The sequence below is a fragment of the Ahaetulla prasina genome, chromosome 2 (genome assembly GCF_028640845.1).
Source record: "Ahaetulla prasina isolate Xishuangbanna chromosome 2, ASM2864084v1, whole genome shotgun sequence".
In the NCBI taxonomy this organism is placed as follows: Eukaryota; Metazoa; Chordata; class Lepidosauria; order Squamata; family Colubridae; genus Ahaetulla; species Ahaetulla prasina.
The window spans coordinates 49,975,257-50,047,345 of record NC_080540.1 but is presented as its reverse complement, the minus strand read 5'-3'; positions in this window follow the sequence as shown (position 1 = coordinate 50,047,345).

The following is a 72,089-nucleotide window of genomic DNA, read 5'->3' as shown; positions in this document are numbered from 1 at the left end:
TTTTAAAAGTTTAATAGTGATTTTCAGTTTGTTAAAATATGTTCTGTTATATACAAACAATGGTTATACACTGCAAATTACAACCTCCATGACACCTCCAAAATAATCCTTTAAAAACAATGTAAAGTAAATGGAACCAGAATTTTATGTTTTTCCTTTGTTTGTATGTGGGTTTTAGGTTTCTTTGGGGAGGGGGGGTTGGTGGTGGTGATGGATAGGGTAGTCTTTGGATTTTACTTTATTTTTCAAAAAAATGTTTTAAAGACTTACAATAGAAATATATTCATATATTTCTTATTTTAAATGCTGGAAAACTGAAGCTGTTTCTTTGTTTTTTTTTAATCTCTTAGGGCAGTATAAGACTTTCCAGCTTTGCTGGCTGGGGAATTCTGGGAGTTGAAGTCTGCCAGGCTTAAAGTTGCCAAGGTTGGAGACCCCTGTTCCAGAGGACTGAAGACCCTTCAAACCCGCTGACTGAAGCTTCATGAGGTCATAGCCTTATTATTAATCATACATTTTTTATATTGCATCCAGTTATTTTTGGAATATTGCATCCAGTTTTGGTCGCCACGATGTAAAAAAGATGTTGAGACTCTAGAAAGAGTGCAGAGAAGAGCAGCAAAGATGATTAGGGGACTGGAGGATAAAACATATGAAGAACGGTTGCAGGAATTGGGTATGTCTAGTTTAATAAAAAGAAGGACTAGGGGAGACATGATAGCTGTGTTCCAATATCTCAGGGTGTCAGCCTCCGCTTTAATTTAGTGTATTTCTCCTACTAGATTATCTGACTATTTTATTACCTTGTTAAAAGTTTGCTCTACTGATTGTCTTACATGCTTTATGGAGAAGGGGGGGAGGTTTTCACTGTTCCCAGCGTCGGCTGACATTGTATGTGGGGGAGAGGGGAAATACCATTTTCAAAACCAGAGGTTTGAATTGTGTTGGCGCGTGAATGTAACGGCAGCTGCTGATTCCACATTCCATTCAGAAGATTGACAGAGGGAGAATATCGGAAGTGAAACTACACGTGGCTGAGGAGAAAGAAGACATTGGACTATTACTGTATGACCTCTAGTAGGGGGAGGGTTCAGGAGAGAATATGACTCTGGGGTTTTGATTTACTTCCAGTTCCAGCTCTGCTTTTCACCGCATCCAGACTTGTATGATAAAGTTTACCAAATTCTTCAACATGATGAAGTTGGGTTTTTATTTTCTCAAACACTGATCTGGGGCAGGCTGACACAGGGGTTGCCACAAAGAAGAGGGAGTCGGGCTGTTCTCCAAAGCACCTGAGGGTAGAACAAGAAGCAATGGGTGGAAACTGATCAAAGAAAGAAGCAACTTAGAACTAAGGAGAAATTTCCTGACAGTTAGAACAATTAATAAATGGAACGCCTGCAGAAGTTGTGAATGCTCCAACACTGGAAATTTTTAAGAAAATGTTGGATAACCATCTGACTGAGATGGTGTAGGGTTTCCTGCCTGGGCAGGGGATTGGATTAGAAGGCCTCCAAGGTCCCTTCCAACTCTGTTGTTATGTTATGTTATAGAACATACAAGTAGTCCTAGACTTATGATGAGTCGCTTAGTGATCGTTCAAACTTACAATGGACCCTGAAAAGGGGACTTATGACTTGGATTCAGAGTTTTGACTTTCCCCTCCCCCTGCAACCATGCGACTGCATTTTGGGCACTTGGCAACCTGCCCACATTTGCAGCATCTCATAAATGACTGCAATGTATGCTTTTGCCAGAAACTGATTACTGTTAACAATCAGAAAGAAAAATAAAGAAGAGATGAGAGGTGTATGTTTGCGTATGACAGAGAGAGAGAGAGAGAGAGAGAGAGAGAGAGAGACAGACAGACAGACAGACAGACAAACAGACAAACAGACAAACAGACAGACAGAGACAGAGACCGAGACAGAGACAGATAGATACTAAGAATGACTTCTGATGTCTTCTGAGAATATAATGATAAAAGTCTCAAAGGTGCTTTTTCAAGAGGCAATTCAACTTTCTGGATTTTCTATGAGGACGTTTCGCTTCTCATCCAAGAAGAAGCGAACTCTGAAGAAGGTAAAATAAAGGTAGAAACTTCCCCTTTCCTCTTGTGTCTAAGGAGCGGTGCTCATCTCCATTTCTTAGCCCAGGGAGCCAATGTTATCTGAATATATTTCCATGGTCATGTGGCCAGCATGACCATACGCTGAGTCACACAAAACACTGTTACCTTCCTACTGAAGTGGTACTTCACATGCTTTCAAACTGCTAGGTAGGCAGGAGCTGGGGCAAGTAACAGGCGCTCACTCCGTCACAGAGCTCTCGGGTCTTGAACTCAGGTGTCAAACTCAGTGTCTTAACCATTGTACCCTCCACTCCTCCCATTTTTTTTTAAATTTGCATTTATATCCCGCCCTTCTTCGAAGACTCAGGGCAGCTTACACTATGTTAAGCAATAGTCTTCATCCATTTGTATATTTATATACAAAGTCAACTTATTGCCCCCAACAATCTGGGTCCTCATTTTACCTACCTTATAAAGGATGGAAGGCTGAGTCAACCTTGGGCCTGGTGCAACTTGAACCTGCAGTAATTGCAAGCAGCTGTGTTAATAACAGACTGTCTTAGCAGTCTGAGTCACCAGAGGCCCTTATTTTGAAGATATAAGAAACATTTAAGTTCAACTCTTAGTTTAACACTGGGGTTATAGCCTGTTAACAAGTCAGCAGGGCCTCCTTCTGGGCAATCACATCATTTCACAGTATATGTGTGCACATAGATAGCAATTCCAGGATTGTTACTGAAGCAAAGGAGGATGCAAGTCCAGGCAGGTCTTCAACAGAAGCCAGACTGAGCCTTCAACAAGAGAAGTGCTGTAATGCTTCAAGCAGTGGCTTTAAAAATACCCTTCTGAAAAATTTGCCCAGTCCCAATATTTATTATTATTTTACTGATATATATATTTTTGGCAACTTCCTCATTAAAATAATCCCAAGTAATCGAGACTTTGCTCTCAAATGTCTACAAAAATGTTTGCAGGGCCTCAAGTGATCCTGAATCTTCTGGTTGACAAATCCTGTTATCCAGGCATGATAAAACTAACAAATTGCTAATCCTCTAAGTAAATGATTGGATGAGTATTTTAGTCTGCTGAGTCTTATGAAAGCCATCTCTCTCAGGAAGAGGCATTTCTAAATATAAGCAGTCTGGGAAATACCAGATAGAGCTAAATTGTGGGAATAATACCATGTTTCCCTGAAACTAAGACCCTGTCTTATATTTTTTGAGCCCCAAAATAAGTGCTTGGCCTTATTTTCGAGGAGGTCTTATTATTTTGGGGTACGTGGAGCAATATGGGGCTCTTCTTGCCATCTTACCTGATTTCCAGCTCTGTCTCCCTAATCCTAACCAGAGGAAATGGTGGGGACGCATGCATTTAAATATTTTTGGGAGGGCTTATTTGGGGGGGTATTTTTGGGGTTGGGGCTTATTTTAGCCCATGTGCTCAAAAGCCCAATTGGGCTTATTATCCGGGGAGGTCTTATTTTCAGGGAAACAGTATAAATGACATAAATTATCTCTTATTTGATCTGATTAACCAACACTGAGACACTAGTTACTGGTGTTCTTTTGGCAACTTCTCCCAGTCTTGCTAAAGTTTGAAGTCTTTTCTGTTCTTTTCTAAAATTTATTTTCAGTATCCTCCTTTGTAAGACTCTATCAATAGACAGACAGTATTTGCAGGATGCAATGATGCTTGTTGTTCTCCCTCCATGAGATTTGTTTCATTTCAGAGATTCTGGAAAATATGGATGCCTATTCCTTCTGGAAGACTAATAAACATCATTATACATAACTAGAAGCCATTGCATCCTATTAAATTCAACTCAACATAATGTAAACCAATTTTCCAGCCTACTGAGTAAGAGGCAGAATGGAGTCACTTTCTTCTGAGACCACAAATATTCATGAAGCAATTGCTATGAAATAAACCGAACACGAGATACCCCAACAGACTGAGTTGTGTTAGAAGATGCCTGGATCAGAGGCTAGCCGATATATCTGTGGCTTAGTATTTATTCTGTTCACTCCTTCTGCTGCACATGCTATTACTTAGAACTTATGCTCCTTACATCTGTCCTAGTGAGATGATAAATATTATTAACATCTATAGAACTCCGACATTTTATTAATAAAATACTTCATTGCTTGTTTTCTTTCCTTGATGCATACCACCTAAAGGCTCCTGCAGCATTGCTTTGCATTGTATAAACTGCTCCAATTTATTGATTTCCTCCACCAACACAACTTCCCGCTGCAAAGCTAGTAGGGGGCATCCTGCATAACTAGAGAAGAAGAACATCGGATCACATTGTCAGAGTAAAAACAGAAATAAGAGTTCAGTCAGTTCACTCAGGTTTATCTTGACTGCTGCTGGGATTTCAAGACCCTACCGCAAGTGGCTAAGGCAGGGATGTCAAGGCCTGTGGGATACTTAAATCTGGCCCATGGGACCAGCCTGGAAATAGCAAAGGACCAGCTCGCAGTGCCTCTACTAGCAAAATCGGGGCTCCTGTGATCCGTTTCTGGCCTGAATGACCTTCTGCAGCACCTTGCTGGCCAAAATGGGGCATGCTATTTTGGCCAACAAAGTGCTGCAGGAGGCCATTCAGGCTGAAAACGGGATGTGAGGGGGGCACATGCAGTCCCCCCACCCCATTTTGGCTGGCAGAATGTCCATCCTGTCTCACCCCCCCCCCCAGTGGGGCCACGGAGAACTACAATGCTGATCTAGCCCTCAAAGAAATCCAGTTTGACACCCCTAGGCTAAGGTAATGTGGGCATCATCAGAAACTATTATCTAGCTGGGATAGAATGGTGATTAAGCTAAGTTTCTTATTGTTATAGCTGCTCAGGATATTAAGCTAATATCTTATCTGTCAGCTATGCAGCCAGGGACTCCTAAGCTGCTTTATATCAGAGTGCTTCAAGAGTAATGATTATATCATCCAACACAAGTGGAATCCGCACTGCATATCAGACAATATCAGAAATATTTCACAAGAAGAGTCCTCCACTCCTCCGCTTGCAACAAAATACCTTATGCCACCAGACTTGAAATTTTGGGCTTAGAACATTTAGAACTACGCTGCCTTTGGTATGACTTAAGCATAGCTGATAAAGTCATCTGCTACCTGTCAATGACTACTTCAGCTTCAACCACAACAATACACAAGCACACAATAGATACAAACTCAAGGTAAACCACACTAAACTCGATTGTAGAAAATATGACTTCAGCAACAAAGTGATCAATGCCTGGAATGCATTACCTGGCTCTGTGGTTTCATCCCCAAACCCCCAAAACTTTAACCTTAGACTGGCCACTGTTGACCTCATCCTATTCCTAAGAGGTCTGTAAAGAGTGTGCATAAGCGCACCAGCTGGCCTACCATCCTTGTCCTAATGTTCCTTTTACTTGTATTCATTTTATGTATTCAATTGATGCTTATACTTATATACATTATCTAATACGCACTTGACAAATAAATAAAAAAATAAAATAAAAACTATTTTGTTGAAATGAATCATCACATCACCACCAGGCAAGGACATTGTTGAGGAGTAGAATGGATGGTACATTAACAGATTCCCAATTCTGCCTTGAAGTTCCATTAATTACCAAGTGCACGCTGTAGGTCTGTGTGTTTTGAAAATAATTTGAAAAAAAAATGCTTTGAATCATCTGTGAGCTTTACAAAAGCATCTCTCTGCTATTCATTGAAGCAGCCTTTTTTCAGGCTTTAAAGAAATATTTTTTTTCCCCACTATCTCCGAGTGGCAGGATCTTCTTTTCAGATTTGGGCCTGAAAAGTTGTTAACTTTGCAGGTGGTACGGAGCATTTTCTTCAATGATTTGCAAAGCATGCATAATTGTATGGCACACTGTCAAGAAAATGCTAAGCAGAGAGCTACAATAAAAGTAAGAGGAAGAATGCATGGTTCAGTTTCAGTTTTATTATTGTCTTTAGCCAGGAAAATGGATGCATGGTAATTGTCAGACATTTAAATTAGCCCAGGTCAGGAAAAAGAGACAGCAAGGAGTACAGGAATGATACTTTATTGTTGAAGGGCAGTGTTTCTCAACCTCAGCGATTTTAAATTGTGTGGACTTCAACTCCCAGAATTCCCCAAACACATTTTAACTTACTAAGGTTAAGAAGCATTGTTGTAGGTTATAATAACAACAGAATCTTTGACAGAAAACCTGTCAGTTTCCTTCTTATTTGAAGCAGACTCTTGGCAGAGTTATTCTGAATTTCTTTCTCATGCCTTCCTTTTTTCCGGGATTGACTTTTATTTTACTTGTCTCTTTATTCTTCTCCCTTACATGTTTCTGTAAAAGGAATATTGTGTTTCTTTCCAACAATTCTTTTCAATGTCACCTCACAGCCTGCTCGGTATTGCTTTGGGAGAGGGGGAAGAATGGGTTCAAATTGGCTTAAACCCATCCCCCAGTTGGTTTGGCTCAACCTGGTTTCAATTTCACAAACCAAATCAACTCGTTCATCCAGTCTTAAATCCCAGATCACAAAGGTTTTTCAAGTTACTCACCTGAAAATAAAGAACAGCACTTTATGGCCCAGTGGTTTTTCATTCAAGCAATCGGTTGGAAAGTAAATCAGAAAGAAAATATTTATGAGCTCTCTCATTTCCTGACATGGCGCCAGCCTATGATTTCTCTTTGGATGAAGAAATGGAACACAAACGGGCTTCTGGCCAAGGTGACACAGAAAGTGTCATCCCATTAGCAGCTCTGATACAGTAGGCTCCAGCTAGCGATGTTGAAAAGGTTATTTCAGAGAGCATTTCAGCCCAGTTTCTGTCTTTGAATTAAAGACCAGCCTAACCAGCGTAAAAGAGACTCACTAGCTGCACATAGACAGAAGACCATAAGAAACAATTCAACTTGGTGGCACAAACCCAAAACATGGGTTTGTGGAACCACTTGTAAGTAATATGTAACTAATATGTAATTAGGACTGATAACCCCCAAATGCAGAAGCTGAGAGCTTGCATTTAGTGGCTGGTACAACTGCCTGCTGTAACCTGTTCTTTCTTGTGTGCCCTAAATTGGACTCCTTGATCTCTGCTTTGACCATAACACTGTTCTTCATTTGAATTTAAATGGTGTGGCATCTACTTGTCCCTTGGAATCCATGATCTCTACCGTTTTGACCATTTTCTGACTTCTTTTTAAAATCCAGTTTCCCAATAGGAACTCATCTCTTCATTCTGACTGAATTGGTTTAATGATCTAATTGTGTAACTTTAATTTACAGCTGTTTGTAAAGCCAGCTGCCCAGAATATTTCTTTTTCCCCTTTGCTGGTTTATTTCATCTCTGGCACCAGCTTGTGTTCCTTTGTGACTAAAATGGCAATCCCTCTGGCTCTTTCCTCCCAACCCTTGTGCTGTATGTCTGTGTGCTCCACTATTTTGCATTAGGGATCCTAGCAGGAGTGCAAAAGACAAGCATTTAAGTAACTCAATATGAAAGGGCAAGAAATAATGCAACTCCTATTGGATGAGAGCAGAGTATTCAGTCTGAGATACTGAAACCTCAGGTACATTAGATGAAAATACTAACTTCACATATATATCGATGGGGTCTGAACTGACTGTAACTAATCATAAAAAAGATATTGGTAGCATATGGGAGTGAGGATGCTAATTTACTACCTGGCAGCTATGGGAAAAAAGGCAAATTTCATACTGGGGGGGAAAGGAAAGGGGAATTGCTAATATTATCATGCCCTTCTGTAGATCTGTCATAAAGCTCCATAATCCGAATACTGTGTACAATTCTGGTACCTGCATTTAACAAAGAATACAACTGAGTTGTGAAAGGTACGGAAGAGGGCAACCAAAATGATCAGAGAACTCAAGCTACCTCCGCTTCGAGGAAGCGATAGAATGTGTGGGACAGTTTGGCTTAGAAAGAAAAACAACTGGGAGTCACAGCATTGAGATTAGGGGTGTTCACAGAATCTGACAATTTTCTTAAAATGAAATCCAGTTTGGCGTAATGGTTAAGGTGCTGGTCTAGAAACCAGGAGACTGGGAGTTCTAGTCCCACCTTGGACTTAAAAAGTTCACTGGGTAATTTTGGACTAATCACTCTCTGTCAGCTCACAGGTTTGCTTTTTGGGAAAATCAAGATACGTTTGCTGCCTTGAGTTGAATATGAAAAAAGTGAACTGAAAGAAAAAAGAGAGAGAAAGCAAGTGTTGTAGTTGTAATGAAGGGCCAAGCCCTGGTCCTTTCGGATGTGTGTATAGTACTAAAGTGCATAAATTAAAGTGGAGCTTGAATCACAACACTCATCTAATAGCAATAATAATAGCTTATATAATGTTTCACAGTGCTTCACAGCCCTCTAAGTGGTTTACAGAGTCAGCATATTGCCTCCAACAATCTGGGTCTTGATTTTACCGACCTTGGAAGGATGGAAGGCTGAGTCAACCTTAAGTCAGTGAGAATTGAACTACTGGCAGTCAGCAGAATTAGCCTGCAATACTGCATTTTAAGCACCGCACCACCATGGCTTTTTTTATATGGAAGCATAAAGAAATAGATTGTTCTTCCTTTCTCAAAACACTACAAACTGGAACCGTTCAGAGTGCCTAACTGGAAGGAGATTTAGAACAAGTAATGGATATATAGAGGGCACAATTAACTTGTAGAATCAATTACAAAAGATGTCACCAAGACTGCTAATTTGGATGACTGGACAGACTGGATAAATACATGAAGGATAAGTCCATCAATCTTGAAGACTCAGGTTAGCGGCAACATCCTTCAAAATGCTGGTTACAAGGCAAGAGCAGCAAGAGTGAAGAATATCTTGTTTATGAGCTTCCCAGAGTCTGCAGGTTGGCTTGATCTGCCAACTCTGTTTTAAAGGTTCTACTTAGTATATTTGTTTTCCTTGTTCAATCTTGTCAAATTCTTGAAGACTGCCTAAACAAATCCTTGCAGTTTTCATAGCAAGGTTTTTCAGAAGTGCCTTGGCCTTGTCTCTTTCCTAGAACTGAGAGAAAGTGACAGGCCCAAAGTCACCTAGCTGGCTTTGTGCCCAAAGCAGAACTAGAATTCTCTTGGTTTCTAGACTGATGCCTTAACTGCTGCACCTAACTGGTTCTCTACTGAGTGGATACTGTACCTTTAAAGGGTCAGTGTATTCTCTCTGGCTCTGTTTATGCAACATTCATAACTAAGTAATGAAATAGGTATTAGGAAAAATGTCAATCATCCCAGCCAATTAACTCAAAGTAGGTTAGATATGTTTGAAGTTACAATAACTCCCTCCAGTCATCTGGGGTTTAACTAAACCTTTTGTCTAGGTAACAATTCCTACGTATTTCCATCAAGATCATCTTTCTTACTCCCTCCAATACTGATTGTTAAGAAAGGAAGTTTTCTTGATTAAACATTTTGAATTCTTTCCTGCACTTTGGAAAAACTGCTCCTGCAACTCACCTTATCTTTGGACAACAGGGAGAAGTATGCCTAACATCAGGGGAAGAGATACTCAACAAGGAATAACCTACATCATATTCAGAGGTGGGTTTCAGCAGGTTCTAACCAGTTCTGGAGAACTGGTAGTGAAAATTCTGACTGGCCCTGCCCTCATCTATTCTCTGCCTCCCAAGTCCCAGCTGATCCAGAGGAAATGGGGATTTTGCAGTATCCTTCCCCTGGATTGGGGAGGGAATGGAGATTTTACAGTATGCTTCCCCTGCCATTCCCACCAAGCCACACCCACCAAGCCATGCCACGCCCACCAAGCCACACCCATAGAACCGGTAGTAAAAAAAATTTGAAACCCACTACTGATCATATTCCCACCAGAGATAAATGTAAAGCATAAGTTGGGTTAATGAAAAAGAATGTACAGTATGTTACATTAATGATGACAAAGATAATACATAGGGCTGTAGATTACATTAAAGCACTTTAGATTGGATGTAAGCTGCCTTCGGTTTCTATGTTTTTTTATTGAATAAATAAAAATTCCTTAGATTAAGATGCTACATTTGTATATGAAGTGTATGAAGACCAAGTTTGATATCTATGGAAAAGAATATTTGCAGCTCAGGGTTGAATTGTGGGATCTTTGGTGCTCTCTGAGCTTGGTAATTTTCTTGCAGACTGGCACTGATGATGTTACCTCGTTTGGTAATGAAATGTCTGTAAGAAAAGTACCAAGCTCAGAGAGCATGAAGGACCCCACAGTTTGATGTCTGAATTTAACTAGCATTAAATTAAATTAGAGGAATTATTGAGTCTGTCATTTGCACCTCTATAACTGTCTGGTTCAGTTCTGCAACCCAACAAGAAAAACACAGACTTCAGAGGATAATTAGAACTGCAGAAAAAATAATTGCTACCAACCTGCCTTCCATTGAGGACCTGTATACTGCACGAATCAAGAAGAGGGCCGTGAAAATATTTACAGACCCCTCGCATCCTGGACATAAACTGTTTCAACTCCTACCCTCAAAACGACGCTATAGAGCACTGCACACCAGAACAACTAGACACAAGAACAGTTTTTTCCCGAAGGCCATCACTCTGCTAAACAAATAATTCCCTCAACACTGTCAGACTATTTACTGAATCTGCACTACTATTAATCGTTTCATAGTTCCCATCACCAATCTCTTTCCACTTATGACTGTATGACTGTAACTTTGTTGCTGGCAATCCTTATGATTTATATTGATATATTGATCATCAATTGTGTTGTAAATGTTGTACCTTGATGAACGTATCTTTTCTTTTATGTACACTGAGAGCATATGCACCAAGACAAATTTCTTGTGTGTCCAATCACACTTGGCCAATAAAATTCTATTCTATTCTATTCTATTCTATTCTATTCTATTCTATTCTATTCTATTCTATTCTATTCTATTCTATTTTGGAAAATACATTTGTTTATATTCCTACAGCAATGGTATCTAACAGGGGAGGAAGTGTAAAAAAAGTCAAAATGGTAGTTCTGGCAATGTGATTGAAGCCTTTTTTGTGCATGCAGTGTCAACATGTATACAAAAAGGATGGGGTTTGGGGTATTAGGCCTCCACCCCCATCTCATCCCCATGAATGCAGCTCCTGTATTAGATGGACTTTTTCTCCTTCTCCTTTATCTTTCACTGAGATTTTTTTATATTCCTGATAAGAGTACTAAATTAGAATCCTTCTGAAATACATCTTTTAAAAAGCCTGCATGTAGCATTCCAAGGGCTAAATAGAATTTGACCTACTATATATTTTGTGGTAATTTGCAAAACTCCCACATAGCTTTAAATGGTTCCTCCCCACCACACCCCATCACAATGTGTTTATTACTTAGTCTTGCCATCTTACTTGGCTTATTAACTTTGTCTTGCCATCTATTTGCCTCTTATTTAGTGCTTTTGTTATACTTCATTGAGCTCTGATTATAATGCTTGTAATAAGTGATACATCTTTTTTAAATTCCACAGAATCTTCTGGGAACTGGCAGAAGATTTATTATTTCAGTCATATCTCCATAGCTTTATTTCATGTTTAAGACATTATTTCTCCAGTTCATAGCATCGAAATAAATGTAATACAACTGCACACAGAAAACAAAACAAAACAAAAAAAGATTGTCTATGGTATAAAGAGAAGAAAAATCCTATAGTTAGTGGAGAAAAAAATAAGAATCCTGAACTTAAGTAACTTATGACTGTTTTTCATACTTATGACCGTTGCAGCATCCCCGTGGTCATGTGATCAAAGTTCTGATGCTTGGTAGCTGACTCATATTTATGATGGGTTCAGTGTCCTGGGATCACATGATCCCTTCCTGTGATCTTCTGACAAGCAAGGGGAAGCCAAATTCACTTAACAACTGTGTTACTAATTTAACAATTTCAGTGATTCACTTAACTGTGACAGGAAAAGTCATAAAATGGAGCAAAATTCACTTAACAACAGAAATATTGGGCTCAATTGTGGTTGTAGTTTGAGGACTACCTGTACCATATTCAACAAAGGTATATCAAAGCATATCAAGATGTAAGTAGCACAGTGGTGAAATTCAATTTTTTTTACTACCAGTTCTGTGGGCGTGGCTTGGTGGGCGTGGCTTGGTGGGCATGGCAGGGGAAGGGTACTGCAAAATCTCCACTCCCACCAGAGGGGGACCGGCCAGAGGTGGTATTTGCCGGTTCTCCGAACTACTCAAAATTTCCACTACTAGTTCTCCAGAACCTGTCAGAACCTGCTGGATTTCACCCCTGAAGTAGCACCTGTTAGACACTTTTTAAACAAAACGTCTTTCCCCTAGGATTGCAGAGAACAACACAATCACACCCAAAAGGCAACTGCATTAAGGATTTGCAGATGGACAGTATACAGACGATGTCTGTATAATCTTTTTGCTTTTGAATCTGAAAAATTGCACCCTTCAGCTGTGTGCAAACTTTGCCCTTCAGGCAAAGTTATGTTGCTGTGTGCTTTGCCCATTTATAGTTAGAGTCTGTTGCTCACCTGCTTGGGAGTACCTCTCAAACACACTGTTCTCCCAAAAAATAGGTCACTGTCCAAACTCAGTTTTTATTTTTATTTCATTTTTAAATTTTATTCAAGAATTTTAATTAAAAATTAATATTAATTTTAATATTTTTTCTTTTAATTTATTTGAGTATTGTTTGTATTTAATTTTTTTTAACAGTTTTAAAAAATGTTTTACAGACACTGATTTTACACAGCCCACCAATCTAAGTCTTTTGGGGGAAAAGATTGATAAAATGCTTGCTGCTATTTTTATCTTCGGAAGTTAGAAATGCTTTTCGCTATTTGGTGACTTGGTAGTGTTATAATTGTATGCTAATTTTAGGGGTTGAAGGTATAATTGATGTTTTATTGTTTCAGTCACATAATCTGCTGAAGTTAATGGTAAACAAATAATATAAATAAAAATAAAATCCAATTAGAGAACTCCCATTGCATAAAATTTGTATTCTGCAGAGCTAGTTACTTGGAGCTAAAGAACAGATTCTGGCTTTAATGTTGCAGTCTTAAACACATAAAAGAATAAGCTTTTTGCAACAGATTGGGACTTGCTTGTAATAAGCAAGTATAGGTCTGCCTTAAAAGCAAATGTTCCAGGTGTCTTAAATCAGAAGGCTATTAAATCAGAATATATTATACACTACAGGTAGTCCTTGATTTATGACTTGTTGCTTAGCAGCCATTAGAAGTTATGACCTGCCTGCAAAAGAACTGGACCGGAGGTTCCAACAGTCATTCTCCCATCCCGTGAAAATGTGATCACATTTTGGGCGCTTGGCAACATTAAGGGATGTTTGCAGCATCCCACAGTCACACGACCATGTTTTAAAATGGTTTTGTTGAAAATTGGCATGCCTAGCTTCTCCCTTCCTTGGGAGACAAGAGATAAGCAAAATCAGTTTATGTTTTTACAAAAAAGAAGAAATAAAATAGAACCACTCTTTTTAATTTAAGGATCCAAAATGCAAACATTCAATAGTGAGAGGCTATTCAAATTACAAGGGGAAAAAAATTCAAACTTGATCTTTTTTAAAAAGAATATTTATAAAAAAAGATGTAATATAACAGGCAGACCACACAACAGATGCCACAGTCTGCCACAAGTAGGAATTTTCCGTCCTAAAAATATATTCTTCCCAAGTTATATTTTCAAAGGGAAAAATACTATCTACTTTGGAACATGCCAGAAGATTGTACTTGTAAAGGCTGATATAAAACAGAATTTTCTGATTAGTACAGGACGATAACACAGTCAGTCTCGACTCATTGCAACAACACAAACAGAAATTAAAGATCTAATACACCTTCTGTTGGATTGTTTATTTGTTCCTTCTGAAAACAGCAAGAACTCTTTGCTTCTCTCCTTGGATCTTCCTTTTTCCTGGAATTAAATTAGGCTGAGATCTGAGATCCTGGGAAATCTTATTCCAGTGCTTTTCTCACCCTCAATTCCCAGCTTCATCTCAATAATTTTAAGGAACTCAAATTTTATACCTCCACAAAGTAAGAGACTGACCCCTTGTTTATACCGAAGAACAGTTGCAGGAACTCGGTATGTCTAGTTTAACGAAAAGAAGGACTAGGGGAGACATGATAGCAGTGTTCCAATATCTCAGGGATTGCCACAAAGAAGAGGGAATCAAGCTATTCTCCAAAGCATCTGAGGGTAGAACAAGAAGCAATGGGTGGAAACTAATGGGTATAAATGGGTATAAAAATCTAAATAATAAATAAATAAATAAATAAATAAACTAATCAAGGAGAGAAGCAACTTAGAACTAAGGAGAAATTTCCTGACAGTTAGAACAATTAATCAATGAAACAACTTGCCTGCAGAAGCTGTGAATGCTCCAACACTGGAAGTTTTTAAGAAGATGTTGGATAACCATTTGTCTGAAGTGGTGTAGGATTTCCTGTCTGGGCAAGGGGTTGGACTAGAAGACCTCCAACTCCTTCCAACTCTGTTTGTTTTGTTGTTGTTGTTGTTGTTGTTGTTGTTGCAAGAACTATTCTTTGTTCTGAACCCTGGACTTCAATTCTGATGGGGCTCAAGGTTGACTCAACCTTCCATCCTTCCAAGGTTAGTAAAATGAGGACCCAGATTGTTGGGGGAAATATGCTGACATTTGAAAACCACCCAGAGAGTGCTGTGAAGGATTATGGGTGGAATATAAGTCTAAGTGGTATTGCTATTCTGTCTGAGATGGGGAAATGTGTATTCTGAGCAGACACAAGCCAAGTCTTGCCTGAATATGGATTTCTTCTTCTTTTAATTAGTTGGATCAATATGGTACTTTACTCATTTCGTTAGTTTTCTTACAAATGGAATTTGTAAATTAGAAAGTGCAGAGAAAAGCAGCAAAGATGATAAGGAGTCTGGAGGCTAGGTTAAGGGAGCTAGGTATATGTAGCCTATGACAAGAAAGATTAGGGATGACATGAAAACTGTCTTCCAGTGCTTGAGGAACAGTTAAAGAGAAGAGTTGAGAGTTGGAGGAGAAAATCATCTGCTAAAATGACCTGCCTGTCAATGACTACTTCAGCTTCAACCTCAACAATAGTGTACATGAGCACACAATAGATACAAATTTAAAGTAAACCGCTCCACCCCGATTGCAGAAAATATGACTTCAGTAATAGAGTGGTCAATGCCTGGAATGCACTACCAAACTCTGTGGTCTCATCCCCAAACCCCCAAAACTTTAACCTAAGACTGTCTACTGTTGACTTCACCCCGTTCCTAAGACATCTGTAAGGGGTGTGCATAAGAACACCAGCGTGCCTACCATCCCTGTCCTAATGTTCCCTTTAATTGTATTCATTTTATGAATTCAATTCATGCTTATACTTATATATATATTATCTAATATGTACTCAACAAAATAAATAAATAAAATAAAATAAAGTACAACAAGAAGCACCATCTGTTCATGATTCCTACTTTCCCTGAATGTCAACCTAGAGTATTCTCCAATGCAGCTGAGGGCAGGAGAAGAAGTAACAGGTCAACAAGACATTTCCTTACAGTGTGAACAATTAATCAATGGAACAGCTTGCCTTTGGAGTCATAGAAGCTCCATTGCTGGAGGTTTTCAAGAAAAGAATAGACAACATTTGACTGGGATAAAAGAAAGTCTCCTACTTTGGGCAGGGGATTGAACTAGAAGACCTCTGAGGTCCCTTCCAGCCATATGATTCTATCTTCTTTGAATGATCTCTTCATCTACCAAGATGCCTTGCAGAACCCATCAAACATGTCCTTTATCTCCTTTTGTTTTTAATATGGCAGTAGAACTTTGTATGAGGACAGAGGACATTTCAGATATAACTGTCATGGGAGCTGAAAAGAAATGATTAGAATTCATCATTGTTATTTATGTATTTTATTTATTTATTTATTTTATTTATTTATTATTTAAATTTGTATACCGCCCTTCTCCCGAAGGACTCAGGGCGGTTCACAGCCAAGTAAAATGCACAATACATACAATTAAAATACTAATAAAAAACTTATTTAAATTGGCCATAATTAAAATTTGGAAGTAAAACCCATTTAAAAACCCATAACTTAAAAAACTAACCCAGTCCAGCGCAGATAAATAAGTAAGTTTTGAGCTCGCGGCGAAAGGTTCGGAGGTCCGGAAGTTGACGAAGTCCTGGGGGGAGCTCGTTCCAGAGGGCGGGGGCCCCCACAGAGAAGGCCCGTCCCCTGGGTGTCGCCAGACGACATTGTCGCGCCGACGGCACCCTGAGGAGTCCCTCTGTGAGAGCGCACGGGTCGGTGAGAGGTATTTGGTAGCAGCAGGCGGTCCCGTAAGTAACCCGGCCCTATGCCATGGAGCGCTTTAAAGACGTTCACCAACACCTTGAAGCGCACCCGGAAGGCCACAGGTAGCCAGTGCAGCCTGCGCAGGATAGGTGTCACTCGGGAGCCACGAGGGGCTCCCTCTATCACCAGCAGCTGCATTCTGACCAACTGCAGCCTCCGGATGCCCTTCAGGGGGAGCCCCATGTAGAGAGCATTGCAGTAGTCCAGACGAGACGTCACAAGGGCGTGAGTGACTGTGCACAAGGCATCCCGGTCTAGAAAGGGGCGCAACTGGCGCACCAGGCGAACCTGGTGGAAAGCTCTCCTGGAGACGGCCGTCAAATGATCTTCAAAAGACAGCCGTGCATCCAGGAGAACGCCCAAATTACGCACCCTCTCCATCGGGGCCAATGACTCGCTCCCGACAGTCAGCCGCGGACTCAGCTGACTGTACCGGGATGCCGGCATCCACAGCCACTCCGTCTTGGAGGATTGAGCTTGAGCCTGTTTCTCCCCATCCAGACCCGTCGGCTTCCAAACACCGGGACAGCACTTGATAGCTTCATTGGGGTGGCCCGTGTGAAAAGTACAACTGGGTGTCATCAGCGTACAGCTGGTACCTCACACCGAAGCCACTGATGATCTCACCCAGCGGCTTCATATAGATGTTGAACAGAAGGCGAGAGAATCGACCCCGCGGCACCCACAAGTGAGGCGCCGCGGTGACCTCTGCCCGTCAACACCGTCTGCGACGGTCGGAGAGATAGGAGGAGAACCACCGATAAACGGTGCCTCCCACTCCCAACCCCCCCAACCGGCGCAGCAGGATACCATGGTCGATGGTATCAAAAGCCGCTGAGAGGTCTAATAGGACCAGGGCAGAGGAATAACCCCTATCCCTGGCCCTCCAGAGATCATCCACCAACGCGACCAAAGCCGTCTCAGTGCTGTAACCGGGTCGGAAGCCGGACTGGAACGGGTCCAGATAGACAGTTTCCTCCAGGTGCAGGGGAAACTGATATGCCACCATACTCTCTACAACCTTCGCCGCGAAGCGAAGGTTGGAGACCGGACGATAATTACCTAAAACAGCCGGGTCCAGGGAAGGCTTCTTGAGGAGGGGCCTCACCACCGCCTCTTTCAAGGCGGCCGGAAAGACTCCCTCCAACAAGGAAGCACTCGTAATCCCCTGGAGCCAGCCTCGTGTCACCTCCTGAGTGGCCAGCACCAGCCAGGAGGGGCACGGGTCCAGTAAACACGTGGTGGCATTCAATCTACCCAGCAACCTGTCCATGTCCTCGGGAGTCACAGGGTCAAACTCATCCCACACAACATCACCAAGACCGCCCTCAGATACCTCGTCTGAATCGCCACAATTTTGGTCCAGACCGTCCCTAAGCTGAACGATTTTATCGTATAGATAACCGTTAAACTCCTCAGCACGTCCCCGCAACGGGTCATCCCGCTCCCCCTGGTGAAGGAGGGAGCGGGTCACCCGAAACAGGGCAGCTGGGCGGTTATCTGCCGACGCAATGAGGGAGGAGGCGTAGGAACGCCTCGCTTCCCTCAGTGCCACTAGGTAGGTCCTGGTATAGGATCTAACTAGTGTCCGATCAGCCTCTGAACGGCTGGACCTCCAGGAACTCTCTAGGCGTCTTCTCCGGCGTTTCATCCCCCTCAGCTCCTCGGAGAACCAAGGAGCCGGTTGGGATCTGCGCCGGGTCAGAGGCCGCAAAGGCACGACACGGTCTAAAGCCCCAGCCGCAGCCCGTTCCCAGGCTGCAGCTAGTTCCTCTGCCGTGCCGTGAGCCAGACCCTCAGGAAGTGGCCCAAGCTCCGTCCGAAACCTCTCTGGGTCCATCAGGCGCCTGGGACGGTACCACCGTAATGGTTCCGTCTCCCTGCGGTGTTGGGTAGCGGTCAGAAAGTCCAGGCGAAGGAGAGTGATCTGACCATGACAAAGGTTCAATGACTATTTCCTTTAAGTCCAGATCTCTCAACCACTGACCAGAGACAAAATCAGGTCCAGTGTGCCTCCCCGATGTGAGTGGGGCCATCCACTACTTGAGTCAGGTCCAAGGCCGTCATGGAGGCCAGGAACTCCCGAGCTACCGTCGATGACGAGCGGCAGATGGCAGTTAAAGTCCCCATGACTAAAAGTCTGGGGGTCTCCACTGCCACCCCAGCAAGCACCTCCAGGAGCTCGGGCAGGGCAGCTGTCACGCAGCAAGGAGCCAGGTACGCGACCAGCAAGCGCATCTGACATCTATGACCCCACCTCACAAAGAGGGATTCACACCGCAATCTGAGGTACAGTGGTCTCCTCGGCTCTAGACTCTCTTTAATAGCAACCGCCACCCTCCACCCCTACCCTGGGCCCTTGGCTGATGGAATGCACGGAAACCGGTGGGCACATCTCGACCAGGGCACACCCTTCAGTGCCCAACCAGGTCTCCGTGCGCCTATAATATCCGCGGCACCCCCCTGAATCAGACCATGTATTAGGGGGGCCTTATTGACCACGGACCGTGCGTTGCATAACATCAGACGAAGGCCCAGGCTCTGAGGGTCTTGGCCATCCGGGGAACGGGAGAAGTCAGGGGGATCGGGGCACGCGGTCGCCTGCAAACATCGAACGTGACCCCTATGTCGATACGATCCCCCCCTTCCGCCATATCTGCCCCTCCCACTTACCGTGCAAATAGACTCACCTCACACAAAGGAACACACTTCATAACCTCCGAACCCAATTGATAGTCGCCACGAGCATGCGCTGGAACTGGTTTCCTCCCGACGGGCTACCCCCCTCACCCACCCTAACCCTCCCACCCCCACCCAACACTTCCCTCCCCCCCTTCCAACCCAAGCCCCTCAGTTCCCACCCTCCCCTTAAAAGTCCCATTAAAATTCCCCTTTAAAACCCTATTTAAATAAATAATTAAAAATTCCCCGAGTCTCCTATTTTGGCATGCCATCTCGGGTTCCAAAACCCGTCCTCAAGATGGGCCCTCGATAATGTGGGGCCAGACCCGCGAGAGGGGAGTCTCGCAGGGCAAGAAGGTCAGCCGCTGTAAATGTCCGCATGATAAAAGTCCGGCGAACAGACCCATCCTGGACCTGTCAAGATGGAAATTGACGCGCCAGTAGTTCCGAGTAGAAGACAGCCGGGATATAGGTCTTGGGCGGTAGATGAACAAACCGCCATGATTCAGTCAGAGCTCCAACCCCTCATCTCCAGTCCCGAGGGGTGGTCTATGGGCGCGGGGGGGGAGAGAGAGGATATAGTCCTACAATAGACAGGCTAGGATTGTCCAGGACCATCCTCAATTCCCCCTGTTGGGGACCAAAGGTCTTCAAAAGATCCCCTACCGACGAGGCATCTCTCTCCAAAAATCCGGGGGGGGGGAGCAAAGGACTCAAAAAAGCCCCCATAGACGGTCCATAGACGTCCTCTAGATGGTAGCGAGGGCGTCCCCTGGACCCGTGGACAACCTTCAAGATGACAAAGAAGGCGACCATCGGGCCTCTTCGTGGCCGCCAAGCCAGGCCTCCAGCTGGAATAGGCCACTCACCCGTCGGGTTTGCTGGGTCAAGCCACAGTTCGCCGGACCCAGTCAACCACCAACAGGCTAGGCCCTGGCCAAGCCGGTCCAGCCAGGCCGCCACCGCCGCCACCGCCACCGCCACTGCCGCTGCCGGGGGGAAAGAGCCTCCAGGCCAGGCCGCCGCCACTGAAGAACTCGGCCGCCGCCGCCATTGTTGGAAAAGGCCAGGCTGCTCACACCACCGGCACCACAGACGAGGGGTAACAAAGGGGAGAGAGGTTCTAAGCCCCTCCCGAAGCAGGGCCAGGCCAGGCCGCCGACCACCGCCGCCGGAAAACCGCCGGAAAAAACCGGCTGCCACCGCCGCCGCCGTCGCTGGAGAAGCCGGGCCGCTGCCGCCCAGCCAGGCCGCTGCCGCCCGGCCTGGAGAAGGCCGGACCGCTGGCGCCGCTGGAAAAGGCCCGGCCGCTGGAAAAGGCCGGGCCGCCGCCGCCATCGCTGGAAAAGGCCCGGCCGCTGGAAAAGGCCAGGCCGCCGCCGCCGCCACCGCCGCGGCCATCGTCGGCCGCACCGCCGGAGGGAGAGCGCTCCGGGACTCCTCCTAAGGGAACCCGGAGACGCCCCGCCTCAGTTTGCCCATCCTCCAACTCACCGCACTCTCCTCTACCCGGGCGGGGGGTCCAAGCTGTCAAAAGGACCCCCCCCACCCGGTCTGGCCCGAAATAGGCCCGTCGCCGCATCAGCTGTTCAGCGGTGCGGCCGCCATCTTGGACATGCGCATATCATTTTCAATGATATAATGCAGGAGTCTCCAACCTTGGTCCCTTTAAGACTTGTGGACTTCAATTCCCTTTAAGACTTGTGGACTTCAATTCCCAGAGTTCCTCAGCCAACAGACCCCTGATTGTTACCATGCAACAATTTATTAAGTTATCAAGTTATTGCTTTAACTGGAGTCTCATGAACTTTTATATCGTCTAATATTTCTTTGGCAAATTGTAAGAATTGTGATTTTGGGTACTGTTGAATACTTTTAAATACCTAGGAACAATTATTCATTATTCTTTTGTGGTTGCCTACATTTAAATTGCTCAGATAAAATTTGACCTAAATGGAGGATTGAAATTAAGGGAAGAAATAAATGTTATTTCATAGATATAGGGGTGACTATGTTCTTCTAGTGGTTTCTGCCCATCCAGCACGATCCTTTAGAGAAGGACTCTTTTTGACACATCTTTGAGGACTTGCTGTCCTCAGGGATCACTGGGACATGACTTTCTGTAGCTGTTCCTATTCTTCGAAAATGGTGCTCCATCCATTGGCAGTTCTGCACTGCTGCTGTTGCTTTCAGGAAAGCAACCAAGACCTTGGAAACCTTTGTGGGGATTGATGACAAGGTGGGTCTTTTTCCTGCATTACATGTTGCTGCCATGACATGATTTTGACCCAGAGTACCTTATTCTGAACTGATGCACTATTTAAGCAATGACAGAAAGACATATCTTGGTTTGTACAGCAAACCAAGGGAAAAAGCGAAGGGCTAAATATGAAATTCTCCAAGATGCAAAGGAACAAGGAAGACTGATTAGAAACTGTACTTTGCAGCTTGCTGCTTGACTTGGATAAAGGTGTGGGTGCCAGAGGTGGGTTTCAGCAGGTTCTGACCAATTCTGGAGAACCGGTAGCAGAAATTTTGAGTAGTTCAGAGAACCGGTAGTAAAAATTCTGACTGGCCCTGCCCCCATCTATTCTCTGCCTCCCAAGTCCCAGCTGATTAGGAGGAAATGGGGATTTTGCAGTATCCTTCCCCTGGAGTGGGGTGGGAATGGAGATTTTACAGTATCCTTCCCCTGGAGTGGGGTGAGAATGGAGATTTGAAAATATCCTTCCCCTGCCACACCCACCAAGCCACTCCCACCAAGCCATGCCACACCCACCAAGCCATACCCACAGAAGTAGTAGTAAAAGTTTTTGAAACCCACTACTGGTGGGTGCTGCTGAGAAGTAAAAGAAATTTAGAAGTAGAAGAGCATAATTTGGGATTTGGTTGGCATGGTTTTGTATGGTACAATAAAGTCAAGAGTAATGTAGCTTTTAAAAATCAATATATTAGAAATGCCATACTGAGAGTATGGAATAGATATAAATTCAGATTGTGCTGGAGAATGCCTTTTTGAGACTCAGCACAAAAAGCATTTTATAGAAAAGAAACAGCAAGCAAAGAGAAATGGCTAGCATATACATAGAGCTGTTAAAAATAAAAGGATGGAAAATACAAAATGAAATTTAAAGAACAGCTGCAGAGGGATTTTGTTTCCTATGGTTTTCATATGCACCGTTAAGACAGAGATTTAAGGTAGATAATAGGACATTTATAATTCAACAGCAGAAGATAGAATATGAAAATGAGCTATGCATAAATGATGAACATGTAATTACTAAAATGTAGAAACTTTTGTTAAAATTTGAAACAGAAGAATAAGTCAAAAATTATAGGATAAAATGGTCTAAGAATTTTGAATAAAATATATTGATGGCACAATGGGGGAAAATATGTTGTTGAAAGGACTTAAAATTTACATTATGTAAAAAATATTTTTTTTTGTAAAATTGGGATACGATTTCTGAAAAATTATTCAAAATGTGTGAAAGTACTTCAAATCTATGCTGGAAATGTGGACAATGTAAAGGAGCATTTTATCATGCCTGGTGAACTTGTAAGTGAGCTAGAAAATTTTGAGTTCACATACACACAGTGATAGAAAGAATTTTTATAATGATGATTATGATGTTATCCAATCAGTCATGTCCAGCTCTTGGCAATTCTATGGGCGAGTTCTCTCCACATCTTCCGATCCTGACTTAGAATAACTTTATTGTCATTTTGAATGTACACTAATTGGCATACATTAAAATGAAATTTCATTGCATACAGCTCTCAAAGGGTCACCACCTCCAATATACATGACTAAATAGATAAATAAACACAAAATTATGCATAGACCCACATATATTATATAACACAGACAAAAAACACAGATGCATACATACACATGACGAGAAAAATGAATCTTGCGAGTTTACCAGCTGGATGGAATAGGGAACAAAACTGTTAGTTCTGCTAGAAATACTTCAAAACCTCCTCTGAGAGGGAAGCAACAGAAACAGACTGTAAAGTGGGTGTGGGGGGTCTCTAACAATACTTTGAGCTCTAAGCACATAGTGGTTATAAGCAGTATCCTGAATAACAGGAAGTGAGTTTCCTATAATCTTCTCGGCTGTCCTCATCACTCTCTGTATGGACTTTCTATCTGAGGCACTGCTGCCACCAAATCAAACAGTGATGCAGTTTGTTAAAATGCCCTCAATTGTGCCTTTGTAAAAAAGTGGCCAGGACTGAAGGAGAAAGATTTGCTCTCCTCATCCAATGCAGGAAACGCTAACCCTGGTTTGCAGGAGTGTGGAGAGGCCAGCTCAGATTGTTAGTTATCTGCACCCAGTGGTGAAATGCAGCCGATTCTATCCAGCTCAGGCGAACTGGTAGTGCCAGTGGCAGGAGACTCTGCCCACCAGACCAGATGTCATCACATCCCATTTTTGATGCTTTGCGCATGCACAAAAGGTCCTGCGCATGCACACAGGTGTCACACATGTGCAAAGCAAGCACACATGCGTGCTCTCCCATTTGCGAACTGGTAGTGAAGGTAAGTGGATTTCACCCCTGTCTGCATCCTCAGATACTTAATACTGTTGACCAGGGGTGAAATCTAAAACTTTTCCCTACCGGTTCTGTGGGCATGGCTTAATTGGTGGGTGTGGCTTGGTGGTCAGATGGCTGGGTGGGCGTGGCCAATAATAATAAATAATAAAAATAATAAACAAAGTATAAAAAACAATAAGAGGTACCGAAAACCAACTTTCACACTTTACACACACACCACACAACACAACACAACTGACTCACGCACAATGTAAAAGCAGCTGCACTTCACACTTCACACTTCACACAGCCACAAAAAGCTCAAAAACCAACTTTCACACTTTACACACACACAACACAACTGACACACACACACGCACACACACTACCATATACAGCTTTCTGAGATTTTGTGTGTTTGTGTAGTTAGAGTGAAACACTACAGAAACACACCAAATCTCAGAAAGCTGCACAAATATTTTATTTTATTATTAAGGTTTGTGGACTTCAATTCCCAGAGTTCTTCAGCAGTAAAGCCAGCCAGCATTAATCACTCAGTGATGAAATAGATTAGCTAAGTTAGATTAGTTCTGTCTGGTGCTGAAAATGAAACTTGGGGCTTTCCGGCTGCGAAAAAAGCCATGTGGTCGATCAATAATCAGGTAAGTGCCTTAGACTCTTTTAAAAGGAGTTTTTCTACATGTTTTCTACCAAAAACATGTTTTTTAAGGTTCTGCTGATAAGGAACTCAGATGAGATCCCCAGAGTAGCCTTTAATTTTTTTTTAAGTTTAAAGTCTCTGCCGATCTCAGCTGAGGGGCGGGATCCTCAAAGGCTTTTTTTTACTTTTAAAGGCATGCTGAAGCAAAACCTTCTTTTAAAAGTAAAAAAAAAACCCTCTGCTGATGGTGCGGCTCAGCAGAGGTGGGGAGGCGGGGTCAGGGATTTTTGCTACCGGTCCTCCAAACCAGCAGCTGCCATCGCTACCGGATCATGCAAGCCAGTCCGATCCGGGAGCATTTCACCCCTGCCTTGGAGGTCTACTAGTCCAACCCCCTGCACAAGCAGGAGATCCTACCATTCTGAACAAAGAAAATAATTACTGTGGATTTGATTATTAGGTGGAATATGCAAAGAAGGAAATTATGAAGCAATTTTAGAAAGACAGAAGGCAAAATATAAATGCATTTATAACCATTATTAAGGAGATCAGAAATTGATTTTTTAGAATCTTTTCTCTTATGTCTTTATCTCTTTCTTTCTTATTTTCCTTCTAGGTCACTTTCCTACAACTTGGCAGCAGTGTGTATATGTTATGTGTATGTGTGTTTGTGTTTGTGTCTGTGTGTCTGTGTGTGCATGTACATGTATGAAAGAGGGAGAGAGGAGAATAGAAGCTAAGAAGTCAAGGAAAGGTTATAAAATTCAGGACTGTGTACACATCAAACTACTTTCTTTCGTGTTTCTTTCATGTGAATTATGGATAGAAGGTGGTCATAATTTAAACAAATGAAATTTAGAATAGATCTCTTTAAAATCTTTCCTGCTGTTGATAGTATATTTTTCTTCTGGTATGTGATATTACAATGCTCAAAACAGCTGAATGTTTGTTGCATAATCGGCATTGGCCTCTGGTCTCTTAATGCAGCCATGATTTTCAGGTATTTTCTTTGACAAAATAGAGGAAAATAGGCTGCTATTGATGCTATCTTCTTCTGAAGACTTTTCCCCCCCCATGCCTGCTTTGATATTTAGGAAGTTTGAAATGCTTTTGAGAAATAGAGGCTTTATTAAAACATACAGCATATTTCAGACCGAGAGGAATTTCATAATGTGCATTAACTCTTTTTTTTTTTATAAAAAAGTTTTATTTTTACAATCATATCAAATAATTCATCCAATGTACAGTTATATACAATTAGTCGGGCCTGCCCAGTCACCACCCCCCTTTTTAACACTCTTCCCTCTTCTACCTTCTTTTACTTTCCAAACCTTCCTCTCCTTCTCTTATCTACCTCCTCTCCTCCCTCCACCCTTCACTCCTTCTCCCTCTTCTACCCCTCTTCCTTCCTCTTCTCCTCTTTCCTATCTCCTACTCTCTCTTTTTTCCCTCCCCACCGTTCTGAAATGGCAACTGGGCAGACCCGACCCTATATTAATTATATTTATACATCTTCAATAATCCCTGTACATTAACCATCACTCCATCACTAGCCTCAACCCCCCAATTCCCCTCCTCCTTACCCCCCACCCCCACCCCGACTTCCCAGAACAAAATGCAGGGTATCAAAACTAACAATCATAATCTAAAATAATTCCTAAATTATAATCTCTAGTCTCTCCACACTTAGTCACACTCTCAATTCCCCTCTCCTTCAGAAATATATCTAATACAAATTATTTCCTAAATTTACTTATTTTGAATATAATCAATCCACATTTTCCATTCTAAAATATATTTTTTCTTGTGTATAGTCTTTCAAGTAAGCAGAAATTTTTGCCATTTCTGCCAGATTTGATACTTTAAGTGTCCATTCTTCAATTGTAGGTAATTCTTCTTTATTCCAATATTGAGCAATCAAAAGTCTTGCGGCTGTTATTAAGTTCAAAATCAATTTAGTCTCTATAGCTGTACAATCCATAATTATTCCTAGTAAAAAGAACTGCGGGGTAAACTTAATCTTCTTTTTCAAAATATTCTGCATGATCCACCATACTTTAATCCAAAATGTTTTAACTTTTTTACAAGTCCACCATATATGATAATAAGTGACATCTTCACAATCGCATCTCCAACATTTAGCCTGTACATTAGGATACATACATGACAATTTTTTGGGGTCTAAATGCCATCTATAAAACATCTTATAAAAATTTTCTCTCATATTTTGCGCTTGTGTAAATTTAACATTCCTCACCCAAATTCTTTCCCAAGTTTCCAACATTATTGGTTGCTGAAAATTTTGTGCCCATTTAATCATACAATCCTTAACCAATTCAGTCTCTGAGTCTATTTCTACTAATACATTATACAACCTCTTAATATGCTGTTGGCCTTGATCTCTCATTTGTTTTAACAAATTATCCTCAATTTGCTTAACACCTATTTTTTGATCTAATTTCCATCTAGCTTGTAATTGTCCATATTGGAACCATGTATAATTTTTTCCTTCTTCCCCCATCTTTTCTTTAGATTTTAATTGTAATTCCCCCTTTTCCATACAAAGAAGTTCTTTATAGGTAACTACCTCCATCTTTTGATATATATTTATATTTTCTATCATGTGTCTCGGGATTGCCCATATTGGAATCTTTCCATCTAATTTATATTGATATTTCCTCCAAACCCTCAATAATGCATTTCTAATTATATTATTTTTAAATATTTTATCTACTTTCTTATCATATAATAAATAGGCATGCCACCCATATAACAAACCATAACCTTAATGTGCATTAACTCTTTGAGGGTGATGGACATTTCCGAAATGTGAAAAATAAATAAATAAACTCCTTTAGCCATCATATTTGGGCTGCAAAAATATAGCAGTTTGGTAAATGGTGGCAAGGAGGTATTTTAAAAAGTAAACCTACTGCTATTCAGTCTTCGTCCTAATTCCAAAATTTAGATTCTAGAATAGCCTTTTCTCTGCTGTTAGACAGAGATACGTACCAAATTAGATACGGAAGAGGTAGGAAGGGAGTTTTAACTGCTGAGTTTTTCAGTTTTCTTTTTTCTGCCTTCTAGGTTTTTTAAAAAAAATTTTTTTCCAGTAGGTAGTTTAGTATAGGTATTGATTTTTTAAGATTCATGTTGATTATCTGGTTTGTGTTTTTATAGCAAGTTAGGTTTATGTTTTAAACTAAATTAGGCAATTTTATTTTACAGATATATAGTTATATTATATATATCAAGGAGAGAAGCAACTCAGAATGAAGGAGAAACTTCCTGACAGTTAGAACAATTAATCAGTAGAACAATTTGCCTCCAGAAGCTGTGAATGCTCCAACACTGGAAATTTTTAAGAAAATGTTGGATAGCCATTTGTCTGAAATGGTGTAGGGTTTCCTGCCTAAGCAGGGGGTTGGACGAGAAGACCTCTAAGGTCCCTTCCAACTCCCTACACTGAGAGCATATGCACCAAGACAAATTCCTTTTGTGTCCAATCACACTTGGCCAATAAAGAATTCCTATTCTATTCTATTCTATTCTATTCTGTTCTGTTCCGTTCCGTTCCGTTCCATTCCATTGCTGTTTTAAAAATAGGGTTTATTTAAAAAAATAATGTCAATATTTTTCAATGAATATAGACAATTCCTTTTGCTTTATTTTGTTATATTTTAACCCAATGCAAGCTGTATTTTGGATTTACATACAATAGGGGTGTACATATTAATCCAAGTTGGAATTGACGTATTATAATACATAGCAAGCATATTTTTGTGTGGTCTTAAAATCATTATACTTTGGGAAGAAGCCACTAAGTATGTTTATTTGAATTTAAGAAACACCTTAATATTTTCGGATGTCCATCCACTTTTTAAATGCATGCCTAAACAAAAATAAAAAAACTAACATCTGGGCAGCAGAAATGAGATTCTTCACACCCGTCTTATGGCTAAGATATTTTACTTTTAATATTAAAAGAAAAAAAAATTCATGGCCCCAATTACCCAGCAGAATAGACTATACTATGTGTGAATTATTGTAATGAAATACGGTCAACTCTACTGAAGCTTCTCTATAATAATAATAGTATAAATGTGTGTATATACAGTATAGACTGCTCACCTCACAAAATTGGGCACTTCAAGCAATTTTCTGCAGAATTTCAATAGATCAACTTTGTTGCAGTAGATAGTCCTTAAAATATCTAGGGGTCAAAACACATGTCTTTATACATTAAAAGTATCATTTTGCACTGAAAAATACAGGCAAGGTACTGTATTGGTTACCAGTTACAGATACAAAATACTAGCTAATCAAATTAACTAGGGCCAGTCAGGACTTGAATCGTTGATCTTTTAATCTTTGGACCAATTGATATTCAAATGTATTGATATTTGTTTGTTATATAATGAAATAATACAATGCTGGAAAAATTAAGTCATTTGGTTAAATTATCAACTCTGGTTAAAAGGAGAACAATATTGTAATGAAGCCATAATAATGATTAATTACTGGATTTGTTGCAAATAGTCAATTGAAATAAATTATTCTTGCATAACTAAGTATTAGGTTAATGATAAGAGACACATTCTACTCTCTAGAAAGTGCATAGAATTCTAAACACCACCAAACAAAGCAGAGTTAATGGCCAAGTAAGCATTGTTAGATTAATTGGTTATAGTAGAACTGCTTAATTTATGTGAGCACATATATTTATAATTGTCCTATTGTCCTATTGCAGTTATCATATGAATTATAGCAAAAAATGCAAGAGAGATGCATCAAAAAAAAAAAAAAACTAAAGAAAATGCTGCAATGTTTTCTTTGGTTCTTAAAAAAAATCCTTTTATTTTAAGGTTCCAGTCAAGTAGTTCTGAAGATTGATGTATCTCTGCTTCTTAATATATATCGAGAGACAATATCGTCAATTCTGTAGGTAAGATTGGCTGGCTGTGGACAAAAATCATTTTTGTGGGGGCAATTGCAAATGTTATTTCCAGGTCTGCAATCATTATCCCATTCTCCAGGGTTGTAGAACTATTTCACCAAGCTCAGATAACAATATATATTCAGCAACGATGCTAACTTTTCCACAAGATGCAGGAACTATCTTTAGCGTTAGTTTGGGAATGTTCCATCTAATGACTTCCTTTGTGTGTTGCAGATGACTCCTGCCTTCTTTTCCTCTGGTTATTGGTTTGCTTAAGATTTTTGGACAGGTTCTATTGGTTAATTAGAGAAGACATATGATATAATCAACAAACCAAAAGGCCAAATAACCAGACAGCAAAATGCAGGAGTCATCTGCAACATGCAGTGTAAGGACTATGAAGGTCAAACAAATAAAAGATTGGCAGACTGCATCCATGAATTCCAGCTGGTAGTTACAAAAGATGACCAAAAAATAGATAAAAATCCTTGATTTTGTAACATGTGCACAGAATACAGTTAACTAACAAAGTATCTACTGTATTAGTCTCTGTCTCTTTTTTAATCAAACTTTCTGCAATTTTGAGGAATAAATGTTAACCCAGCTTTAAGTTTATTTAAGCTTCTATTATGATGTTATTTCTCTCTCTCCCTCCCTTATCTTCCATTCTCTCACACACATTTTTTGCTGAAGGGAAGAAGGAGATAAACAACTAGTTAATTTTTAAAAAAGGTTATTTTTGCACTGATTTCCTGTGTGTGAGGTAAGAATATAGCATAAGGTTTCAGAGTTGTTACTTATCTTTTTCCTGGAGTAATATTCAGCAAACACTGAAGGATCATGATCAGACCTAATGAATAAACAAAATCCAGAAATAGTGACAGGATACAATATTTGATGACCAGGAAACAATTGTACTGTTTTTAAAAAGCTATCTTTAGTTTCAGCAAAGGTAATAGAAATATTGATATTTAAAAGGTTCTCCCTCATAATTTTATTATATAGCATTTTGACATTCAGTCTTGCTCTCCTTGTTAAAAAAGCCAGATGATTCCAAGCATATTCTCTTTCAAATGTGCCACTGTGGTTGAACATGATGATCTCCTTGGTGATGTTATTTAGATCTTGATGTAACAATGAGAGTGCTATCATGATTTAGCACTTTATTGACAACCCAAGAATGAGGCTTCTGCTAACATTGCCCATTGAATCAACATTTGACTTCCTTTGCCAGACACAATTAGCATTCTCACACATACAACTTCTCTTACTGATGCTCACATTTCCCTCATGCGTTTTTTCAAGAGAATGCAAGTCACGCAAGTTTAAATCGTGGTGACATTATTTAAAAGTCATTTAATATTGATAGTTCCTAAAATGACCATTAAAGTAGCTTCTGGAATGTTCTTTAGGGATTAGAATAATTAAGTGACAGACTTAGAGTCTCAGATAATACAAGTGAGGTTTCATTATGGATTAATAATAATTTCTCTCCTATCATACATTATAATTTTTTACATAACCATTGTATAGATACACAAATATTTTATTTGTTTAATGAAATGTAGAGATTACCAAACTCCAGGGAATCTTGGGTAACTTAAACTTAAAAAAGAAAGTAAGAATAATAAAAAAAACCCAGGTAACACAACATCCACAGCAGGCAAACTTACTACAAGTAGTCCTTGATTTACGACCAGAATTGAGCCCAAAATTTCTGTTCCTAAGCAAAGCAGTTGTTGAGTGAGTTTTGCCCCATTTTAAAACCTTTTTTGCTGCAGTCGTTAAGTAATCACTGCAGTTGTTAAGTGAATCATGCAGTCATTAAGCAAATCTGACTTCCCCATTGTGTTTGCTTGTCAAAAGCTGGCTGGAAAGATTACAAATGTCAGGTGTGCCATCTTCAGCTTGGTACGTGGCTGGCATCCTGCCATCAAAGGCTACAGAGGAGGAGCATGAGGACAAATGGGCAATAAACATACATGGGGATGTGATGGGAAATAGGAAGAGGGGACGACAGCTTGATGAAGACTGCAGAAATATGGAATCAGTTTGTGCCAGTACTCAAGGCCATGCACCTTAAGATTGGAATGTGAACTACCCCAAACATCTCAATGTTTCTCAAAACACTTATGCTGATCTTAATTGGCTGGAGACGAACTGATCATGGGGGAAGGGCTGGGATGAGGGGAAAACTTTGTAACTTTTTCTCCCAGAAAATTTAGTTTTAGCCTGACTTTATTAAAGCCAGTAATAACCTATCATTTCATTCAAATAGAGTTGAGGGTCTTTTTTGCCTATGGGATCTGACTGGGGCAGATCTGACAGTGACCCCAGAACCTGCATCTGAATTTGACTACTTGACCTTGGGATTGCTACAATGGTCTTAAGTATGAAAAGCGGTCATTAGTTCCTTTTTCAGTGCCACTGAAACTTCAGTCACTAAATGAATAGTTGTATATCAATGACTACCTGTTTAACAAGCAAAACAAACTCCAGGGGCTCAATTACCACCCTTTCTTAAGGTCTAGGAAATCAGCCAAGTTTTCAATGACTTTCTAAATGTTGTGAGAGTGGAGTTTGTATGTCTCCCTGTGAGATGCTCCTCCATAGGCCAAGCATGTGGCAAAGAAGCACACTTCCTAGGTCGCATTGAAGGTCCCATTGAAGGCACCCATTCTGCAGAAAAGCAAGTAGCAAAGACAAAGAAGTTGTGATGATGACAACAAGGTTTCATTTCAGCTTAAATGCTATTTTTTTTTTTTTTTACATTTATACCCCGCCCTTCTCCGAAGACTCAGGGCGGCTTACAGTGTATAAGGCAATAGTCTCATTCTATTTGTATATTTTTCTTCTTAAGAATACATTAAGAATATCACATCAATACTATAAAGTTATTGTTCAAAATGCTTTTAGTCTAATGTGTTCCCAGGACCTTAGGAACACCTCTATGCTCTTGGATGGGGCCGATACAATCCATTTAACTGTTGCTATGAAATTGTAATTTTTAACAGGCTAGGACATGAAAAGTGTAAACTAAATGGAGAACAATAACTTTACTTGAATTATTATAATTTAAAGTAATTTGGAGTGCATTCCAGTGCTGAATGAGATAATAATAATAATAATAATAATAATAATAATAATAATAATAATAATAATAATGATGATGATGATGATGATGATGATGATGATGATGATGATGATGATGATGATGATGATGTAGGCGGCAGAGGACTTTTGCAAGTGAAGCAGACAGTTGAAGAAGAGAAACATGCTCTGGCAGATTATGTGAAAGACAGTGTTGAACCAGCTTTGATGGAAGTCAACAAGAGGAAGCTGCTAAAAGTACGGCAAACCAAGTATCAATATAGGAAAACAGCGATGCAAGCTCGAGCTGACAGTTGGTACAACAAAGCACTGCATGGACAGTTCTTTGAAAAGATCCAAGGAAAAGTAGATAAGGAAAAGACCTGGTTATAGCTGACCAATGGAACATTGAAGAAAGAAACAGAGGGCCTGATTCTTGCGGCCCAAGAACAAGCCATTAAAACAAATGTAATAAAAGCCAGAATAGAAAAATCTGCTGATGATCCCAAATGCAGACTCTGCAAAGAAATGGATGAAACCATTGATCACATACCGAGCTGTTCTAAGACAATAGCTCAGACTGACTACAAGCAACGTCACAACACAGTTGCTCAGATGGTCTACTGGAACGTGTCACAACTACCATCTGCCTATAGCAAAGAACTGGTGGGATCATAAGCCTGAAAAAGTGATTGAAAATGAGCATGCAAAACTACTGTGGGATTTCCGAATACAGACTGATAAAGTTTTGGAACACAATACCCTGGATATCACGATTGTAGAAAAGAAAAAAGTGTGGATAGTCGACATTGCCTATACAATATATATATATATATACGTTGACATATACCTGATGACAGCAGAATTGATGAGAAACAACTTGAAAAAGTCACCAGATATCAAGATTTGAGAATCGAATTGCAGAGACTCTGGCATAAACCAGAATAGAAGAATAGAATAGAATAGAATAGAATAGAATAGAATAGAATAGAATAGAATAGAATAGAATAGAATAGAATAGAATTTTATTGGCCAAGTATGATTGGACACACAAGGAATTTGTCTTAGTGCATATGCCCTCAGTGTACATAAAAGAAAAGATACCTTCATCAAGGTACAACATTTACAACACAATTGATGGTCAATATATCAATATAAATCATAAGGATTGCCAGCAACAAGTTATAGTCATACAGTCATAAGTGGAAAGAGATTGGTGATGGGAACTATGAGACGATTAATAGTAGTGCAAATTCAGTAAATAGTTTGACAGTGTTGATGGAATTATTTGTTTAGCAGAGTGATGGCCTTCGGGAAAAAAACTGTTCTTGTGTCTAGTTGTTCTGGTGTGCAGTGCTCTATAGCGTCGTTTTGAGGGTAGGAGTTGAAGCAGTTTATGTCCAGGATGCGAGGGGTCTGTAAATATTTTCACGGCCTTCTTCTTGATTCGTGCAGTATACAGGTCTTCAATGGAAGGCAGGTTGGTAGCAATTATTTTTTCTGCAGTTCTAATTATCCTCTGAAGTCTGTGTTTTTCTTGTTGGGTTGCAGAACTGAACCAGACAGTTATAGAGGTGCAAATGACAGACTCAATAATTCCTCTGTAGAACTGAATCAGCAGCTCCTTGGGCAGTTTGAGCTTACTGAGTTGGCGCAGAAAGAACATTCTTTGTTGTCCTTTTTTAATGATGTTTTTGATGTTAGCTGTCCATTTTAGATCTTGCGATATGATAGAACCTAGAAATTTGAAGGTTTCTACTGTTGATACTGTGTTGTCTAGTATTGTGAGAGGTGGAAGTATGGAAGGGTTTCTCCTAAAGTCTACCATCATTTCTATGGTTTTGAGTGTGTTCAGTTCCAAACTGTTTTGGTTGCACCACAAGGCTAGTCGTTTGACCTCTCATCTATATGCTGATTCATCATTGTCTCGAATGAGACCAATCACTGTTGTGTCATCTGCGAACTTCAGTAGCTTAACAGATGGATCATTGGAGATGCAGTCATTGTTATACAGAGAGAAGAGAAGTGGGGAGAGCACACAGCCTTGGGGGGCCCCTGTGCTAATTGTACAGGTATTTGATGTGATCTTGCTTAGCTTCACCTGCTGCTTCCTGTTTGTTAGGAAGCTTGTGATCCACTTACAAGTCTGTTCCGGTACCTGTAGCTGGTTTAGCTTAGTTAAAAGAATGTCTGGAATGATAGTATTGAATGCTGAACTGAAGTCTACAAAAAGGACCCTTGCATAGGTCTTTGGAGACTCAAGATGTTGTAGGATGTAGTGCAGAGCCATATTAACAGCATCATATGTTGATCTATTTGCTCGGTATGCAAATTGCAAGGGGTCTAACAGCGGATCAGTGCAGGTGGTTCCAGTGGTACTTGGCACGCTGGGAGCTGTGCCCAAAGACCTAGGCAAACACTTAAAGGTCAAGCACTTTGGGTCAATATAAAAAGGGTGAAAAACGATATTGCCATAGGTCTATACTATAGGCCACCCAACCAAACAGAGGAAGTAGATGAACTTTTTGCTAGTCAGCTAACTAAGGTATGTAGGAAACACATCACAGTAGTAATGGGGGATTTTAACTACCCTGACATCAACTGAGAGACAAACTCTGCACCAAGCGGAAGATCCAACAGGTTCCTAACAAACCTAGAAGACAACTTTGTTTCCCAAAAAGTAGAGAAGGCAACAAGGGGATCAGCCATACTGGACTTAATTCTCACTAACAGAGATGAAATGATAGAAGGTGTTGAAGCTACAGGAACCTTGGGGGCAAGTGACCACGCAATATTGGAATTCAACATTAAGCAAACACAAGTAGTAGAACAAAGTCAAACTAGAATCTTGGACTTTAAGAGAGCTAATTACAATAAACTTAGAGCTTGAGAAGGATTCCATGGATAAGAATCCTCAGGGGGAAAACAACTCAAGAAGCTTGGGAAATTTTGAAAAGTGAGATTATAAAAGCCCAGTCTAGCACAATACCAATGAAGAAGAAAAATAATAGATCTCAAAAGAAACCAGCATGGATGCATAAAGAACTATCTGACAAATTGAAAGACAACAATTGAAAGACAACAATTGAAGGACAAATATAAAAAGTGGAAAGAGGGGCAAATAACTAAGGCAGAATATCAGCAAATAGCCCGAGCCTGTAAAGATTGAGTGAGGAAAGCTAAGGCTCACAATGAACAAAGGCTAGCGACAAAAGTAAAAAATAACAAAAAAGCTTCTTCCAACATGTTAAAAACAAGAAAAAAGTCAAGGAAACAATTGGCCCATTGCTGGGAGAAAATGGCAAGAAGATGACAAGCAACAGGGAGAAAACAGATCTACTTAACTCATTTTTTGCATCTGTCTTTACACAAAAGGAAAAAACAATCCAACCTATCAAAAACAGCACCACAAAAAACAGATTAGAAACACAAGTTAAAATAGGGAAGAAAATGGTAAGTGAACACCTGTCTACCCTAGACGAGTTCAAATCACCAGGACCGGATGGATTACACCCCAGGGTTCTGAAGGAACTGGCAGACGAAATCTCAGAACCACTGAGCTATATCTTTCAAAGATCCTGGAGCACAGGGGAACTGCCAGAGGACTGGAAAAGAGCTGATGTAGTTCCCATCTTCAAAAAAGGGAAAAAAACAGATCCAGGAAACTACAGACCTATCAGCCTGACCTCAAGATTCTGGAAAAGATAATCAAGCAACGAATCACTGAACACCTAGAAGCAAACAAAGTAATGACCAAAAGCCAACATGAGTTTGTCAAAAACAGATCATGCCAGACTAATCTTATTGCATTCTTTGACAAAGTGACAAAATTAGTAGACCAGAGGAATACTGTCGATGTAATTTACTTGGACTTCAGTAAAGCATTTGATAAAGTAGATCATAACCTACTACTAGATAAAGTAGAAATATGTGGGTTAGACAGCACCACCACCAGATGGATTCGTAACTGGCTGACCAACCGCACTCAACATGTAGTCCTGAACGGAACTACATCCACATGGAGGGAAGTATGCAGTGGAGTACCCCAAGGCTGTGTTTTAGGCCCAGTACTCTTTAACATCTTCATCAATTACTTGGACGAGGGGATAGATGGGGAACTCATCAAATTTGCAGATGACACCAAGCTGGCAGGAATAGCCAACACTCCAGAAGATAGGCTCAAATTACAGAAAGATCTTGACAGACTTGAACATTGGGCGCTATCTAACAAAATGAAATTCAACAGCAAAAAAAGTAAGGCTCTACATTTAGGCAAAAAAACCCAAAATGCACAGGTACCATATATGTGGTACCTTGCTCAATAGTAGTACCTGTGAGAGGGATCTTGGAGTCCTAGTGGATAATGTTAAGTCTGGGCAGTAACGAGGCAGGAGACCAGGGTAGTGACAACAGCTCTTTAATATATGGTGAACCCAGCGACCGGGCTGGGGAAAAACCTCTCCTTAAATACAGTTTAGCCGGCGGCTTCAACCAATCAGCAACGTGCTTGTTTCCCGCCAAACATTTAAAGATACATTACACTCCTTCCCTCCCAGAAAACACTTTACCAATATTTACATGATATTTACATATTATTTTTCAACGTAATCACGCAAATAGACTGGGCGTCTCCTGACTCTTTCGGACCTGCGCAATTCATTCCCTGGGAGTGGGTCGAGCTGACCGGAGGGGCTGTTTGTTCCTCTCAGCTCCTCCTCTAGGCCATCCGGCCCTGGATTATTTGCCGAGTCGTCCCTGCTGTTTTCTAATGGAACCTGTTGGCGTCGCTGGACCTCCTGGAACTCAGATAAGTCCTGCGATTGCCCCGGGTTTGAGTCAGCTGTGGATTCAAACATTGTATAGTCAGGGCCTGTTTCGTCTAATTCGGATTGTTCGGCTATGCGTTTTCTTATTTGGTCTATGTGGCGCCTCCATACCCGGCCATCCTTTATCTCCACCAAGTATGATTTTGGACCTGTTATGTTTAGGATTTTTCCTGCTACCCAGGTCGGGCCTTCACCATAGTTGTGTGCCCACACTCGGTCGCCTATGTCCATCCCTCTTGTTTTTTCGAGTCCCCCCTTGTAACCCTCCGGTGTATAGTTTGGATTTAAACGGTCTAGTGGGCACCTGAGCTTTCGGCCCATTAATAATTCTGCTGGGCTTCTGCCAGTTGTGACACAGGGGGTTCTGTGTTGGACGGCCAGGAAAACATCGATTTTTGTTTGCCAGTCGCCTGGCTTGAGTCTGGACAATGCCTCTTTTGCGCTCCGGATGAAGCGTTCTGCAAGGCCATTCGTCACAGGGTGGAAAGGCGCCGAGAGGGCATGCCGGATGCCCTCTTCTGCCAAGTACTCCTCAAACTGGGTTGCCGTGAATTGCGGGCCGTTATCGGATACTAACGTGTCGGGCAACCCATGGGTTACGAATAGATGCCGTAGGACTGAGATCACGGCCTCGGCTGTCATGGAACTCATGAGAATGATTTCCAGCCATTTGGAGTAGGCATCGACTACTACCAGAAAGGTTTGACCGTGGAAGGGGCCGGCAAAGTCAATGTGGATTCTAGACCAGGGCCCTTGGGGTCTCTCCCATTCCCGAACCGGGGCCGTTGGGGGTAGCGGTCTGGACTCCTGGCAGGCCTGGCATTTCCCTACCCTCTCAGCAATTTCCGAGTCCATTAAAGGCCACCACACATAGCTTCTCGCTAGACCCTTCATCCTCACGATCCCTGGGTGACCCTCGTGGAGGAGATCCAGCACCCTTTTCCTCAATTTCTCTGGGATCACCACTCGATCCCCCCATAGCAGGCACCCCCCTTGAGCCGAAAGTTCCCCCCATTTCTTTACAAACTCTTTAAAACGCTCGCCCGGCGCAGCGGGCCACCCTCTTTGTACCCAACCAAGTACAGTTCTCAAAATAATGTCCCGGTATGACACCCGAGCCACCTCCTTAGACGTGACTGGGCCAGAGTCCAGAGAGTCAATTAACAGTATGGGCGTCCCCGGAGTGGGGTCCTCGATCGCCCCTGGCAGTGGGCATCTGCTTAACGCGTCCGCATGCCCCAACTCCTTTCCTGGCCGATGCCGCAGTTTATAGGAGTAGGCGGCTAAAAAGATAGTCCATCGGGTCAATCGGGGCGAGAGTGCCACAGGCGTTGGGTGGTCGCCAGCCAGTAACCCTAACAGTGGTCTGTGGTCTGTAACAATTTCAAAGTTTCTACCAAAAACGTATTCGTGAAACTTTTTTACTCCTGACACTATAGCTAGAGCTTCCTTATCCAACTGACTATAGTTCCTCTCTGTCGAGGACATTGTTCTGGAGTAGAAGGCTATTGGGGCTTCTGTGCCATTTGGAAGCCTGTGGCTGAGCACAGCACCCACCCCGTAAGGGGAGGCATCGCAAACTAATACCAATGGCATTGTGCTATGATACTGGATCAGTAAGCTATCGCTCGAGAGTAGGTTTTTTACTGCCTCGAAAGCCCTAGCTTCCGTCTTTCCCCAAGACCAAACAGTATTCTTTCCCAGTAACTTATGTAGCGGCTCGGCAACGGTTGCCTTATTTTCAAAAAGACCGCGTAAAGTTCACTAGACCCAGGAATGCCTGTAGCTCTGTTTTGTTATTGGGCGCTGGAGCCTTTCTTATTGCCTTGACCTTGCTCTCAGTGGGGTGGATTCCTTCCTTGTCTATTCTGTAGCCCAAGAACTCTACGGATTCTACCCCTATTTGGCATTTGTTCACTTTAACCTTTAGACCGCTGACCGAAAATGCCCAAAACTTTTCTCAAACGCTCCCCAATTCTTCTAAATTTTCGGCTGATACCAATACATCATCAAAATAGGGACTACCCCCGGGAGCCCTTGCAGAAGTCGCTCCATTAAATTTTGAAATAGACCCGGTGCCACACTCACCCCAAACTGTAACCGCGTACACTTGAAAGCCCCCCTGTGAGTCACAATTGTCTGGGCTTCGGCTGTGTTGGCGTCTACTGGCAGTTGTTGATAGGCTTGGGCCAAATCTAGTTTGGCAAAGACGTGCCCATGCCCCAGCGAGTGCAGCAGGTGTTGTACCACGGGGACCGGATAGGCGCTCTTTTGCAAGGCTTTGTTTAACGTTGCCTTATAGTCAGCACAGATTCTAATTGATCCATCTGATTTTACTGGGGTGACGATTGGCGTCTCCCACTTCGCATGATCGACTGGCACTAATATCCCCTGGCTGATGAGTTTGTCTATCTCCTTATCAATTTTGGGCTTAAGGGCAAAGGGAACCCTCCTTGCTTTTAACCGTATGGGGGCTACCTGGGGGTCTACATTGAAAGAAATAGGGGTCCCCTTGTACTTGCCCAGGCAGTCCTTGAAAACATCTTCGAATTCGTTCATGAGTGAGTCCCTTAGGGTCAAGTCATTTCGGTAGATGCCAGTCACTCCCATGCCCAACGCCCGGAACCAGTCTAGTCCCAACAAGCTTGGCAGGGTCCCTTCGACTATCGTGATGGGCAGGGTCTTCTTGTGTGGTCCGTACTCGACGCGGACGGATGTCGTCCCTCGAACAGGGATGCGATTCCCTTGGTAGTCTTGGACTTTTAGCCGCTGTGTTTGCAGTTTGCGTTTGGCGATGTTCGGCAGTGCTTTCGCAAAAGTGTCCCAGGACATGATTGTGATCGCTGACCCTGTGTCCACCTCCAGCCGGCACGGTACTTTTTCAATTTTTGGTTTTGTGAATATTTTTTTTTCTAGACGGGTCGCCGCACGACCCACTATTATGGTCGTTCGGTTTGACTTCGCGCCCTTTTTTTCCTGACCAATCGCGGGTCGCCTTGCCGATCCCGCGCTCTGATTGGTTGGTTTGAATTTTCGGCGGGACGGTTGAGGTGCTCGACAAACTTGAGCCAGGTGCCCTTCTTCTCGCACCGACATGTAGCGTCCTTGAACTTGCATTGATGACGCTGGTGTTGCCCTCCGCAACTTCCGCATTCATCCCGGTCTTCTTTTCTCGGTCTCCCGGTGTGAAAAACTCCTTCCTCATCCTCGCCGTCTGATTCGGTCTGGACTTCTTCGTAGTGGACCGGAGTTGATTTCGCGCTCGCCGTTGGCGTGAGCGGCTTTTGTAGGGTTTCCGCCGCTTGGGTGGACATCTCATGAGCTCTGGCTTCGTCCAGAGCATTTGCCAGCGTTAGATTGCTTTTTGATAGCAGCCGCCTCCGCAAACGAATGTCTCTGACCCCACGGATGAGTTGCTCTAACAGTTCCTCATCCAAATCTCAGTACCCACAATCCTTGGAGGCTTTCCTCAGGGTGGCCATGTAATCGCTGATGGATTCACCCTCTTGCTGTCTGCGCTCTCCAAATTCAAAACGCCGTACATATTTGGACGGTGTTGGCACGAAATGGTTCTTCAATAGATTCTGCAGAGTTTGCCACGATACCGATTGTACCGGCGTTGGCTCTGCCAAGGCTTCCGCGATGTCGATGACCTCGGGACCGTAGTGGCTCAGGAAATACGCCCTTTTTCGGTTGTCTGGAACTCCTTGCAGTTCGTTCGCCTCGAGGAAACTCTCGAAACGGGTCATGTATGTCCCCCATTTCTCCTTGGATGGGTCAAATGGCGCGGGCGGTGTGTAGCTGGCCATCGCTGCGTTCCGCCCTGAATTTTGCTGGGTTCGGTCCTCGTAGTGCGTTCAGCTCTTTCCTGGTGCTTTTAGCCTCGGGATCCCATCCTTGTCGTCAGTGTTAAGTCTGGGCAGTAACAAGGCAGGAGACCAGGGTAGTGACAACAGCTCTTTAATATATGGTGAACCCAGCGACCGGGCCTGGGAAAAACCTCTCCTTAAATACAGTTTAGCCGGCGGCTTCAACCAATCAGCAACGTGCTTGTTTCCCGCCAAACATTTAAAGATACATTACAGATAACCATTTAGATATGAGCCAGCAGTGTGCAGCTGCTGCTAAAAAAGCCAACACAGTTCTGGGCTGCATAAACAGAGGGATAGAATCAAGATCACGTGAAGTATTAGTGCCACTTTATAATGCCTTGGTAAGGCCACACTTGGAATACTGCATTCAGTTTTGGTCGCCACGATGTAAAAAAGATGCTGAGACTCTAGAAAGAGTGCAGAGAAGAGTAACAAAGATGATTAGGGGACTGGAGGCTAAATCATATGAAGAACGATTGCAGGAACTGGGTATGTCTAGTTTAATGAAAAGAAGGACTAGGGGAGACATGATAGCAGTGTTCCAATATCTCAGGGATGCCACAGAGAAGTGGGAGTTGGGCTGTTCTCCAAAGCACCTGAGGGTAGAACAAGAAGCAATGGGTGGAAACTGATCAAGGAAAGAAGCAACTTAGAACTAAGGAGAAATTTCCTGACTGTTAGAACAATTAATAAGTGGAAAGACTTGCCTGCAGAAGTTGTGAATGCTCCAAAACTGGAAATTTTTAAGAAAATGTTGGATAACCATCTGTCTCAGATGGTGTAGGGTTTCCTGCCTGGGCAGGGGGTTGGACTAGAAGGCCTCCAAGGTCCCTTCCAACTCTGTTGTTATTATTATAAAGGCAATTGGCGCTGACAAGATCACCATTGGTCAGCTGCAGAAGGCCACCTTACTGGGATCTGCTTGCATAATTCGCCGATACATCACGCAGTCCTTAACGCTTGGGAAGTGTTTGACTAGTGATCTGTGATACGAAATCCAGATAGCTATCTCTTTTGCTGTGTATACTGTCATTCTGTATAATAATAATAATAATTTGTGCATTTGATTTTAAATGTGTGAACATTTTAGCTACAAAGACATAATTGTCCTGTTGCATTTTCTTGACAAAATAAAACATGCCAATGAGTAAACGTATTTGCTGAATAATACACTGAGAAAGAGGATCAGTAACCAACACTGGCTAAATGTTAAGGCAGCTGTTCTGGTGGTTGATAACTAATCTCTTTGCTCTACATTAAAATGCATACATATAAATCTAGTTTATAAAACTTATAAATTAAGCAGCATAGGACTTTAAAGAATAAAAGAGGTGATCTACTATATCATTATTTATTTATTTCCACCTTTATTATTTTTACAAATATTATTATTATTTTTACAAATAATTCAGGGTAGTGTACACATAACTTCCTCCTCCTATTTTCCTTTCAACAACAATCCTGTCAGGTGGGTTGGGCTTAAGGAGAGTAACTGACCAAAGTCACCCAGATGGCTTTCATGGCTAAGGCAAGACTTGAACTCACAGTTTCCTGCTTTCTAGCCTAGTTCCTATCCACTAGACAGGGGTCGGCAACCCGCAGCTCCGGAGCCACAAGCGGCTCTTTGGGCCCTCTGCTGTGGCTTCCTGTCCTATCACTGGTTTGCCCCGCTCCTCTTATTTTTTTTTGGACTCCAGTCCAAAACAGCAAGAAGTGAAGGCTGCCTTATGCGCAAATGTGGCATGAAAGCAGGTACAAAGCAGCTTCGCTCCTGCACTCTCCTCCCCCCTCGTCCTCTTGTAACCCCCTGGCCGGCTGTGGTTGAGCTGGGAGTCTGCGCAAGTGCAGACAAACTCTCCTTAAGCAAGCCATTGCCTGACCCACACATGCCTTTCCTGAGCTTTGGTGCTTGTTTTAGGAGGGTCTCCCCACCCATGCGCAGCTCCCAGCTCAGCCACAGCTGTCTCGGGCATCCTGAGAGAAGGACGGGGAAGAGGGTCACCAGAGAATATAGGAGCAAAGCTGTACCTGCCTTCGTGTCACATTTGAATATAAGGCAGCCTTTGTTTCCTACCACTTCAGACTGGAGTCTCCCTGTACACAAGTACACTCCCAGCTCAGCCACAGCTGGCCAGGGAGTTACGAGAGGAATGGGGAAGAGGATGGTCACATGAAGGGAGGGGGCAGAGAGAGAGAGGCACACACATACAGAGAGAGAGAGAGAGAGAGAGAGAGAGAGAGAGAGAGAGAGAGAGAAAGAAAGAGGCATACAGAGTGATACATAGAGAAGGGATGAGAGAGGAGAAGAGAGGGAGAGATACAGAGTGAGAGAGACACGGGGGAGAGAGGGGGAGATAGGGAGGGGGGAAAGAGACATAGAGAATAGTTTTGTGTCTGGGTTGGGGTGGCTAGGTGGTCATGTGACTGGGTGGGAGTGAGTGACATTGAGCTGGCCACACCCACCCATTTTTTGTGGTTCCTGATGTGTTTTTTTTCTGTAGGAAGTGGGTCCAAGTGGCTCTTTGAGTGTTTAAGGTTGCCAACCCCTGAACTAGACCAAACTGGCTTTTTTTATATGAGCCAAAAACATTTCTGAATCATTTCTGAATAATGCTCAGCTTTAATTTTTATTTCAGTAACATGTCCAGGATTTATACTTGGGCTTTTCCTTCAATTACAAAAAACATTTTATTTATTTAGTCATCCATCTTGTTTCTGTTTATGAACTCAATCATGAGGTGATCATTCAACTGTATTACACACTAAACCAATATTTCTCAGCACTGGCAACTTTAAGGACTGTGGATTTGAACTCCCAGAATTATGAGAATTGAAGCCCATATGTCTTATGGTTGCCCAGGTTGAGAAATACTGCACCAAACAATTACAGGTGGAAGTGGATTTTGAACCATACCCACAGATAAAACTGCTTCTCTTTGATTCTTTTTTCCCTTAATAACCATTTCCTTTCGTTTTCAAGTGACTGATCAAAATAGATCTGCAACTGTATCTTATGTTTTTCCATGTTTTAGCTTCAGTCTCAAAGCAAACATTGACAAATCTGTTGTATTCTGCCATTTTGTGCAAAACAAACCAGATTATGGACTTCTGGTTGGCTCTCCCTTATTTAAGATTTATGCTGAGCTTCAGTTTCATAGAAACTGTTGCTTAGTTTTCTTGGCTGCAGTATGGAAGCAGTTACTACTGTCTTCTTCCAGATTTTTTTGTTTCACCTCCCTGCCTAGCCTGCTGTTTCCTGCTGTTTTCCCGGTGTTCTGACATCCAAGTACTAACCAGGTCTGTCTTGAAGTCGTTTTTCAAAATCATAAGACAGATTTGACTAGGGACTGCAAGAGAGCTGTTAGGAGAGCAATTTAGAGAAAGAAAAGCTTTACTTCACCAGATCAAGTCAACTTCTGACAACTACTATCCCTTGGTATAAGAACAGCACTAATGGCTGTGATTCTGCGATTGAAGTTCTTCCTCTTTTTCATGCATGTTGAAACCATCATATTATCATAGCCACCATTCCAACTTTTTTTTTAACCATACCCTGCAGACTTCCTGCCTCAGGGTAGAATTTAAGTCAGCATGATATTGTTGCCCTCTGCTGTGTATGAAAAGGTTGGTAACAAATTAAAATTAACTAAAGCATCTTTATCCATCAGTATCCATATCTCAGGAAAAAAATAGGAAGTTACATAACCCTCAGATGATGCTTACAGATCTTTAACTGTACTCATTGCCAACAAAATAGTTAGTGGATTTAAAGGAACCTCAGTGTTCTGACCCAGACCCAAGTAGGTAACAATAAACTCAGTCCGTGATAAAATAAACTTTATTTGAACAGCTGGGAATTACTTCATTCCCAGCGTCGTTCAACTCAAAGTAAAACAAATGCCTCCCAAACACAAATACTTCAGTTATCTTACAAACCTTAGTCCAATTAGGCAAACTGCCAAAGGCCCTTCCTGGCAAATGTCCAAAAGCCACAAAAAGCAAAGACATACACAAAGCAGAGGACGCAGCTACAACGTTGTTTTCCGGCAAGCTGAAACACCCGTGCTGGTCTGTTATTAAGCCTTATGGAAGGACCCAATCATCTCTTGGCCCTACTCCAGAGTTGTCCTCTCTGCTTGAGCTGCTCTTGCCTTTTGGCAGCTCTTCTCATGCGTGCATTAGGAACAGGATCCTCCAGTTCCTCTGCCTCATTATTATCAGTCTCCGGAGGCTCTGGAGTCTGCACCTCACTTCCCGATGGCCCTGGCCTCACCTCAGCCTCATCACTGTTCGACTCTGTTGCCAGCTCTGTAGGCTGCTGACAGACCTCCCTTCAAAAGAAAAAAAAAACCTCCCTTCAACAGGAAAAAAACAAAAACCTGTTGATCTTTTCTCTCAGAATATGCACCATTTTTATATCACCAACAATTTGGTTCAAATGTGTACTGTCTGATAGACCTCTATCAATATGTACATACATAAACATACATACTGTGTTTCCCCGAAAATAAGATCTGGTCTTATTTTTGGGAGGCTCCAAAATAAGCACTATGGCTTATTTTTGGGAAAACACAATTTCAAGGTGATCAGCCTGGCTCGGTGCCCCACCCTCCTGGCATGTACAAAAGAGATGGCAAGCACACGGGAACCAATGGTATCTGGCAGCAGCTGCAGCCCACTGGCCCCTTGGTTGGTACACTCTGGGGCTGCACAGTCTGCGCAACTCAGGTCAGTTGATTCCTCTGCAGCAGACAGAGGCAGAGGTGCAGTGGGGAGGCAGGCTATCTGGATGTACCATGTGGGCCATCGGAAAGCTGAGAGTCGGTGGGCTGCAGTTGGTGGCTGGCTGGCCATAGGGGGCTTATCTTCACACAGCGTCACCAGTAGCAGATGGAAGCAGAGGCGCTGGGTGAAAGGCAGGTGATCTGTATGTGCCATGCAGGCTGCAAGGTGAGAGACATGAAGATGAGTCTCCCGCAGCTGCCCACCACTCTGGCCTACCAACTCTTGACTTTCCCGCAGCTGGCATGGTGCATCCAGATAACATGCCTCTCCTCTGTCTGCTGCTTGGACAGGGAATCAATTCACATGCACTGTGCGGGCTGTGGCTGCTGCCAGACACCATCAGCCCAAGCTCACTCACTGCCTCCTGTGCTGGCCATGCCCACCCCCTTCACTAGGGCTTGTTTTTGGGATAGGGCTTATATTAAAAGATCAGGTTAGGGCTTATTTTGGGGGTAGGTCTTGTTTTCGGGGAAATACGGTATATACCATACATACATACAATCTGTTTTTTTAAATATATACTTACCATAAAATATCAGAAGATACAAAGATTAATCAGATACAATTGGATACAATCCAAAACGAATTGGATAAAATTATATATAAGAGGGAACAAAAACTAATTAGTAAAATATATAAATTTCTGTTACGGTATAAAATAGAAGAGGAAATAGTGAAGGATACTATGATTAAATGGGCAAGAAACTTCAATCACACAGTAGAATTAGAGAAGTGGGCAAAGATGTGGAGAATAAATATGAAATTGACAACATCAACGGCATACAAGGAAAACCAGATGAAAATGTTTCACAAAGATGTTCCCCAGTAAGTCACCGAAATGCTGGAAATGTAAGAGTAACTATGGAACATACTACCATCTCTAGTAGTAGTGGACATGCCCAGTGGCAAAGCAATTTTGAGCCAAAATTAAAAAGTGGCTAGAGGAGATAATACAGAAATCAATAAAGGGAGAGCTAGAGCAATTTCTTCTAGGGATTCCCACAGAAAATTATACAAAGGAAATACAATATTTAATATTATACATACTAACAGCAGCCTGCATAGTCTATGCACAAAATTGAAAGAAGAAGAACCCACCAACAGAAGAAGACTTAATTAAAATTTTTTTAGAATGCACAGAGATGGACAAACTAACAAAAGAACTCAAGGAGAAAGAGGATACGGATTATTACAAAATATGATGTAGATGGTATGAATGGTTGGAAAATAGGAAAACTGAGAAAGAGGAATAAAGGAGAGAGGAAAATGTTGAAGATCAAGATAAAATATTGACGAAATAAAGGAAGATAGATGGTAAAAGTAGATTAAGACAAAGTAAAAATATGTGTAAATAGTAAGAAAGGACCACTTCGAATGTGCTGATAAAAAAAAGTGATATGTATATAAATGTTGTATGTTGTGTCTTGTTTTAATGTGTTTAAAATAAAAAACTTTTTTTTAAAAAAAATATCAGACTGGGGCAATGATAGCAGAAAGTAAAGTAGGGTTTTTATTTATTAAAGAAATAATTGCTTGGTTTTAGATGTCCATTGCATTCTTTGTTTGTCATGATCACTTAAGGTATGAAGGAAGATAATCCACATAGCTTTGCAGTAAAGTCCCTATTTTACAATAAGACATTTTCAGATTTATGATGGGATAAAAATCTCATTTGGTAAAGAGAGAGCAGATTCAGAATAACCAGTGGTGAATAGAAAACAGCTTTGGGTTTATTGGTAGATTTCTAATTCATCTGCAGGAGATCAGCTATGATTTCTGTCTAAAAAGGATTAATATTAATGATAACAAAACCCTCCCAAGAAACTGAGCTGTGGGGGGAAACTGGAACAGATCTGTGTAAGGCCTCCAATTTGAGGATTAGAAACAAATGTTTGGGTTCACCATCTGCTCAGAGACACCTTATGGTTAATTTCAATATCTAATTTTTTTTTAGTGCCAGTGGATAAACCTTAGAGAAAAACCAAATAAATCCCATGAGCCAAGTAGCTCGAACTGGACCAAATAGCTAGAATTACATATTGTGCTTAGTGAAAATATGGCTTGTTTGCTTTTGATATATGTCAGGAATCGAAGTTTGTAAATGTCAGTGAAGTTAGCAGTTGCAGTCTGTAAATCCTGCTATGCAGTTTAACATGCTGTGTAGGCAATCAATTATTGTTCACAATCATGTTTTAAATTAATGTAGTACAGTGGTGGGATTCAGCCAGTTCGCACCACTTTGGAAGAACAGGTTGTTAACTTTCTGAGCAGTTTGGCAAACTGGCTGTTGGAAGAAATCATTAGGGCAGAGAACCGGTTGTTAAATTACCTGAATCCCACCACTGATGTAGTATGAGAAGTAGATGATTGTTTGACCAATTCTTATGGAAAGGGGGAACTGAAACATACATGAAATCCTAAAAATGATGCTTATGTAGTCATACAGCACCTTCTAACTGTCATGCTTTCTAACATACATTTCCTTTCCTAGAAAGCTACAAACAGGCTGCAGATCAGCACAACAACATTAAGTTCTGTTGCAAACATAAATGTTTGAGCTAACTTTGTGCTGTTCTTCCCCCACGTTTGTGCGACAGCCTACAGCTGCTTGTGCCTGTGTGAATTTGCTGCTATCGCCTGACTGCTTTCCCTCCTTTCTGATGCTTATGGAAGAGGCAGCAGCAGAATAAAATTACAGACGTTATTATAGGCCCTGACAGAGCATGACTGCAAGAGAACAGGGAAAATTCACACTGACATTAGCGCTGAAGGATGACATTACATAGAAAGGAAAGGGATGTGGTGCATTTCTGTGAAAAGAGATTTATTCCCTCAAAAGGAATATATTTTGCTCAGGGAGACAAAATATTCCAGCAAGAATGACCCTGTGCACCTCCTTTATCTGTGCTGCTTTATTGCAAAACTGAAGGTAGGTTGCTGTCCGAATGTCAAAGCTGATAAGGAGAAAACAAGAACTGAGCATAACATATCTCCGGTTTAAAGCAGAATGCAGAACAATTTGCTAAACTGAAGGAGTCAACCTGTTAAATTTTCCCTTGGTACGTTGTGCACATTGAAAGGCAAAAGAAATGGTTCTTGTTTTTCTTTTAGTTACTGATCCTTTATTAGCTACTGACAACTGGCTAAATACCTGTGAGAAACGATGTATTGAAGTTAGTTCTGTGTATGTCCGTGTATCTATTTTACCTTAGAAATATTTCACATTTTTACATATCTAACATACAATGAATATATATTTCCATCTTATTTTTTCTGATGAAGGTTAGATTACGATGCTGCTAATATCAGTTGCAATCCTAAACACTTCTTAGAACTTGATGCAGTACATTTCTGTGTCAGAGTCTGACTGAACTAAATAAGCACAAAAACCCTAAATCTTAGTTGTGCACAGCAAAAACTGTTAAAAAAAAATGTGGAGAACTTATATTCTTTCTTCCCGCATTTTCAATGCAATTAGAAGTAAGAATAAATTCACATTTTTCTCTATCTACCTGGACAAAACATTTGTCTGTAAAGCCAAGGATGTTGTCTTATCAGGATGCGGGTACCTGGAAAACTTAATTTTTGTAAAGACTATTCTAGGTTTTCCTCCCCATCTTCCTTGGTAGAATCAGTCTGATTTTTACAAATTGCACTGAACCTAGTAGTCATTTCAAACTTTTTCAGGTATTAGAAACTGTCATGTTTTTTAAAAAAACGTTTTCAGGTATTAGAAACTGTCATGTTTTTTGAAAAAAACCAACCTAAAACATAGGTTAGAAAAGACCATCATGGAGAAAACCTATTTCTACAGTCTTAAGTGTCAATGACTTGAAGGTACATCATCAATCAGTCAAAATTGCTGACCCAAAGACTAGATTTAGATTGGCTGTGCGTCACTGGATCTTTTTTGTCGTTGTTCCTTAGTCACACAAACAGAACTCCATCAGAATGGAGCCCTCTTTTGAAGCTTGGTAAAATTGAATGCTTTTTTCTGGAATACAGCTGACCTTGGCCAGCTTACCTACTGCATTGGGTCTCCAAAGATGTTATTTAAACAGCACAATGACACTCTTGTGAAAGATGTTTGGTTAGGATAGCTTCATCCTAGTTACCTGCACTTGGCATGATTCTTTGTTACACTTTGTGGGCATATACTTGGTAAGAAGGTCCAGAAATGTTTCAGCAGTAGTAATTTTGTCCATAATTTAAGAAAATATGACAGTCACACTCTTTTGTCTTTGGGACAAAAGAATGATTCCCCCCCGCCCCCCCCGCCCCCGGGATTGGCTGTAGATGAGCATGGGACTTACAATCAATAATACTTCGGTTAGTATTTTTAACTTCATTTAGTTTGATGTACATTGTTCTCCTATTCATCTGCATCTGTGCTTATAGCCCTGCTTGCTTGTAATGAAATAAACAAAACAAAGCACGCTAAAGCACGGAATGATTTTGATGCTATTGTAGTGTTCTTTGAGCTATCAAGATCATTTTGTAAAGCTGCCAAGAGGAACATATTATCAAAGTCAAACAGAGAAAGCAGCCAAAAAAAATAATCTGTGAAGATGGAACAAGCTGATCGCTGGATATATTTCCATTTTTCTCATCAGTGGGAAAGAAAGAGGTTGAATCAGGATTATCAGAAGACAAGGGGGGTAAATTGTCTTTGACAGTTTATCTTTTGGAGGGTGGAAAACATAGTTCTTGTTGGAGTTGGAACTCAGCCTCCTGACCTGTTGAGGGCTTAAAACAGCCCTTGGTGTTGCAGTGGGATTTAGAAATGGGAAGAGAAGCCTTTCGCCTTAAAACCATTCAAACTTTCCCCAAAACAAAACCTGTTTAACAAAAACTTCAGCCATTTCACCAAATGTGCAGCTGCTTAGCCACTTCTGCCCTGACACATTGATTTATGTCTCCAAGGTTATAAAGCCAAGATGGGTCACTTAGGATGCTTATGATACAAACATGGAACTGCTCAGTCATATAATATAGAGTAGATACAGGTACAAATATGCATATATACATACAGCCACTCTTGTTTAGTCACTGTTCACAATATGATGGTAATAAAAAAATTAATCATTTTAGCAATAGCACTCAGATGAATATACTGTTCCATAATGCTTTACAGCATTCTCTGGGTATCAGCATATTGCCCCCAATAATCTGGGTCCTCATTTTACCAACCTTGGAAGGATGGAAGGCTGAGTTAACCTTGAGCCCATCAGGATTGAACTCCAGTCTCTGGGCAGAGTTTGCTTGCAATACTGCATTCTAACCACTGCACCACCAGGGCTCCTTTCCAACATTTACCTCGGTTTTTATGTGCCTGACAACCAAAGCCTTCACTGTGAAACTGAGGAACATGTGGTAGCTGTATAAATCTAAGGAGCAGGTGTAAACATCTATGGCCCTTTTACGACCTGTGGACTTCAATGCTGACTCAGGAATTCTGATAGTTGAAGTCCACAGGTGATAAAGGGCGCATAGATTGCCCATTCCTTCTGTGGATGATTTTAATAGCAATAGCAATAGCACGTAGACTTATATACCACTTCACAGTGGAAAGGGCTTTATAGCCCTTCCTAAGTGGTTTACAGAGTCAGCTTATTGCCCCCAACAATCTGGATCCTCGTCAACTGATTAAGTTCATAGAATTGAGCTTGTAAACTTGCAGGTAGCACTTTTTAGGGACATAATTTGTTATGGAGAACAGCAGCTGTGTGGTATGATGGATATGGGATTCAGGCACAGGACAGTGTATGATAGAACTTTAAGTGAGATGGTAGGAACCAGTGATCTTTGCAGCATCTCTCTGTCTGTCTGTCTCTCTCTCTCTCTCTGTTTCTCTCTGTCTCTGTCTGTCTGTCTATCTGTCTGTTTGTCTCTTTCTCTCTCTCTCACCCCCCCACCTGTTCACTTAGTGAGCATTTTGTTTCTCATTTAAGGAACTGTGGATTGCACTTGCTAAACAAGGAGAAGGTGCAATAGCATAGGTTGATTTTTTTTATTAAAAAAGGGGGTATTATCAATATTCATCAGCCTTTTTCAAAAGAAATCTATAGAGTTTTTCTTTGTTCTACTTTACGTTTAGCCTGTGTAAAAGGATAGCTATGGTTCACACCACATGGGAAACCTCACACCCAGCCACACTCCCCGGGGCAGAGGGGAAGTTCCACTAGCCAGGCCAGGGACCGAAAAGATCCAAAAATTGGTTCCGTGGCTCAGACCTGCCGGAAAGGCCGCTATCCACCGCTCCGTCTTCAGCACCGCAGCACCATCTTGGGCATGCACAGAAGAAGACTCTATAGAGTTTGCGATGCTGGAAATGTGAACAGGAAAACAGCTGGAAAAGGGGGTGCAACACATTTGAAAGACTGCCCCATAATTGCTACCACTGAGCACCCATGATAAAAATCAGGTTCAGATGAGACATCAATCTGTGTATGTGTGACTGGATATAGCTGTTTGTTGGTTTTCTTGCAGCATTCTAGTCATTAATAGAGCTACTTATGATTAAACTATACTTAAGCTAACCATACAGCTAACACAATATAAGCATTAGAAGTTTAACATATAGTGTTATTATAGTTTATTTATATAGTTAAATATAAACAAAAGAAATAGAATAATAAACATTCTGAGTAATAATTTTCCAAAGTCACGCCTATTTTTAAAATCATGAATTACAATCCATTTAAATTGTCATGACAGAAGTAGGGGAGGTAATGTTAATTGAAAATGAAACACAAGCTTTATAAAAATGTTTGAAGAATAAGCTTGCAAAATGAATTAATCTGTTAGTTATTGTGCTTGGTATGTGCTAGGCATTGATCAAGGGAACCTGGGTTCAAATCAGTGGTGGGTTTCAAAAAATTTTACTACCGGTTCTGTGGGTTTTCTGTGGCTTGGTGGGTGTGACAGGGGAAAGTTACTGCAAAATCCTCATTTCTTCCCAATCACCTGGGACTTGGGAGGCAGAGAATAGATGGGGCGGGGCTAGTCAAAATTTTTACCAGAGGTTCTCCAAACTACTCAAAATTTCCGCTATTGGTTCTCCAGAACTGGTCAGAACCTGCTGAAACCCACCTCTGGTTCAAATTCATAACATCTTGCAAAGAAAAATGCTGAAAATAAATTGATAGAAGCAATATCACAAGTAAGGTTCAAGAGAAGACCTTGGAAAAATTATATCCTTGAGGCAATTCACTTTTGGGAAACTAAATAATAAGAATAACAATAGAATAGAATAGAATAGAATAGAATAGAATAGAATAGAATAGAATAGAATTCTTTATTCTCCAAGTGTGATTGGACACACAAGAAATTTGTCTTGGTGCATATGCTCTCAGTGTAAATAAAAGAAAAGACGTTCATCAAGAATCATAAGGTACAACTCTTAATGATAGTCATAGGGTACAATAAGCAATCAGGAAACAATCAATATCAGTATAAATCATAAGGATACAAGCATCAAAGTTACAGTCATACAGTCATAAGTGGGAGGAGATGGGTGATGGGAACAATAAGATTAATAGTAGTGCAGCCTAATGTAAATAGTTTGACAGTGTTGAGGGAATTATTTGTTTAGCCGAGTGATGGTGATGGAAAAACTGTTCTTGTATCTAGTTGTCTTGGTGTGCAGTGTTGTGCAGTGCTCATGTTTTGAGTGAGCACTCAAGTCCTTGTTTCAGGAGTTGAAACAATTTATGTCCAGGATGTGAGGGATCTGTAAATATTTTCACAGCCCTCTTTTTGACTCGTGCAGTATACAGGTTCTCAATGGAAGGCAGATTGGTAGCAATTGTTTTTTCTGCAGTTCTAATTATCCTCTGAAGTCTGTGTCTGTCTCGTTGGGTTGCAGAACCTAACCAGACAATTGTAGAGGTACAGATGACAGACTCTTTGAAAGTTGTATTTGCTACTATTGGGCCACATATGAATTTTCAGTTCTAATTTCTGATTAATAAATCTTTTCTATGACCATAAGTTAACTTGTTAGGTGAAGGCTTGCTAAACAAGATTTCTAATATATTTTCAAGCTAAATTATGTTCAGTTGTGTCACTAAGATAACATTGGAGGACTGGAGGCTAAAACATATGAAGAATGGTTGCAGGAACTGGGTATGTCTCGTTTAATGAAAAGGACTAGATGAGACATGATAACAGTGTTCCAATATCTCAGGGGTTGCCACAAAAAAGAGGGAGTCAAGCTATTTTCCAAAGCACCTGAGCATAGGACAAGAAGCAATGGGTGGAACCTAATCAAGGAGAGAATCAACTTAGAACTAAGGAGAAATTTCCTGACAGTTGGAACAATTAATCAGTGGAACAACTTGCCTCCAGAAGTTGTGAATGCTCCAACACTGGAAATTTTAAAGAAAATGTTGGATAACCATCTGTCTGAGATGGTGTAGGGTTTCCTGCCTAAGCAGGGGGTTGGACTAGAAGACTTCCAAGGTCCCTTCCAACTCTGTTATTCTATTCTATTAAACAAATATATTAAATATCTGTTTAATATAAAATATTAAATGAGAAATTGTATCTAATATGCAGTTCAACTCATCATGCTGCTGAGAGTGGGGATATGGTAAATATGCTGGTTTCAGAGGAATACCTATTTTAGAATGGTGCAATATCACAAAGGCTTTCCCTTTACCGTTGTTGCATTTTCAATAGCTGTGCATTGCGAGGCCTGTATTATCCACTTGAAGCAATATTAATTCATTTAATTTATTTTTACATTATTGAGAAAATTTATATGGATGTTATTTTGCATAAATAATTATGGGTGGCTCATAAGCAAAAAAACACTATTGCAATAATACATCTATAAACAAAGAGTGCAATTAAAATGATCAAAACACGATAACCAAGGCATCACATAACATCTCACAGATCAGAGGAAATGTATGTTGGGCTTATGTAACATTTTGGCCCCATGCCTTCAGGAAAAATAAAATCTTTGCAGTCTTCTAGAATGCCAAAAGGGCTAACTCCCTCCAGACTTTGGGTGGAACTGTTCCTTAGGGTAGCCAATATACAGTGCCTTGGACTTACAAATTTTCTGGAGGAGGAAGGAAGGAAGGAAGGAAGGAAGGAAGGAAGGAAGGAAGGAAGGAAGGAAGGAAGGAAAACAGAAACAGTGAAATTGAAATTTGTATATCCTAAAATTAAATATAATTAAAAAACTAATACTACTATATATTATTATGCAGATACTTTTGAGATTTGCTTTTGTAATGTCATCTTTCTTTAACTTTTAAAAAGTGAGTCATAAATCCAAGGAATACTTTTAGAGCTATAAGCATCTGTATTTTTGCGGCAGTGAGAACCTGTGAAGATTAACATGCCTGCCTAAGACCAATAAGAATTTAAACGTATGGTAGCTCTTTTGCTCCTCTTGCTCTGTATAAACATCTTTGCATTTAAAAAAATAATAAATTTGAACATTCAATCTAAATATGCAGTTAGTACTTAGTCCTAGAACCAACACTCTATTATAACATTTTAACATGACAAAGTGTCTCTCACAAGCTTTGTTTTTTTTATGAAAGGACATTTCCTATTCCATAACTGTAATTTTTGCCACCAAATACTCTTGTTTTTGTTGCAACTTTGACCTGAATGTTCTAGTCAGGAACAAGCACTTTAACATGGTTATTATTTTCTAATTCTATAGAGGAACTATTGAGTCTGTCATCTGCACCTCTATAACTGTCTGGTTTGGTTCTGCAACCCAACAAGACAGACACAGACTTCAGAGGATAATTAGAACTGCAGAAAAAACAATTGCTACCAACCTGCCTTCCACTGAGGACCTGTATATTGCACGAGTCAAAAAGAGGGCTATGAAAATATTTACAGATCCCTCACATCCTGGACATAAATTGTTTCAACTCCTACCCTCAAAACTTAAGCCCTGCACACCAAGACAATTAGACACAAGAACATTTTTTTCCGGAACGCCATCATTCTACTAAACAAATAATTCCCTCAATGCTTTCAAACTATTCACATTAGGCTGCATTACTATTGCTATTGGTCTTCTCATCGTTCCTGTTGCCCATCTCCCCCCACTTGTGACTGCATGACTGTAACTTTGTTGATTGTATTCTTGCGATTTATATTTATATTGATTATTTCCTAGTATGATTCGATTGTTTATTGTACTATACTGTATGACTGTCATTGCCTTGTGATTTCTGATGAGTATAGCTTGTCTTTTTATGTATACTGAGAGCATATGCACCAAGACAAATCCCTTGTGTGTCCAAACATACTTGGCCAATAAAGAATTCTATTCTATTCTATTCTATTCTATTCTATTCTATTCTATTCTATTCTATTCTATTCTATTCTATTCTATTCTATTTAAAAGACCCCAAGAAGTTCCAAATACTTAGATATACTATTTCAAAAATTTCCAAATACAAATATTCTAGAAATTTGAAGACAATTTAAAGTGCCTTTTAAACCATGTCAATCTACTAGTAGCACTGGTAGATCTGCTCATAGAATTGCATTGATGATCTTTCATTGATATCCTACACTTTCATACAATTCAATTAACTGTGCAATGTAGCTGTTCAGAATCCAGCTTTTTCCTCTGTTGATTGTTGAATTAGGATTTTTTTTTAGAAGTCGTAAGAAGATTCATATTTCATCTTCTGAAACTGCTGAAGGCCTTAAAGTGGCACGCTAAGTGTTGAAGTCTTCTCCAATAACATGCTGAAAACCTGAAATACAGTATTGAAAAATATTTGGCTTCTTGTCTGTTTTAAAATGTTTGGTGATAACATGTTATCTCCTCATCAGACCTGTCTCCTTCCAAAGCAGTTTGCCTTACATTACTGGAGTTTATAATTGCCTTCCATTTTTCACTTGGCACATACAAAAAAATATTCACATTCTACTGTCAAATTCAATAAACCATCAAATTCAGGAGCAAACTATATATGACACTGTTAATCATATTGATGAGGTTGATGTATGCACAGGTGTTATCTAAATTAGGCAACAATGGTTCACTTCAATTCTGAATGGTTAAACAAAATCAGGCTGCTTTCATTCTCCCCATATACACACTCCAAAGATGGTACAGTGTTTCTGTCTGTCACCTGCTTATCCCAGATCTAATTGTAAGATAAATGCAATACTCTGGGTTGCTTAGTCTGCTGGCCTCTGGTTGCAAGGTGTTGCTTTTCCTCTAAGATGTTGAAGCAGTACAGGAGTCACAATACTTAGGGGCTGAAGTACCCTTGTAGGTTTAGCCCCAGTACCCAGGGTGTCTGCTTTAGGGAGCAATCCAAAAAGTGGAGGTGTGTGGGGGGGAGGAACAACCATATTTTACATCAGCTAAATAACACCACTGAATGTATATTGCTGTTACATACAAGCAACTATGAGAAAGCTTGAGAACTCCTAGAACCTGGACAAGGTAGAATTTAACACTTCCTCTCCCTATCATTAAAAACTGCCTTTTTGAAGCAGGTACTTTGCACTTTTCAGGAAAGTACCAACTAAAAGATAAAAGGTAAAGGTTCCCCTCGCACATATGTGCTAGTCGTTCCTGACTCTAGGGGATGGTGCTCATCTCCGTTTCTAAGCAAAGAGCCAGCATTGTCCGAAGATGTCTCCATGGTCATGTGGCCGGCATGATTCAACACCAAAGGCGCACAGAATGCTGTATCTTCCCACCATAGGTAGTCCCTATTTTTCTACTTGCATTTTTTACATGCTTTCGAATTGCCAGGTTGGCAGAAGCTGGGACAAGTAACGGGAGCTCACCCTATTATGCGGCACTAGGGATTCGAACCACTGAACTGCCAACCTTTCGATCGACAAGCTGAGCATCTTAGCTACTGAACCACCGCATCCTTCTAAGTACCCACTAGAAACCTTCAAATACAAATTGCAGTTTGAAAGGAAGCAAACCTGTGAATGTCCGTGAGATTCTCGATGATCCGGGTCATAGTTGCCTCAAAGATGAGCTTTTGTAAAAGGCAACTGGACTGTGGAGTTTTTTGCCTTGAGGAAGAAGATTTATTTTATTTTATTTTTATTTTTGTCGCACAGTATATATAAGCATAAGCACGAAACGACTATACAACACATAAGCATATATATGAGCATGAGTATGTAATAACTATATTAATTGGATTTAACGAAGGAAAACAATAGGACAGGAACGGTAGGTACATTTGTGCTCCTAAGAGGTGCTTACAGACCTCTTAGGAATGGGGTGAAGTCAATGGTAGATAGTTTTTGGTTAAAGCTTTGGGGATTTTGGGAAGAGACCAGAGAGTCAGGTAGTGCATTCCAAGCATTAACAACTCTGTTATTGAAGTCATATTTTCTGCAATCAAGATTGGAGTGGTTAACATTAAGCTTAAATCTATTGTGTGCTCGTGTATTGTTGCAATTGAAGCTGAAGTAGTCTTCGACAGGAAGGACATTGTAACAGATGATTCTATGATGTTTCACTTCTATCTAAGAAGCTTTATTGTTTCCGGCAGGATGGTGGGGGCTATGGAAGGATTAGTTCTGACAGGATGGGGGTGGGTTGGGTGGGTAGAATGATCATATTTCTTTTTTTCCCCCCTCTTTGCAGTCCTCTGGTCTTAGCATTCTCCCTGAGAGCTCTTGAGGCCACAGAAAAAAAAGAAAGAATTAGGAGCCTCCCAATCCCCCCCTCCCCCCGCAATCCTGTCAGAACTAATGAAGTGAAACATCTTCCTCTTCTTCCTCAAGGGAAAAAACTCAGTCCAGTTGCCTTTTGAAAAAGTAGTTTGAACCTGTGAAATAGAACTCCCAAAGGGAATTGTTTGGATTTATTCTGGGGTATATCTATGATGATATACCTCCAAGTGAGAATCTACTTCCATGGTTTATGGCTACCTTCAGCCATTGTTCTCTGATCCATAAAGGCTGCTTTTATGATTTCTCATGAAGCCATAAAATTATCAGCAGGAACTATGGATTAATCGTTCTACAAGATTGCCAAATATATCTAAAGCAAAAGGATGGAGCTCCACAGAGCTCCACAGTAACATAAAATGTGCAGCTTATTTGAGTTCATATAAAAACGGCCAGCTTCATTTGGATTGGAACACAGCTTGAAGTTATTGGCACAACAGCACTCTTTACCTAAACCCCTTCCATCATCTTGGATGGCTTTCAAGGAATCCATGAAGTGATTTGGAGACGAGGTTGCAAAAATGGCTTGCAAATAAATACAGAGAGGTAATGAATTGTATTGGTGTAAATTAAATTAAATTTTGTTAGATTTTCCTTTATCTCCTGCCTCCATTTATTTCACTTCCTATTTCTTAATCTTTTCTTGACCGTTACATAATGTTGCTTACTCAGAAACTGCAGCCTGATGTGTGAATATGTATGCATTGTACCAACATAATTATCCTCACATTCAATTTGGCCTGAAAATAGCAATATTTCAGAAAGGCAATATGCTTTGGAACAACACCTTCTGTTTTTAAGATCTGATACTGCAAAAGCTTATGCAGAAGGTTTTTTTTTTAAAAAAAACTCAGGTAAATAAAAATTTGCTTTTTTATCCATTTGCTTTCTAAACAACTTTCCAAGTGAGCACATGCATTTTTATTGGTGATGAGAAAATTCTTGTCTTTGTCTCAGCTAAAAGCCACACAGATTTGAAATGAGAGACCAAGACGTTTTTTGAAACTTGTGGCTTCTTCCTGGACTGGTTCAGGCTCATCAGATAAGGTAATATTTGATTGGTCTGGTGGTTGTCCCAAAGCTTGATAGGAAATAGCACACAATAAATCTTCCATTTCAGAAAATATAAATATATTGGCATGAATGAAAAAAAAGGAGAAATGAATCCAAAATGGATGTGGTTTGGCATTACATTCTTCCAGTACTTTTAATCCTCCCAAGCCAGTCTTTAAACCTGTAATTCTCTAGTATAATTCTTTTTTTGAAATATTAACCAGGTCCATTCCAGCTTGGCTTCAATGACTTACAAGTTCAGTCAGACATTATAGCAGGTTAAAAAAAAAAACACCACACCATTCAAATCATATTATGTGGAATGACCTGTACTAAGAAAGAATGGTTCTTTGAGGGAGCATCTCAGAAAAGTGATGGAAGCTGAAGGGGACAGTTTCAGAGCTGCTGAGTTTTCTGATAGTCTTTCTATCTTTCCTGAAAGATTTTTCCTTTTCAGTTACCACCAATCACTCCATCTGTTACTGCACTTATAGCAGGCACGATAGGTCATTCCTTTATAGAATACAATTTTTGTTCACAGATTTTTTTTCTCCTCCTAGAGACCTATCTCTGCACCTAAACCAAAGAAACTCATTTCTTTTATTGTATCAAATGTGTTGACTATGCCATTTTTTCTTGCTGTTCTTTATGAGTTTTTTTCTTTTCTATTTCACCTTGACCAATGCATTAGCCCATTTTGTAGAAGGTTTAATACCCAATACATCTCTACATGTCAAACTATCGATCAAATGGCTTGAGAGACTGCTTGTCTTTCGAATACCGCATCAGTGAAAAATGCCCAACACTGATCTTTATTTTAAAATTTACTATATATATATATTTGGTTTTATCAGCCTTGTGCACAAAAGTGATCTAACATGATCCATCTTGAAAAACCTGCTTGCTGGAGTCCTTCTTTCTTTTCTTCTGAAAAGAAAGATTATAAATGCAACTACTTTCATCCGCTTTAGCAGAAATAGATCATAAGTTAATTGTTCATAACTAAATTTGCCTTTTTTTTTGATGCCTGTTTACATCATTTGTAGTTTACCATGAATTAATACTGCAGGTACCAATTCATCTTGACAGAGACATGGTGTTTAGTGTAAAATATTCTTATTTTGTACCTATGCAGAATAATAAATGACTGAGAACATTGCCCCCCTCCCCCGCATCTGATCAGCATGCATTCTGACACTTACCCATTCTCAGGAATGAACACTTACCCATTCTCACTATTTTAGGAATATCCAGGGGGGTCTTTTTTCCCCTTTTCTTTAAAAAATTTGAAAGCAGAGCAGCATGAGTTTGAACACAGTATGAAAGAATCTCTGGCAAAACACTTATTCAGTGTCAACAGCAAGGTTGTTACTAATGATTAAATCACTAACATCTAGAAAATCAATGCTACATTACGATCCCCTCTCTAACCTCTTGGTACCACAAATTGCAGTCACTTGCCTGCCCAGTTCACCAATGTATTATTTATAGGTCACTGCTTAACAGGAAAGGAAGAGATATTCCTTTCAGTATAAAGGGGGTTAACTATTTTCTTGCCTCAGTGAGAACAGTAGTAATTAATTGCGCACAAGTCACCAAGGTCACACTTCTTCTATCATGTCAATGTTAATTTATAATGACCTTATCTTAGACTGAAAAGAATGCTACAAAAAGAGGCCGATGCATGTATGTATAGAAGAAAGACACTACTATGCATATATGGAGGGGCAGATTTGAAGGCTAAATAAAGGGGGGAACGTAGACTATTGGTTTATATGTTGACAACTATAGTCAAATAAACGGATGCATATTTGTTTTTATTTGTATTGTATCTATCTATTGTTGGTTTTATCTGCCTGTGAACCGCCCTGAGTCCTTTGGGAGAAGGGCGGTATAAACATTAAATAATAATAATAATAATAATAATAATAATAATAATAATAATAATAATAATAATAATGCAGTCAGAATTCTACAGTCAGACATTGATTATTTTTTTAACATGGTTGTGAAACAAGGTGAAATTAAACTTGATGGAGGCTATAAAGCAGCTGTAATTTCACAGAGTATAGGAGAAGAATACATGGTAGAATTTTCACTCCGGGAGAAGGAATTTTGTTTTGCATCTTTTCATTTCCACTCTGCTGTTGAAACACTGAGCTCCAGCTGTATTAAAATTTGCTGTAAAGAGCATCTCTTGGCAAATTTCAAAAGATACCACTTTGGGGACAGATGCACAAGTAGAAATATTCCAGAGATGATTGCAGGGTAGTCTTTGGTGGAAACCTGATGAAAATATGGTTAAAGTAGGACCAAGTTGACCAAGAAACAAGCATTCTATACCGTACCCTCTCTTTAAATGGATTTGAGTCAGCCATCTCTTGACCAGATTGGCTTCTTCTCCCTTAATTCTGCCTATGATTATTGCATTGTTGTCTGCATTATCAATGACATAATTCCTGATTAGGGAGAGAATTTAAGAAATTGGTGGGATAATTTCCTGATTGTGAAACTATTAAGTAGTGAAACAGCTCTCTTCCTAGATTCTAAACCCTCTATCACTGGCAATTTTCAAACAAAGATTGGTCAATTATTTGTATGGGACGGGATAACTTGAGGTTTCCTGTCTTGTGCAGGGTTTTGTATTAGAATAGCACTTATATACCGCTTCATAGTGCTTCACAACCGTCTCTAAGCAGTTTACAGAGTCAGCATATTGCCCCCAACAATCTGGGTCCTCAGTTTCCTGATGTCGAAAGGTTGGAAGGCTGAGTCAGCCTTGAGCCTGATGAGATTTGAACTGCCAAACTGCTGGCAGCAGTCAGTCAACAGAAGTAGCTTGCAATACTGCATTCTAACCACTGTGACACCACGGCTCCAAAGACCTCCAACCCCCAATTCCATGGTTCTTTGATTTTTATATGATATAGTCTCCCAAGAAGTCTTTTTTTTTCTGTTGCCCTCCGCCGAATTGAACAAATATATGTGTCCCAGGATAATGTTGCAGAATCGAATCAGGGTTGGTCACCGGGACCAGAGGTTTAATCTCCCAAGTTTTCTGGTTTGTGCTGCAGGCCATCGTGGTGAGGCAGGAGTTCCCTGAGGATGGGCTCCAGCACAAGTCCAAAAGCTTGGAAGAATAAACCTCTGGTCCTGGTGACTGACCAAACTGGATCCAGAAGATTACAGTTATGGGGTGGAGTGAAGGAGATTGAATGGGTAAAGTTGCTAGAATTTTTTCTGAAAACATATTGAAGGACATTGCTTCTGGTTATAACTTTAAAATACATACAGTATATTTAGGATCTAGTGTGCAATACAACAGAGAAAACAAGCCCACATTGGGGTAGACTTTTTTGAGAATAATTTTGTGTGGGATTTAGCCATGATCTGCCTGTTTTGCTAAAATCTTAAAGCAATAATCAACATTCATATTTATTTATTTATTTATTTATTTATTTTGTCAAACACAACAATATATATAAGTATTAGCATGAAATAACCACATAAAGTGAATACAACCAAAGGGAACATTAGGACAGGAACAGTAGGCATGCTGGTGCTCTTATGCATGCCCCTTATAGACCTCTTAGGAATGGGGTGAGGTCAACAGTAGACAGTCTTAGGTTAAAGTTTTGGGGATTTTGGGATGAGACCACGGAGTCAGGTAGTGCATTCAAGGCATTAACAACTCTGTTACTGAAGTCATATTTTCTACAATCAAGATTGGAGTGGTTCACTTTAAGTTTGAATCTATTGTGTGCTCGTGTATTGTTGTGGTTGAAGCTGAAGTAGTCTTCGACAGGAAGGACATTGTAGCAGATGATTTTATAAGTTATGCTCAGGTCATGCCGAAGGCGACGTAGTTCTAAATTTTCTAAATCCAGAATCTGGTGGCATAATGTATTTTGTTGCGATCAGAGGAGTGGAGGACTCTTCTTGTAAAATATCTCTGGACACACATATGTGATGAATATTTTTAAGAGGTAAAATCTTATTCTCTTTATTGAATGAGTTTAACCAACTTTTGGAGTACCCATTTCTCATTCATCTTTAAAAGCATATGAGATATGCTGAGCTGTTGTGTGAAATATGACAGGGGAATCTGCTTGCCTCTATATTAGCTTGCATAAGCATTTATTTCTCAGTAAACTGCAAATGAAAATAGCTACTGATCAAATGCTCACATTTTGTCTATAATTAAATGCACCATCTGTTGTTCAATTTTATCATTCATCTCTCTCCACTTATTTTTCAGCCTCTCTAATTTGCTACCTACTCATTATATAAGATACATTACCTTTTTTACCCCATACCAATTTAGGTATTTTGTTTGTCATATGAACCACATTCACATGCTCTTTTCTGCTTCTGCATTTAACTAGTGGTGCACATTTTGAGCACATGGTTTGAAATGAATTGTTCTGCCCTCACTGGAAGTTTTTTGAAGTGCTTGGACCTGTCTGAAAGGGGTCTGAATTGAAAATAACTCTGTTTTGAAATTGAAACAGTGTCATTTTGGACTTGGAACTTATATGGCATACTCAGAACAGCCACAATGCACTTTCTGTAAAGTCGGAGCAGCTGAGTTTTAAGCTGAGTCGTTGGAGCTTAAAATATTTCATATTTGAAATGGTTTGCATGCCACTAAGTATTCATCTATTTCCTATTATTATATTGCAGAAACTTCTTTAGGCGGTAACCCTGTTGTGCTCAGTCATGTCATAAATTGTCTTGGGGTTTCTAATAATCAGTGGTGGATTTAAAAAAAATAATAATTACTTCTTCCCAATCTTGAAAAGAACTCCATATAATTAGTAATAATCAAAAGAAGGAAATTCTAAAGCCTTCAGCATGCAGATTTTTTTCTCAGTTTAGTGGGACTTTCTTCCTGGACACAATAAAGTTAGATCCATATGTTTGTCAGACTTTAGTTTGTCTAACCACAATTATTGTATAAGGAGCAATTATCTGGGTTGACACATGTTGATAATCCACAGTAGCTGATTTATTGTTCTATCACAAGCTAAGTGAAAAGCATAGAATAACTCAATATTTGGAATGAACCCAACAATCCCCCGACTTCAACATAGGAAGCAATCTATAGTGCTAAGCAACATGCCATTACAGTCACTAGAGACCTGACATTATGAACACAGCTGGATCTCAATGTACAAGTTCCTACTTAAATAGCCTGCTTAGACTATTCATGTGTAATTTAGCCAGTCTTTAGTGCTGACCTTTAGTGAAACAAAACCGAACGTCATCCTCAAAACAAATTCCATTTTGCCTTTATCTTAAACATGGCATCAGGGAAAGCCTTAATGATTTCATGATAACACTGAGTTCATTACAGACCAGTAGCTTTAATGACTATAACAATAGTTCCTTCATTTTTCACTCAGTTTCTTTGGGTTTTTGAGGTATATTCTATTTTCAAAACAGCTTTGACCAGATGAGGCCACCTAATACCTTTTAGACTTCACTACAGTCACTAACCAGAGTAATGTCTATTTCTGATTTACTTCACAGATTCTTAAATATTAAGAGGACTTACAGACCGCCAGTTCAAACAGACCTCTCCTTTATTCACGAACAACAGGAAGGAAAAAATACACGGCTCTAACGGAGCTATAATACACAGAACTGAACTGAATAACCGCTGACAGACTTCAGCACCCTGGCTAGCTAGCTGTCAAAACGCCAGCCAATAGGAACTCCCTCGGTTTCCCGCTCTTTCGGTTGCCGGCGCTTCAAACACTCTGATTGGTCGTGAGTCATCCTGGCTGCAACCGGTCGTAGGTGCGAGGACACAACACCCCTCACCCCTCGGATCGCGCAGTCATAGTCAGCCAAGTAAGCTGGCTGACGACGGCTACGATTGGAACGTCTGAGTACAACCTGCGGCGGAGGAGAGGAAGGCACTTGACTGTCCTTGTCTTGAACAGACGTCTCCGCCAATGGACAGCGCCCATTTGCAGCCGGCCCGGAAGTATCGTCAGGTAGGACTTCCGATATTGTGTCTTTCTGGATTGCTGGGAGCTCCGGTGAAGTGCTTTGAGATGCATATTCTGCTTGTGGTGCCAAATTGGGCGTCGGGTCATCACTATTGGCTGGGATACCCCTGGGAACAAAAGGGTCAGTTGCGAGGTCTGCAGGTGTCTGTCTCAAAAACTCTGTCGGCCGGGGAAAAACGTCTTGTTGAGGCCTCACTGTTGATTGGTTTTCCCCATCGGTGGCCAGGCGACGCCTTAGTTGATTAATGTGGCGTCTCCAGATGCGGCCGTCTGCCAGTTGGACCCTATAAGAATACGGCCCAGATAAGTGAACCACGTTCCCAGGTAGCCACTTCTCCGTTCCCCCAAAACACTGTGCATATACTGGATCCCCCAGGGTAAACTGCCTAGTCTGGCCCCCCAGTCCTGGAACCCGTTCAGGCGTATAAGAGGGGTGTAGCCTATCCAGTATGGTTCTAAGACGGCGGCCCATCAGCAATTCTGCGGGAGTCTGGTTTGTCAGTTGGCATGGGGTAGTGTGTTGGGCCAGCAAATACTGATTGACTTTCTGCTGCCAATCAGAAGTGCCCAATCGTCCCAACGCTTCCTTTGCTGACCGTACGGCTCGTTCTGCAAGGCCGTTTCCGGCCGGGTGGAACAGCGCCACGGGAGCATGTCTGATGCCCAAACTCGCTAAATACACTTGAAATGCTGCCGAGAAAATTGGGGCCCATTATCCGTTACCATAACATCTGGCAGCCCATGGGTAGTGAACAGTTTGTCTAATATTCTAATAACGGACTCAGCCGTGGTGGAGGTCATTAGGAACAACTCCACCCACTTAGAGTAAGCATCCACTATAATGATAAACGTCCGTCCTTGGAAGGGGCCAGCGAGATCTACGTGGATCCTTGCCCATGGCCCTCTGGGTGTCTCCCAGTCTTTGACCGGTGCCCCCGGGGGCGCCGCCGGGACAACTGACAAGTGTGACATCGACCTACCCATGTCTCTATTTCCGGTCTAATTTTGGCCACCACACGTAGCCGTCCCAGGGCCTTCATGCGTCCTATCCCCGGGTGAGCTGCATGTAGGCACGTTAGTATTTGTGGCCTTAGGGACACTGGAACTACGACCCGGCTACCCCATAATAAACAACCGGCTTGGGTAGACAGCTCGTTCCGCCTGCGACTGTATGGTAGGTATTCTGGTTGCACCTCTCGATCCGGCCAACCCCTGCGAACCCAATCCAAGACTTGCGCCACCACGGAGTCCTTTCTCGACTCCCTGCAGATATCTAGTGCAGAGAGCGGGCAGCCGGACTCTTCTATCAGGAGAACGGGCCAGGACGGGGCCGGGTCAGAAATTGAGAGGGGCAAAGGACAACGACTCAGTGCGTCAGCATGGCTAATATCCCTTCCTGGTCTATGTAATAGCCGATACGAATAGGCTGCCAGGAATTCAATCCAGCGTGACATTCGGGGGGACAAAATTTGGGGAGATGGCCGGTCACCGGCCAGCAACCCCAAAAGGGGCTTATGGTCTGTGACCAGCAAAAAAAACCGACCATACAAGTAATCATGGAAACGTTTGATACCCGCTACTATGGCAAGCGGCTCTCTATCCAGCTGACTGTAGTTGCGTTCAGCTGAGGAAAGGGTGCGTGAGTAAAATGCCAAAGGAGCTTCTCTTCCATTCGGAAGAATATGACTAAGGACAGCCCCGATGCCACAGGGCGAGGCGTCACATGTCAACGACAAAGGTAGGTGCTCATCGTACTGTACTAAAACGGCGGATGAAGTGAGGAGCTGTTTGACAGCGGCAAAAGATGCTGCTGCATTCCGGTCCCAGACCCAAGGTGCCTCAGCGTCTAACAGGCGGTGGAGTGGCTCTGCGATAGTGGCCTTATGGGGCAAAAATGTCGCGTAAAAATTTAGAAGCCCCAAGAATGATTGGAGTTCTGCCTTATTGGATGGCGTAGGGGCATTTTGGATTGCTGCTATTTTGGTGGCCGTGGGGTGGATGCCCTGAGCATCCACTAAAAAACCCAGGAATTCTACTTGTTGTACTCCTATTTTGCACTTGCTTTTTTTTAGTTTCAATCCGGCTCTTGAACGGACTAATACTTCCCTTACTTTGGTGACCAATTCGGGCATGTCAATGGCGAAATCAATACGTCATCAAAGTAAGGGACGACCTGGAATCCCCTGGAGCAAGCGTTCCATGAGACTCTGGAAGATTCCTGGGCGACACTAACTCAATTGGAGTCGTGTGCATTTGAAAGCACCCGGTGAGTGACGATAGTCTGCGCTAATGCAGTCTCATCATCCACCGGAAGCTGTTGATACGCTTGGGCCATATCTAATTTGGCAAACACACGGCCCCGCCCCAGTGAGTGTAAGAGGTGCTGGACCACCGGCAGTGGATAAGGATTATGCTGAAGAGCTTTGTTGATCGTCCCCTTATAGTCCGCACAGATCCTCATGGATCCGTCGGGCTTAAGGGGAATTACGATAGGTGTTTCTCATTTTGAGTGGTCTATTGGAACCAATACCCCTTGCGCTATCAATTTATCCAGCTGTTCATCCACCTTGGGCCTCAAGGCCAAAGGAACTCGCCTCGGTTTGAGGCGAATGGGTGTAACCTGTGGGTCTAAACTTAGGGAAATAGGAGATCCTCTGTATTTACCCAGATGTTCGTCGAAAACATCAGCGAACTCTATAGCCAATTGGGAAGACACCTCCTGGCTTGTGCTGTGGATCCCGGTAACATTCAGATCTAGGGCAGCAAACAAGTCTAACCCCAAAAGGCAGGGCAGGTCACTCTTAACAACAATAATGGGCAGTCGGCCATCAAAGTTACGATATGATACCCTGAAGGTATCTGAGAGGTCAGATAAATTGTTAGCAAGGAGAAAGCATCCGAAACGTTCAACATACACGTCCCACAATTCAGCTGATGGGACGAATGGCGAGAAAATCGGCAAATTGTTCGCCATGAGGAGAGCTGTGAGGTGACAGATCCTAACGTGAGCGGCACAATAAATCGATTTCGAGCGGCAAAAAAAACTCGGGTTGGCGTTCTCCCACCTTCGTCGCCAGTATTAAGTATCAAGAGAACTTACGGACAGCCAGTTCAAACAGACCTCTCCTTTATTCAGGCTCAACAGGAAGATAAAACATACACGGCTCTAACGGAGCTGGAATACACAGAACTGAACTGAATAACCGCTGACAGGACTTCAGCACCCCGGCTAGCTAGCTGTCAAAACGCCAGCCAATAGGAACTCCCTCGGCTTCCCGCTCTTTCGGTTGCCGGCGCTTCAAGCACTCTGATTGGTCGTGAGTCATCCTGGCTGCAACCGGTCGTAGGTGCGAGGACACAACAATGTCAAATTGGCATTGTTTTGCAATACCGTTGAGTTCATTTTATAGGATAGGTTAATGAGGGAATCATAACATTCAGATAACCCTGAAAGTAGCAATTTTAAACAGAGTGAATTCCTACAATATTTACAAATGTGGTGTAAGCATAGCTTGGGCCTTCTAATGTAGCTCCAGCATTTATATTCTAACTATATTACAGACCCTCTCTGATGGAATACTACAATATTATGTATAAATTCACAACAGGTGTGCTACAGTATATATAATAAATCTGCTAAATTGCCATTGTTAGAAGACAAGATATCTACACTACATAGAATTTGTGGACATTCTCCATAAACTTTAACCAAGTGCTTTGTTCCATATTTGCTTTTCCTAAAAATCTGATTTGTAGAAAAAAGAAATATGAGTTTGCTTTTCTGAGAAATCAACCGTCTCAAATACAGTCAGAACTGAAAAAGCTTCTTAGATGAGGAACATCTTCCAGGAAAAACAAGGAAGTCCAGTTGAAAAAGCATCTTTGGGACAATGACCTGAGACTCTCCATTCATATACTCAAATATAGTATTTTTTTCCTTTTTTCTTTGCTTCATTACAAGAGAAAGCAGCAAAATTAAGCAAGTTACTCTTATTTTGACTTTGTTTGGCAGAGGTATTGGAATTAATTAGGAATCATGTACTCACATCCAGGAGTTAAACGTATGGCTTTCTGGAACCAAGTAGAGTAGAGGCTAAATAATATCATAGCCACCAAGTTCCTTCTAATTATTTTCTGAAATGTATGCTTAACCTAAAGACTGGGAAGTAAGTGATGTTAGATTTAGATAATTGCTCTCAAATTTTTAGAAATTTCCATTTGGGAGTAATAGACTGTGCGTATGTGTATGCCATTTATACAGAAAGCTAGTTCCACATTTATATAAACAAGAAATGGTCTGAGGACCTCTATTTCTTCAAATAAATGGAAATGCATAGTTATGTTCTCTTTCGTTTATTGTATTGACCTTCATTCTTCAGATGCTCTCATTTTGCATTTTGGAAGAAAACAAATTCTATTGAGAATGAAGCAATGCCCTGGCATTCATAAATGCTGCTTGGCATCACTTTCAATGGAAAACTAGAGACTATCCTCCCTGTGGAAATTTAAGTTTGAGCAAAAGATTTGGTGAGGAGCTTCATGGTTTCTGTTGGATTGCCTCTGCACAAAATGTTGAAGTTAAGGACCTTGCATTCAAACACAGATACAGTTTTATACAAGGGCAGATGGTACAAAAATCCAGTAGAAAGTTGGCTATGCTAAGCAACCAATTATGCTGGATGATTTATTCTCATTACAAGATTCCATACAAAACAATTAAGCAGTGTCAGTGATGTGTGTTATACATTTCAGGAGGATGTGATTATTCATTCATTTCTCAGCTGGTGTAACTACCATAGAAGGCAGATATGTCTTTCTTCCATCCCAACCTTCAGGTGGGGGGAGGGGACTGAAAATTGTTAGCAAATAACAAATTTATCTCTTGTTGAAGTGTAGGATGTTCAGAAGTTTAGGAAAATGGTTGCAGCTTCTAACTTCTCAAGATTTTTTGCCCATATTCTTACATCCTGGAAAAAGAAGAAATGGGAAAGAATACCATCAAAAATAATTATCAGATCTTTTGGAACAGGAGAAGCTGCTGATTGATAGAACTGAAACTTTGGTGGACTGGTGGACTGGTAACCAACAGCTTCATTCATTATCCTGAGGAAGCTAGTTTTAGATTTATTCCTTAGGACTATCGGTCTCTCTGACCAGTTTGGTAGCTATGACATCAAAATCAGGGGTGAAATGCTCCCGGTTCGGACCGAATTGCCCGATCCCGTAGCGATGGCGGCAGGTGGTTCAGAGAACCGGTAGCAAAAATCCCCGCCCCTGCCCCCATCCCAGCTGAGCCGTGCAATCATCAGAGTTTTTTTTTTTTAACTTTTAAAAGCATTTTTTCTTCGGCTGAAAAAATGCTTTTAAAAGTAAAAAAAAAGCCTCTGATGATTCAGTGGTTCAGCTGAGATCGTCAGAACCCTTTAAAAGCATTTTTTTCTACAACCTCTTCGGCCAAAGAGGCTGTAAAAATGCTTTTAAAGGTTCTGGTGATCAGGCAATTCAGCTGGGATCGTCAGAACCCTTTAAAAGCTTTTTTTCCTCTGACGATCCCAGATGAGTTGCCTGATCATCACAGGCTTTTAAAAGCATTTTTTTAAACAATCTCTTTGGCCGAAAAGGTTGTAGAAAAAATGCTTTTAAAAGTAAAAAAAAAGCCTCTGATGATTCAGCGGTTCAGCTGAGATCGTCAGAACCCTTTAAAAGCATTTTTTTCTACAACCTCTTCGGCCAAAGAGGCTGTAAAAATGCTTTTAAAGGTTCTGGTGATCAGGCAATTCAGCTGGGATCGTCAGAACCCTTTAAAAGCTTTTTTTCCTCTGACGATCCCAGATGAGTTGCCTGATCATCACAGGCTTTTAAAAGCATTTTTTTTAACAATCTCTTTGGCCGAAAAGCTTGTAGAAAAAATGCTTTTAAAAGTAAAAAAAAAAAAAGTTGGCCATGCCCACCTAGTCACAATACCCCCCAAGCCACACCCACAGAATTGGTAGTAACAAATTTTACATTTTACCCCTGATCAAAATGTTATATTAGAAATCACTAATATGTTCATTGCTACATTATCACATCCCACCATATCATCATGCCTAGGCCATGATGAGGAGAAAGCTCTCATGGACAGCCCACCAGATTTTGTGCAGCATGCCAAAAGTCACATTCCCAAAGTGCTCGGAACAAGGATTGCTTCTGGAATTTTAAGTTGCAAAATCAATGCTGGAAGCATCTAAAATTTAAGGGACTCATTTCACCCCTGAAAATATTCTAAATTACTCCAAAATATAAGGAAGTGTCATATTTTTGGCTCTATTCTTAGGGTGATAAAAATATCGCTGGCAGAGTACATATTGCATGTGACTATATGTTTTACAGTTTTGTCATATTAAAAAAAACCCTTTGAACTCTCTCTCAGTTTTAGGTTTTTACAAGAAAGATTAAAACTGTTGTATTATCTGACTCGGCCCCACACAGTCA